Source organism: Lolium perenne, chromosome 2 (assembly GCF_019359855.2).
Source record: "Lolium perenne isolate Kyuss_39 chromosome 2, Kyuss_2.0, whole genome shotgun sequence".
NCBI classification, from domain to species: Eukaryota; Viridiplantae; Streptophyta; class Magnoliopsida; order Poales; family Poaceae; genus Lolium; species Lolium perenne.
Window position 1 is genome coordinate 233290895 of NC_067245.2, and position 72089 is coordinate 233362983.

General features: G+C 43.4%; 2 long non-coding RNA genes across 4 annotated transcripts; one reads left to right on the forward strand and one right to left on the reverse strand.

The window, feature by feature from the left end:
* Positions 1–29533: 29533 nt before the first annotated feature.
* On the forward strand, positions 29534–32931 carry LOC127335221 (uncharacterized). Of its 3 annotated transcripts, XR_011752457.1 has the most exons (4): positions 29534–29877; positions 29997–30131; positions 30725–30928; positions 31016–31260. It is a non-coding gene; the product is annotated as an uncharacterized lncRNA (long non-coding RNA). The 3 variants fall into 3 exon arrangements; XR_011752456.1 differs by lacking the exons at positions 30725–30928; positions 31016–31260 and adding an exon at positions 32414–32931; XR_007872670.2 differs by lacking the exons at positions 30725–30928; positions 31016–31260 and adding an exon at positions 30555–30691 and having other exon boundaries at positions 29708–29877.
* A 290-nt stretch (positions 32932–33221) lies between these two features.
* On the reverse strand, positions 33222–35198 carry LOC127335222 (uncharacterized). The gene is made up of 2 exons (XR_007872671.1): positions 34930–35198; positions 33222–33702 (listed from the first exon to the last, which is right to left on the reverse strand). It is a non-coding gene; the product is annotated as an uncharacterized lncRNA (long non-coding RNA).
* Between the last annotated feature and the right edge of the window lie 36891 nt (positions 35199–72089).

Genomic DNA, 72089 nt, shown 5'->3' on the forward strand with positions numbered 1-72089 from the left:
TGGCGCAACACCAGGGATTCCGGCGCCAACGTAGAACCTGCACAACACAATCAAAGTACTTTGCCCCAACGTAACAGTGAGGTTGTCAATCTCACTGGCTTGCTGTAAACAAAGGATTAATTGTATAGTGTGGAAGATGATGTTTGTTTGCGAAGAACAGTAAAGAACAATTGCAGTAGATTGTATTTCAGATGTAAAGAATGGACCGGGGTGCACAGTTCACTAGTGGTGTCTCTACCATAAGATAAATAGCATGTTGGGTGAACGAATTACAGTTGGGCAATTGACAAATAAAGAAGGCATAACAATGCACATACATATATCATGATGAGTACTATGAGATTTAATCAGGGCATTACGACAAAGTACATAGACCGCTATCCAGCATGCATCTATGCCTAAAAAGTCCACTTTCAGGTTATCATCCGAACCCCTTCCGGTATTAAGTTGCAAACAACAGACAATTGCATTAATTATGGTGCGTAATGTATTCAACACAAATATCCTTAGACAAAGCATTGATGTTTTATCCCTAGTGGCAACAGCACATCCACAACCTTAGAACTTTCTCTCACTGTCCCAGATTCAATGGAGGCACGAACCCACTATCGAGCATAAATACTCCCTCTTGGAGTTACAAGTATCAACTTGGCCAGAGCCTCTACTAGCAACGGAGAGCATGCAAGAACATAAACAACATATATGATAGATTGATAATCAACTTGACATAGTATTCAATATTCATCGGATCCCAACAAACACAACATGTAGCATTACAAATAGATGATCTTGATCATGATAGGCAGCTCACAAGATCTAACATGATAGCACAATGAGGAGAAGACAACCATCTTGCTACTGCTATGGACCCATAGTCCAGGGGTGAACTACTCACACATCGATCCGGAGGCGATCATGGAGATGAAGAGCCCTCCGGGAGATGATTCCCCTCTCCGGCAGGGTGCCGGAGGTGATCTCCTGAATCCCCCGAGATGGGATTGGCGGCGGCGTCTCTGGAAGGTTTTCCGTATCGTGACTCTCGGTACTGGGGGTTTCGTGACGAAGGCTTTAAGTAGGCGGAAGGGCGGAGTCGGAGGGCTGACAGGGGCCCCACAAGCTAGGGCGGCGCGGGCCCAGCCCTGGCCGCGCGGCCCTAGTTTGGCGGCGCCTCGTCGCCCCACTTCGTGATCCTTTCGGTCTTCTGGAAGCTTCGTGGAAAAATAAGACCCTGGGCGTTGATTTCGTCCAATTCCGAGAATATTTCCTTTGTAGGATTTCTGAAACCAAAAACAGCAGAAAACATCAACTGGATCTTCGGCATCTCGTCAATAGGTTAGTGCCGGAAAATGCATAATAATGACATATAATGTGTATAAAACATGTGAGTATCATCATAAAAGTAGCATGGAACATAAGAAATTATAGATACGTTTGAGACGTATCAAGGTCCGGCGGCAGGTACCGCCTCCTTCGCCGGATCTCCGCGCTCCGATCAGGCTCGCGCACAGGGACTGGAGGGATGGGCACCCGGCGGCAGCTGAGCCGCCAGCCGCCAGGCAGTTGCACGCCGGCCCAGGCATCGTCGCATGGCAACCATTTGCCGGGCATAAGCCTTGATACGTCTCAAACGTATCTATAATTTCTTATGTTCCATGCTAGTTCTATGACAATACTCACATGTTTTATATACACTTTACATCATTTATACGCATTTTCCGGCACTAACCTACTAACGAGATGCCGTAGCGCCAGTTCCTGTTTTGTGTTGTTTTTGGTTTCAGAAATCCTACACAGGAAATATTCTCGGAATTGGACGAAATTAACGCCCATGGTCTTATTTTTCCACGGAGTTTCCAGAAGACCGAAGGAGATACGGAGTGGGGCCACGAGGTGGCGACACCACAAGGCGGCGCGGCCAAGGAGGGGGCCGCGCCGCCCTATGGTGTGGGCCCCTCGAGCGCCCCCCGACTCTTCCCTTGCGCCTACTTAAACTCTCCGTCGCGAAAACCCTATTACCGAGAGCCACGATACGGAAAAAGTTCCAGAGCCGCCGCCGCCGCTGATACGTCCCAAACGTATCTATAATTTCTTTACATCTGAAATACAATCTACTGCAATTGTTCTTACTGTTCTTCGCAAACAATCATCATCATCCACACTACACATCTAATCCTTTGTTTACAGCAAGCCGGTGAGATTGACAACCTCACTGTTACGTTGGGGCAAAGTACTTTGATTGTGTTGTGCAGGTTCCACATTGGCGCCGGAATCCCTGGTGTTGCGCCGCACTACACTCCGCCGCCATCAACCTTCAACGTGCTTCTTGGCTCCTACTGGTTCGATAAACCTTGGTTTCTTTCTGAGGGAAAACTTGCTACTGTACGCATCACACCTTCCTCTTGGGGTTCCCAACGGACGTGTGTTAACTGCACGCATCAAGCATATTTTCTGGCGCCGTTGCCGGGGAGATCAAGACACGCTGCAAGGGGAGTCTCCCACTTCCAATCTCTTTAATTTGTTTTTGTCTTGCTTTATTTTATTTACTACTTTGTTTGCTGCACTAAAACAAAAACACAAAAAAAATTAGTTGCTAGCTTTACTTTATTTACTGTCTTGTTCTCCATATCAAAAAACACACAAAAAATTAGTTACTTGCATTTACTTTATTTAGTTTGCTTTATTTACTATTGCTAAAATGGGTACTGTTGAGAATACTAAGTTGTGTGATTTCACTAGCACAAATAATAATGATTTCTTATGCACACCTATTGCTCCACCTGCTACTACAGCAGAATTCTTTGAAATTAAACCTGCTTTACTGAATCTTGTTATGAGAGAGCAATTTTCTGGTGTTAGTTCTGATGATGCTGCTGCCCATCTTAATAATTTTGTTGAACTATGTGAAATGCAAAAGTATAAGGATGTAGATGGTGATATTATAAAATTGAAATTGTTTCCTCTCTCCTTAAGAGGAAGAGCTAAAGATTGGTTGCTATCTCTGCCTAGAAATAGTATTGATTCATGGACTAAATGTAAGGATGCTTTTATTGGTAGATATTATCCTCCCGCTAAAATTATATCTTTGAGAAGTAGCATAATGAATTTTAAACAATTGGATAATGAACATGTTGCTCAAGCATGGGAGAGAATGAAATCTTTGGTAAAGAATTGCCCAACCCATGGACTAACTACTTGGATGATCATCCAAACCTTTTATGCAGGACTGAATTTTTCTTCGCGGAACCTATTGGATTCAGCTGCTGGAGGTACCTTTATGTCCATCACTTTTGGGCCGGCAACAAAGCTTCTTGATGATATGATGATAAATTACTCTGAATGGCACACGGAAAGAGCTCCACAAGGTATGAAAGTAAATTCTGTTGAAGAAACCTCATCCTTGAGTGATAAGATTGATGTGATTATGTCTATGCTTGTGAATGGTAGATCTAATGCTGATCCTAATAATGTTCCTTTAGCTTCATTGGTTTCCCAAGAAGAACATGTTGATGTGAACTTCATTAAAAATAGTAATTTCAACAACAATGCTTATAGGAACAATTCTGGTAACAACTATAGGCCATATCCTTCTGCTAATGGTAATGGTTATGGTAATTCTTATGGGATTTCTTACAACAATAATAGGAGTGTACCCCCTGGTCTTGAAGCCATGCTTAAAGAATTTATTAGTACACAAACTGCTTTTAACAAATCTGTTGAAGAAAAGCTTGATAAAATTGATATTCTTGCTTCTAAGGTTGATAGACTTGCCTCTGATGTTGATCTTTTAAAATTGAAAGTTATGCCTAATAAGGATAATGAAAATAAGATTGTTACTACAGCAAATGCCATCCAAGTTAGAATTAATGAGAATATAAGATTGATGGCTGAATTGCATGCTAGGTGGGAAAGAGAAGAAAATGAAAAACTTGCTAAAGAGAATAATGTAGCTAAAGTTTTGACTATTACCACCACTAGTAATGATAATGCTTCATATGTTGCTACACCCTCTACTATCAATGGTAAAATAATTGGTGTTGGCAATGTATCTACTCCTAGTGCAAAGCATGCAAAACTGCCCGAAACTGCTGAAACTGCTTGTGATAAAACTGCTGAATTTTTTTCCAACATTGGGGACAATGAACCCATTGCTGTTGACGTGGGCATTACCCTTCGGGTAACCGATGTTGCCTTACCCTATGCGGTCCAGCTGGAGGCCCATGAAGGTACCCGATGGCAAGATGGGCCACTAGGGGCGGTGCGGCGAAAGCTTACTTGAAGTACAAGACACGGAAGAAGCCGAACAAGGAAAGTTTAGAGATAGATCTGCTGTAAACCTACTCGTACTCGATTAGACCTCTCGAGACCTGGCCACCTATATAAAGGCCAGGAGAGGGGTTGTCGAGGGACACAATCAATCTTAGCGATCTTAGCCAGCAGAAGCTTAGAGCTAGGTTACCCTAGCAATTAACCATCTCGACGAGATCTCAGCCGAACTATTCGGCACCCCATTGTAACCTGTTATCATCATAATCAAAAACAGACAGGCAGGACGTAAGGGCTTTACCTCATCGAGGGCCCCGAACCTGGGTAAATCGCTCTCCCCGCTTGTCTGTGTACCGATGTCTCGTGTCAGCTTGCAGGATTCCATCAACCCTAAGCCCCTATCGGAGGGCATTGCCGAGGAGCACCCTCAACAATTGGCGCTGTTTGTGGGAAGCCTATTGGCACAAGGCAGGGCATCGGCAGATCCAATCATGACACCGGTGGCTTCGCCGACAACTTCATCAGCAGCTTCGTCGACACCATCATCGCCGATCCAGGGAAGCCCGATTCGATTCGGCTCCTACGAGTTCACTCCGCACAGCGATTCCTCCCGTTCGAACTTTTCAGATCTACAAGGAAACATGGAGATGACCTTCGGTAGCGTCCACTACAACGTCAACGCAGAAGGAATCCTTCGATTGCTGGAATCGCCCACTTCCGGATCGACGGGTTCAAGCGCGTCATCGTCACTCGACCTATCGGCTGGTCTGATAGGATCGACGTGCTCACCCGTGCCCTCGACTCCCCGCTCGGTGTCCTCCATGTCGGTGGGATCTGACGATCCCACATCTTCGGAACTAACTTCATACTACTGCCTGAACTGTGACACTAGGCACAGGCTGGGATCGAGCGACACACCGTTCATCTGCAACGTCCAGTATTCATCAGGAGAGGACAGTATCGACAGCATCATCCAGGGAACCACTCGAAGAATGGCACACCATCAGGTTTATGTCGCCAAGAACACGGGAAACACAAGGCACAGAGGAGACGAGGATCATACTCCACGTTCCAATAGAAGGGCAAGTTTTGAAAACAGCGCCAGCAACCGTGATAGCGACTACACCATCGCGGATGAGGAGTGGGCAGCAGCCAGGGCAGCAGTACTCAACAACACACCGCTCCCCGCAGGAACTTCGGTTGGAACCCTCAATGCTTATCGCTCTATACTAGAGAAAAACCGGGAGCACCTGTCGAAAGAGCAAGCCACCCTCGAGAGACGCCTATCTGCGGCAGATCGATCTAGTGAACGGCGAAGGGGCTCGCAAGGGAGTGCCTCCCGAAACACTCAGGCAACAGGCAAGCACCGGTCGAGACTATCCAGGCTTTCGGAAGATGACGCCAGAGAAATAACGTCGAATCTGACTAAATCCTTTATGACTATGGATACCGCGGGTATGCCACGGCCGAAAACCGTTGCAGGAGCAACGGCCAACCTCGCCGCATACCTCATCAACCAGCGCCCCGAAGGATCCATGGCCCAAGCTCATCGAGGTGCCCTGGAGAGTCTCACGATATTGGGGAACAACCTAGTCCCGCAAAAGGAAAAGACCACGGTGCAAGGCAGTGGTTCGAAACATCATGCGAGAGATGCTCGGGACGAAATTACCCAGAGCAAGATCGACAAAGCAAGGCGACGACGCGCCGCTAGAAAGGACAACGATAGCGATTCTTCGGATGAAGATCAGGAGTACGACGGCGAGCTCAGGGGAGCCGACTGTCTAAGTTACAAAATCCGTGAAACGATGCCGCCCAAAAAGTTCAAGCCTACCCCTACCGACGCTGCCAAGTACGATGGGCAGCAAGAACCAAGATCCTGGATAGACGACTACCTGCAGACTGTGATCCTGCACAAAGGAAACCAGATAGCAGCAATGCAATGCTTACAACTCTACTTGAAGGATTCAGCGCGAGCCTGGCTAAGGGGGCTGCCGAAAGGTTCCATTAAATCATGGGACGACCTAGTAGATGCCTTCATTGCCAATTTCCAGGCAACATACAAGAGGCCCGTTGGGATCGAAGAGTTGCGGAATTGCCGACAGAAGCAGAAGGAGTCGATGCGTTCATACATCGGGAGATTCACAAAACTCCTGAACGCTGCCGAAGACGTATATGTCGACAGAGCAATCGACGCTTTCAGCGATGGCGTTCAGCGGGAGAGTTACATAGAAGAACTCGGGCGCAAAAAGCCAAAAACTATAACCAAGTTAATGGAAATCGCCAACAGTTGGGCTGATGGCGAGGACAATGTACGAAGGCCACGACAGCGCAGTGACGACGAAGACGATGACCAGCCGAAGCACGACTCGGGTGGCCGAAGGGATCGTCACAAAAGAAGGAAGAACCGCAACTATGATGATAACAATCTGGTAGCCGCAGGGTATTCCGATCGACAGGACGATCGGGACGATCGACACGACGGTAATCAGAACAACTCTGGGAACCGTGGCAACTATAAACCACGACAGCAGAGGACTCCTGAATTACCCTACGCTGAGCAGATCAACGCCCCCTGTTACCTACATTCGTATGTCGATTCCAAGGACGGCAAAACGAAGTCGAGTCACCTGCTCAGGGACTGTCGGCAATTCCTTGACATGCAGAAACTCATCCAGCAGTCAGGCCAGCAACAGCTACCACCGCCACCCCCACCTCCACCGCAGCATCAAGTCCAGCAGGCTCAACCTCATCAACCCAACGAGGCATTCCCACCACCACGTGGGCAGATGAGCATGATCCATCGGACAGGTGTTTCGAAAAGGGAGATGAAAAAGCTCACCCGAGAGATCAACTTGGCAGAAAGCATCATGGCAAACATCCCCGAGTATGTCGAGTGGTCTTCTCAGAACATTACGTTCAGTCGAGCAGATCACCCGATGACCATACCAAAACCAGGACACGCTGCCTTGGTAGTCGAAGCACAAATTGGGGGGTTCAAGATGAGTAAAGTTTTCATGGACGGTGGAAGCGGGCTAAATCTGATATTCATCGACACAATCAGAAGTATGGGGATCACCATGAGGATGCTGGAAGAAACAGACACCTGCTTCCATGGGATCCTTCCAACCGCACCGGGCTACTCTCTTGGCAAAGTCTACCTGAATGTTATCTTCGGCAGAGCCGACAATTTCAGGAAGGAAAAGATCGAGTTTGAAGTGGTGAACTGGGAGTCACAGTATCACACTATACTCGGGAGACCAGCGTATGCCAAGTTCATGGCTGTGCCGCATTATGCATACCTCAAGCTGAAAATGCCTGGGAACAATGGGACAAACATCACAGTCTATGGAAGTTTTTCACGCTCGGACAATTGTGATCGCGACTTTCAGAGGATTGCTGCAAAGTTCGGGTCACAGCAAGAAATCATCGACCCCTTACCCAAGCTGTCATTACATGAAATCAAGGAGGAAAAAGATGTCAGGGAAACCAAGAAGAAGCCAGCCGCTCTTGCCCTTAAAGCTTCGGCAGCGGAAGCTTCGGCAGCAGAAGCCTCGGCAGCAAAAGGTTCGGCAGTTGATGGCACAGAAGGCATAGGAGACAGCAAGACACTGACAACCACTGCCCAAACCCCTGATGAAACCAGCAACGCTGCAGCAACCACTAACGTGGTGAAGAAGCCAGAAGAAGAGAAGAACCCCTTCCTTGCTTAAGCAATTTATTAGCCTTTATTTTCCTTTATTTTAAACAGGGCCTTCCTCTTTTCGCCCTTTAGCCTCGTGCTTACCTTATTAATGAGAACTTAAGCTTCGATTCTTTGTTAAGCATTACAGTAACTACAAACTTCTAAGCCCCATCACTATGCAAACATAGTACGAGGCAGAAGATCGTGCTTCAAAAAGCCTCTACGAGTGCTAAAAGACGTTCACCTTTCCCTCTGCTACAGATGCCTCTACGAGTGCCGTAAATAGCAAGAGTTCGGAAATACATATAAACACAACCCACGTTCGATATTTTACTTATGGAAATATCAAGGAACAACGGGCTCATCGGCAGAACCACTACACCCGAAATATTCGGGAGTGCCTGTCGAAACATAAAACGGTTGAAAGCAAAGTTGCGCATACAACAGGTTTAGCAAAACCTGCAACACGAGCTGATCACTCAAAAGATTTGCTAACCAACCAATATACATACATTTAAACGAGCAACTCAGATTCGCTCAAGTCAAAACTTGCCAACGGCAATAACATGGTAAAAGTACATATGCATGTATCTACCGAATGAAAAGGCATCATTACATAATCCAAACACTTGGATGAAGTAGCCAAATTATCTATTTACAAAACAAACATTAAATCCCTGAAATCACCCTTGCGGAGTTCCTCTTTCTTCAGGTACCTTTGAGTCCTCCTCGAGTCTGTCGACAATTATGTTGATAGGCAACAATACCTTCAAATACAGTGCCTCCAAGTCTCCAGTTGCGTTGGCAATCGACAACAAACCCGCTGAGGGATAATGGGCGAGTACAAGAGCAAGTGTAAACCTGGCCCCTACAAAAACTTGCGCACGCACCAAGTCTCGGATCTTCTTGGCATTACCAAACTCAGACATCAATGCAAGGAGCGTGGGAGGAACTGCGTTCAAAGGGAACATCGTTTTCCAAACCACCCTCATAGCCTTGTAGCACTTGTCAAAAAAGTGGTGGACCTGCTGAACCCGATCCTGAAATTGCGCGACAGCCGAAGCCTTCGAGTGCTCCCGCCAGAAAATCTCTTCGGCTGAGGATAGCTGCGTTAATGCACGCACTCGCTCGTGAATCCGTTTGTTTTCTTCCGCACGGTTCAGAGCTATGTCTGGCAAAGAAATAAATAAAGGATCAGATAAGGCGTTGTCGACAAGAGGGCGCAGGGATCAAGAAACTCACAGTTCAAGCTCTCAGTAGCTTTATGCAGCTTAGTAAGGGCATATCGCTCCACGTCGGCTGCAATCTCGCTCTTCTTATTGACAATAGCAGCTAGGGCGTACGTGCTGCGTAGGTCCTTTTCCATCTGGGCTATCCGATCCTTCATCCACTGGATCCGATCACCTTCGGGAAGAACACCCGACGAGTCATCGACAAACGAGGGCACCGGGAAAACCTGCAGGAAGCAGCGTTAAAAAGGATAACAGATATGGTCAAATTGAGGATCCAACGTAACTCCCATCGGGAGAAGTACAAGTAATTCCTATCAGGAGAAGTACAAGTGAAGATATTATGACAAAGGTGTGCTGGCAACATCGCCAGCACAGTGTTCATTACAAACTTAAGTTTTTGCAACAGAATAATGTTTCACTCTAGCCTGAGGATAAAATTGATTACAACAATCAAGGAGCCTGGGTCTGAGTCGATAGGCTAGGGCCAGCCGATGCCTTTCCTGACGAAACTAGTTCGAGGAGCTGACGAGCACAAGTACGGGCAGACACTGTAAAGGCGCTTAAGTCAACAAATCGCCCATCTTTTTCTTTCGGCAGCTCCTTAGTCATTTCTTCGATGTCAGCCTTAAAGCCGTAACCCATCATAAGTTGGAAGGCAAGGAGGGCACCATAGGTACGCGAGGTACGCTTGAATACCTCAATAACTTCCTTGGTGTCAACCGCGAAGGCATCAATCAGCTGCCCCAAAGTCTTCTCCTGCTTGACCTTGGGGAAAATCATCGAATGCATCCGCGCCAGGGCACCCTTTCCCTTGTTAAGAAGCTCCCGGGTAAGCTGGTGGGAGGCGAGAGCCATCGACACACCATTTGCCGGAGAGTTATTCGGAACTTCGTCCAAAGCAGTAGCAGGGATACTGGCGGCTTCTGCAAGAAATCAAATTGGAGAAAATCGTTGATAAAGAAATGGATTCATAAGAGTAATAATCGACAGAGATGTGTGAAAGAGCTTACCAAGTAGAGCCAAAGCAGATTGTCGAAGGAGTTCATCCTTTTCAGCTGCCCGGGCTTCTTCCTGCTTCAGCCTCTCCGTCAGCTTGCTCAACTCCTCTTTTAGGGAGTCGACCTCCTGGCGAGCTATGGCAGCCTTTTTAATGGCGCCGTCCAACTTTGAAGAGGAAGACTTAACTTCCTCCTGCAGTCGAGCTTTGTCCGCCTCTAGAGAGGATATCACACCTCGCAGGTCCTTAAGAAACAATAAAATGTGTTTTACAAAGAATCATTAGGCAAGGCATACTCCAAAGGAATTTACATCATATTTGAAGAGGACTTACAGAAGGGGGAGCTGTGGTAGCGGCAGGAACATCTTTCCCCTTGGAAAGGGAGGAAGCAGTCGATGCTTGCGCCGCAGGAGCTGCTTTAGGAGCCGAAGCTTCGGAAGCCGCGGCGGCCGGTGAAACAGCATCAGATCTGACCCTCTTAGACGGAGGCTCAGCGAAAACTTCGTCACTACAAAAAGGACATGATCGATCAAAGTTATGAGAAGAATGCGAGAAACAAAGGGGCAAAGTATGGCGAAAAGGAGGAAGATACTTACATATCGAGGAGATCATCTTCGTCGGCAAAGCCGCCGATTGATCTCTTCATAGGCGGAGCCCTGGTCTCCTCCGCAGCTGCATTAACAAAGGCATCGTGATCAGCGTCATCATCACGCATTGATCCCTCTGTGTCACAAGTGTCATCGGCTGATGGAGGGAGATTGGTGTGAACGGTTTCGGAATCTATCGGATCATTGTGATCGTTTTTTGGGCTTGTATGCTCGACAGTGTGAAAATCAACAGGTTCTGAAGAGCCTCTTCCCTCAGAAATATTGTTTGGCAAGTTGTGCAAGTCTCCGGAGGCTACAAGGGTCTGTCGAAGAAAAGATATATGAGAACAGCAGCAATTATGTCGACTAAGTAAATAGCAGCATAATAAGAATTTGAGAAGGGAAGTTACCTCTGGTGGTGGATGATCGGCATCAAAAGGAGTATACGAAGATGTCAATGGGATCAAGTCTTCTTGGCTAAAGAAAGTGAGGCGACGGACTTCATCGAGCAGTTCCTTTTCCGACAATTCGGCAGCGTTAATTCTGGTCTCATCCTTCAGACCAGAATACAACCACATTGGGCGAACTCTGGCCATGACTGGTTGGACTCGACGTTTCAGGAACACCGCCGCCACCTCTGTGCCGACCATAGTTTGGCCGTCAGCTTCCTTGATCCGAAGAAATCTGGCGAATAATTCATCGGCTGCTACTTTTTCGTCGGGAGAGAGAATATTCTTCCAGGAATTCTTAGGCTTGGCTTCAAGGACATCGACAAAGCGAGGAAGCTGAGATTCGGGTGACAAGGAGTCCTTGGCGTAAAGCCACTTCAATCTCCACCCTTGCACGGACTCTCTCATTGGGAAATTGAAGTAGTTGACAGCCGAACGAGCTACAAATCCCACTCCTCCGGTGACAAAGGATCCGTTACTACTGCTGTATCTCTTCACATAGAAGATCTTTTTCCACAACCCAAAATGAGGCTCAATGCCCAGATACGCTTCGCAAAGGGTGATAAACACAGCAACGTGGAGGATTGAGTTGGGAGTGAGTTGCCATAGTTGGATTTCGTAAGTTCGCAAGAGATGGAGGAGGAATTCGTGAACGGGAAGCGAAAGACCCCGATATAAGAACGATAAAAACATCACGGTAAAGCCGGCAGGGGGATTAGGTCGAGAAATCGCACCTGGAAAGATCACATTCCCCTCATCGGAGGAGATCAATCCCAGGCTTCGGGATCTCTTCTCGTCACGCCTGGTGACGGTCGATGCTACCCAATCTCCGGGCCTGGCTACTGAGCCTGGTGGCGCCGGCGGTGCCGGAGCTGGGGGAGGAGCGTTTGGGACGCCCTCCTTCGGAAGAATCGAGGAAGATTTGGCGGCGGCGCCTCCGCTCGTGGAGCTGGCAGCGGCGCTAGGGTTCTTCTTCTTCACCATCGCGAGATCTGGGAAAAACCGGAAAGCAGTGGTGGCGGCGCAAGCAGTTGCAAAAGGGAGAAGAGGAAGAACAATGAAGGGATGTTGTGATGAATGAAGGAGAAGATTAGGGATTTCTATCCTTTGGAAGATTTAAGGAAGGCCTCGTACTGCTAGTGGACCTTTTCTTCAGTTAATGGTTGCAGAAATCGAGGAGGTGCCTCGCTAACCGTGTAAGAGGAGCAGGAATTGCTCGAAAAAAGGGCCGGCGGGTCATGTCTTATCAGTCAGAATTGAGGTGTCAGAAAAACGTCATCAATGACGTCATGCAAAATAATTGCATACGAAGGAATGAAAAGCTATCGGATGGTCAATTTGAGTCTATGCACAGATTGCAAAGCATCTGCACTTAGACTCGGGGGCTACTCCCATCGGGAGCGCTGAATGCGCACCCGACAGAACGAGGACTCGAAGGAAAAACTTGACTCGAGTCTGCACCCGGTCGCGAGCGCCCGTGCCCAGACTAGGGGGCACCTCCCATCGGGAGCGCTGGACGCGCACCCGACAGGACTTTTTTCGCACTCCAGGATCATGCCCGGGGACTTGATTCTATGTAGGGTAACGTTGTTTTGCCATCGGCAGTTAACCAACAAAAGTTGGGCACGTTATTCATTATTCCTTGCATAAAGAAAATATATCGGATGATTTACGAAGACTTGCAGGAAAAACTTCGGCAGAAGATGTTCGAGTGGTACAACTTGAGTCTATGCACGGATTCCAAGCATCCGTACCTAGACTCGGGGGCTACACCCATCGGGAGCGCTGACGCGCACCCGATAGAAGAGAGTAATATAGGCAGAAGAAAAGCAAGAATGATCAAAGAGAAGGACGTCGGAAGAAGACATGCTTCAGTCTCTACCCGAACAATGTTCGGCTAGACACTCGGGGGCTACTGACGTGGGCATTACCCTTCGGGTAACCGATGTTGCCTTACCCTATGCGGTCCAGCTGGAGGCCCATGAAGGTACCCGATGGCAAGATGGGCCACTAGGGCGGTGCGGCGAAAGCTTACTTGAAGTACAAGACACGGAAGAAGCCGAACAAGGAAAGTTTAGAGATAGATCTACTGTAAACCTACTCGTACTCGATTAGACCTCTCGAGACCTGGCCACCTATATAAAGGCCAGGAGAGGGGCTGTCGAGGGACACAATCAATCTTAGCGATCTTAGCCAGCAGAAGCTTAGAGCTAGGTTACCCTAGCAATTAACCATCTCGACGAGATCTCAGCCGAACTATTCGGCACCCCATTGTAACCTGTTATCATCATAATCAAGAACAGACAGGCAGGACGTAAGGGTTTTACCTCATCGAGGGCCCCGAACCTGGGTAAATCGCTCTCCCCGCTTGTCTGTGTACCGATGTCTCGTGTCAGCTTGCAGGATTCCATCAACCCTAAGCCCCTATCGGACGGCATTGCCGAGGAGCACCCTCGACAGCTGTAGATCATAATGATTTAGATTTTGATGATTGTCACATCTCTGAAGTTATAAAGTTCTTACAAAAACTTGCTAAAAGTCCCGATGCTAGTGCTATAAATTTGGCCTTTACAAAACATATTACAAATGCTCTCATAAAAGCTAGAGAAGATAAACTAAAACTTGAAACTTCTATTCCTAGGAAGTTAGAAGATGGTTGGGAGCCTATCATTAAGATGAGGGTCAATGATTTTGATTGTAATGCTTTATGTGATCTTGGTGCAAGTATTTCTGTTATGCCTAAGAAAATCTATGATATGCTTGACTTGCCACCATTGAAAAATTGTTATTTGGATGTTAATCTTGCTGATAATGCTATAAAGAAACCTTTGGGGAGGATTGACAATGTTCGTATTATGGTTAACAATAACCTTGTCCCCGTTGATTTTGTTGTCTTGGATATTGAATGCAATGCATCTTGTCCCATTATATTGGGAAGACCTTTTCTTCGAACTGTTGGTGCCACCATTGATATGAAGGAAGGTAATATTAAATAAAAATTTCCTCTCAAGAAAGGTATGGAACACTTCCCTAGAAAGAGAATGAAGTTACCTTATGATTCTATTGTTAGAACAAATTATGATGTTGATGCTTCATCTCTTGATAACACTTGATTCACACTTTCTGCGCCTAGCTGAAAGGCGTTAAGGAAAAGCGCTTATGGGAGACAACCCATTATTTTACTTCTGCACTTTGTTTTATATTTGAGTCTTGGAAGTTGTTATTACTGTATCAACCTCTCCTTATCTTTATTTTATTGCATTGTTGTGCCAAGTAAAGTCTTTGATAGTAAAGTCAATACTAGATTTGGATTACTGCGCAGAAACAGATTTCTTGCTGTCACGAATTTGGGAATGGTTCTCTGTAGGTAACTCAGAAAAATCTGCCAATTTACGTGCGTGATCCTCAGATATGTACGCAACTTTCATTCAATTTGGGCATTTTCATCTGAGCAAGTCTGGTGCCTCTAAAAAATTCATCTTTACGGACTGTTCTGTTTTGACAGATTCTGCCTTTTATTTCGCATTGCCTGTTTTGCTATGTTTGATGGATTTCTTTGTTCCATTAACTTTCAGTAGCTTTGTGCAATGTCCAGAAGTGTTAAGAATGATTATGTCACCTCTGAATATATGAATTATGCACTGACCCTCTAATGAGTTTGTTTTGAGTTTGGTGTGGAGGAAGTTTTCAAGGGTCAAGACAGGAGGATGATACAATATGATTAAGAAGAGTGAAAAGTCAAAGTTTGGGGATGCCCCCGTGGTTCATCCCTGCATATTTTAATAAGACTCAAGCGTCTAAGCTTGGGGATGCCCAAGGCATCCCTTCTTCATCGACAACTTATCAGGTCACCTCTAGTGAAACTATATTTTTATTCCGTCACATCTTATGCGCTTTACTTGGAGCGTCTGTTTATTTTTGTTTTTGTTTCGTTTGAATAAAATCGGATCCTAGCATTCTTTGTTTGGGAGAGAGACACGCTCCGCTATTTCGTTTGAACACATGTGTTCTTAGCTTTATCTTTAATGTTCATTGCGAAAGTTGGACTATTTCATTCATTGCTATATGGTTGGAAACGGAAAATGCCGCATGTGGTAAATGGTATAATGTCTTGAATAATGTGATACTTGGCAATTGTTGTGCTCATATATATCATGTTTAAGCTCTTGCATCATGTACCTTGTACCCATTAATGAAGAATTACATAGAGCTTGTTAAAATTTGGTTTGCATGATTGGTCTCTAGAGTCTAGATATTTTCTGGTTAAGGTGTTTAAACAACAAGGAGACAATGTAAAGTCTTATAATACCTACAATATGTTCATATGTGAGCTTTGCTGCACCTTTTATACTTGAGTTTGCTTCAAACAACCTTGCTAGCCTAGCCTTGTATTGAGAGGGATTTTTCTCGTGCATCCAAATCCTTGAGCCAAAAACTATGTCATTTGTGTCCACCATACCTACCTACCACATGGTATTTCTCTTCCATTCCAAAGTACATTACTTGAGTGCTACCTTTAAACTTCTATTCTTTGTCTTTACAATACATAGCTAATGGGAAAATAGCCTTAAAAACTATTGTGGTGAAGAATATATACTTATGTGTCTTATTTCTTAATAAGTTGCTTGTTGAGCGGTAACCATGTTTCTGGGGACGCCATCAACTTTTACCTATGTTGAATATCATGTGAGTTGCTATGCATGTTCGTCTTGTCTGAAGTAAGGGAGATTTTCATGATAAAATGGTTTGAGTATGCATATTGTTAGAGAAGAACATTGGGCCGCTAACTAAAGCCATGATTCATGGTGGAAGTTTCAGTTTGGACACAAATCCTCAATCTCTTATGAGAATATTAACTGTTGTTGAATGCTTATGCATTAAAGAGGAGTCCATTATCTGTTGTCTATGTTGTCCCGGTATGGATGTCTAAGTTGAGAATAATCAAAAGCGAGAAATCCAATGCGAACTTTCTCCATAGACCTTTGTACAAGCGGCATAGAGGTACCCCTTTGTGACACTTGGTTGAAACATATGTTATGCAATGATAATCCGTGTTAATCCAAGCTAATTAGGACAAGGTGCGAGCACTATTAGTATACTATGCATGAGGCTTGCAACTTATAAGATATCTTATACATAACACATATGCTTTATTACTACCGTTGACAAAATTGTTTCTTGTTTTCAAAATGAAAAGCTCTAGTACAAAAATAGTCATCCATGCTTCCCTCTGCGAAGGGCCATTCTTCTACTTTATTGTTGAGTCAGTTTACCTACTTCTTTCTATCTTAGAAGCAAACACTTGTGTAAACTGTGTGCATTGATTCTTACATGTTTACCTATTGCACTTGTTATATTACTTTGTGTTGACAATTATCCATGAGATATATATGTTGAAGTTGAAAGCAACCGCTGAAACTTATATCTTTCTTTGTGTTGCTTCAATGCCTTTACTTTGAATTTATTGCTTTATGAGTAACTCTTATGCAAGTCTTATTGATGCTTGTCTTGAAAGTATTATTCATGAAAAGTCTTTGCTATATGATTCATTTGTTTACTCATTATCTTCATCATTGCTTCGAATTGCTGCATTCATCTCATATGCTTTACAATAGTATGATCAAGATTATGATAGCATGTCACTTCAGAAATTATCCTTGTTATCGTTTACCTACTCGAGGGCGAGTAGGAACTAAGCTTGGGGATGCTTGATACGTCCCAAACGTATCTATAATTTCTTATGTTCCATGCTACTTTTATGATGATACTCACATGTTTTATACACATATTATGTCATTATTATGCATTTTCCGGCACTAACCTATTGACGAGATGCCGAAGAGCCAGTTGCTGTTTTCTGCTGTTTTTGGTTTCAGAAATCCTACAAAGGAAATATTCTCGGAATTGGACGAAATCAACGCCCAGGGGCTTATTTTTCCACGAAGCTTCCAGAAGACCGAGGGAGAAACGAAGTGGGGCCACGGGGCACCGCCACACTAGGGCGGCGCGGCCTAGAGGGGGCCCGCGCGGCCCTAGCGTGTGGGGCCCCCGTGACTCTTCCTGACCTGCCCTTCCGCCTACTTAAAGCCTTCGTCGCGAAACCCCCAGTATCGAGAGCCACGATACGGAAAACCTTCCAGAGACGCCGCCGCCGCCAATCCCATCTCGGGGGATTCAGGAGATCGCCTCCGGCACCCTGCCGGAGAGGGGAATCATCTCCCGGAGGGCTCTTCATCGCCATGATCGCCTCCGGATCGATGTGTGAGTAGTTCACCCCTGGACTATGGGTTCATAGCAGTAGCTAGATGGTTGTCTTCTCCTCATTGTGCTATCATGTTAGATCTTGTGAGCTGCCTATCATGATCAAGATCATCTATTTGTAATCCTTCATGTTGTGTTTGTTGGGATCCGATGAATATTGAATACTATGTCAAGTTGATTATCAATCTATCATATATGTTATTTATGTTCTTGCATGCTCTCCGTTGCTAGTAGAGGCTCTGGCCAAGTTGATACTTGTGACTCCAAGAGGGAGTATTTATGCTCGATAGTGGGTTCATGCCTCCATTAAATCTGGGACAGTGACAGAAAGTTCTAAGGTTGTGGATGTGATGTTTCCACTAGGGATAAAACATCGATGCTTTGTCTAAGGATATTTGTGTTGATTACATTACGCACCATACTTAATGCAATTGTCGGTTGCTTGCAACTTAATACCGGAAGGGGTTCGGATGATAACCTGAAAGTGGACTTTTTAGGCATAGATGCATCCTGGATAGCGGTCTATGTACTTTGTCGTAATGCCCTGATTAAATCTCATAGTACTCATCATGATATATGTATGTGCATTGTTATGCCTTCTTTATTTGTCAATTGCACAACTGTAATTTGTTCACCCAACATCTGTTTATCTTATGGGAGAGACACCACTAGTGAACTGTGGACCCCGGTCCTATTCTTTACATCTGAAATATAATCTACTGCAATTGTTCTTACTGTTCTTCGCAAACAATCATCATCATCCACACTATACATCTAATCCTTTGTTTACAGCAAGCCGGTGAGATTGACAACCTCACTGTTACGTTGGGGCAAAGTACTTTGATTGTGTTGTGCAGGTTCCACGTTGGCGCCGGAATCCCTGGTGTTGCGCCGCACTACACTCCGCCGCCATCAACCTTCAACGTGCTTCTCTGCTCCTACTGGTTCGATAAACCTTGGTTTCTTTCTGAGGGAAAACTTGCTACTGTACGCATCACACCTTCCTCTTGGGGTTCCCAACGGACGTGTGTTAACTGCACGCATCAGCCGCCAATCCCATCTCGGGGGATTCAGGAGATCACCTCCGGCACCCTGCCGGAGAGGGGAATCATCACCGGAGGGCTCTACATCATCATGCCCGCCTCCGGATTGATGCGTGAGTAGTTCATCCTTGGACTATGGGTCCATAGAAGTAGCTAGATGGTTGTCTTCTCCTCTTGTGCTATCATGTTTAGATCTTGTGAGCTGCCTATCATGATCAAGATCATCTATTTGTAATGCTACATGTTGTGTTTGTTGGGATCCAATGAATATTGAATACTATGTCAAGTTGATTATCAATCTATCATATATGTGTTGTTTATGTTCTTGCATGCTCTCCGTTGCTAGTAGAGGCTCTGGCCAAGTTGATACTTGTGACTCCAAGAGGGAGTATTTATGCTCGATAGTGGGTTCATGCCTCCATTGAATCTGGGACAGTGACAGAAAGTTCTAAGGTTGTGGATGTGCTGTTGCCACTAGGGATAAAACATCAATGCTTTGTCTAAGGATATGTGTGTTGATTACATTACGCACCATAGTTAATGCAATTGTCTGTTGTTTGCAACTTAATACTGGAAGGGGTGCGGATGCTAACCCGAAGGTGGACTTTTTAGGCATAGATGCATGCTGGATAGGGGTCTATGTACTTTGTCGTAATGCCCTGATTAAATCTCATAGTAGTCATCATGATATGTATGTGCATCTCTATTTGTCAATTGCCCAACTGTAATTTGTTCACCCAACATGCTATTTCTTATTGGAGAGACACCACTAGTGAACTGTGGACCCCGGTCCATTTTTTTACATCTGAAATACAATCAACTGCAATATCTGTTCTCTTTTGTTCTTCACAAGCAAACATCATTCTCCACACCATACGTTTAATCCTTTGTTTACATTAAGCCGGTGAGATTGACAACCTCACTGTTAAGTTGGGGCAAAGTATTGTGGTTGTGTTGTGCAGGTTCCACGTTGGCGCCGGAATCCCTGGTGTTGCGCCGCACTACACTCCTCCACCAACAACCTTCATGTGGTCTTCATCTCCTACTGGTTCGATAACCTTGGTTTCTTACTGAGGGAAAACTTGCTGCTGTACGCATCACACCTTCCTCTTGGGGTTCCCAACGGACGTGTGCTTCACGCGTTATCAAGCACTTTTTCTGGCGCCGTTGCCGGGGAGATCAAGACACGCTGCAAGGGGAGTCTCTCACATCCAATCTCTTTACTTTGTTATTGTCTTGCTTTACTTTATTTTATTTTCTACTTTGTTTGCTTTCTCTATATCAAAAATACAAAAAAAATTAGTTGCATTACTTTATTTACTGTCTTGTTTGCGTTCTTATATCAAAAACACAAAAAAAAATTAGTTACTTGTTTTACTTTACTTTATTTAGTTTGCTTTTATTACTGCTAAAATGGGTACTCCTGAGAATATTAAGTTGTGTGACTTCACTAGCACCAATAATAATGATTTCCTATGCACACCTATTGCTCCACCTGCTACTACAGCAGAATTCTATGAAATTAAACCTGCTTTACTAAATCTTGTTATGAGAGAGCAATTTTCTGGTTTTAGTTCTGATGATGCTGCTGCCCATCTTAATAATTTTGTTGAACTTTGTGAAATGCAAAAGTATAAGGATGTAGATGGAGACATTATAAAACTGAAATTGTTTCCTTTCTCCTTAAGAGGAAGAGCTAAAGATTGGTTGCTATCTTTGCCTAAGAATAGTATTGATTCATGGACTAAATGTAAAGATGCTTTCATTGGTAGATATTATCCTCCTGCTAAAATTATATCTTTGAGAAGTAGCATTATGAATTTTAAGAAATTGGATAATGAACATGTTTCCCAAGCATGGGAAAGAATGAAATCTTTGGTAAAGAATTGCCCTACCCATGGACTAACTACTTGGATGATCATCCAAACCTTTTATGCAGGACTAAATTTTTCTTCACGGAACCTATTGGATTCAGCTGCTGGAGGTACTTTTATGTCCATCACTTTGGGGGCGGCAACAAAGCTTCTTGATAATATGATGATCAATTACTCTGAATGGCACATGGAAAGGACTCCACAAGGTAAGAAGGTAAATCCTGTTGAAGAAACCTCCTCCTTGAGTGATAACATTGATGCTATTATGTCCATGCTTGTGAATGGTAGATCTAATGTTGATCCAAATAATGTTCCTTTAGCTTCATTGGTTGCCCAAGAAGAACATGTTGATGTGAACTTCATTAAAAGTAATAATTTCAACAACAATGCTTATAGGAATAATTCTGGTAACAACTATAGGCCATATCCTGCTAGTGGTAATCCTTATGGTAATTCTTATGGTAGATCTATTTTGCCTAATGAGGAAAAGATGCTAGAAATTGAAAGAGCTACTAAGAGCTTTATGCAATCACAATATGAGCAAAATCAATTGTTTACTAAAACTATGAATGAACAATCTGCCTTGTTGAAAAATATAGGGAATCAAATTGAAAATTTGAATATGGAGATTTCTGGTTTGCAAACTAAGCTTTCAAATGCTGAAAACCGAATCTCATACATGTCTGAGTCACAATCTTCCTTAATTAATAAAATGGCTGCTAAACCTGAGGATAATGATAACAAAATTGTTATTACAGCAAACGCCATACAAGTTCGAATTAATGAAAATATTAGATTGATGGCTGAATTGCATGCTAGGTGGGAAAGAGAAGAAAAATTTGCTAAAGAGAATAATGTATCTAAAGTTTGGACTATTACCACCACTAGTAATGTTGATGCTTCACATGTTGCTAAACCTCCTACTATCAATGGTAAAATAATTGGTGTTGGCAATGTTTCTACTCCTAATGCAAAGCGTGCGTAATCGCTCAAATCGCTAAAATCAACAACCGTTTGTGATAAAACTGCTGAAATTTTTCAAAATATTGGGGACAATGATCCCATTGCTGTAGATCATAATGGTTTAGATTTTGATGATTGTCATATCTCTGAAGTTATTAAGTTCTTACAAAAACTTGCTAGAAGTCCTAATGCTAGTACGTGCTATAAATTTGGCCTTTACAAAACATATTAGAAATGCTCTTATAAAAACTAGAGAAGAGAAATTAAAACTTGAAGCTTCTATTCCTAGGAAGTTGGAAGATGGTTGGGAGCCCATCATTAAGATGAAGGTCAATGATTTTTATTGTAATGCTTTATGTGATCTTGGTGCAAGTATTTCTGTTATGCCTAAGAAACTCTATAATATGCTTGACTTGCCACCATTGAAAAATTGTTATTTGGATGTTAATCTTGCGGATAGTTCTACAAAGAAACCTTTGGGGAGGATTGATAATGTTCGCATTACGGTTAAAAATAACCTTGTCCCCGTTGATTTTGTTGTCTTGGATATTGAATGCAATGCATCTTGTCCCATTATTTTGGGAAGACCTTTTCTTCGAACTGTTGGTGCTATTATTGATATGAAGGAAGTGAATATTAAGTATCAATTTCCTCTCAAGAAAGGTATGGAACACTTCCCTAGAAATAGAATGAAGTTACCTTTTGATTCTATTATTAGAACAAATTATGATGTTAATGCTTCATCTCTTGATAATACTTGATTCACACTTTCTGCGCCTAGCTGAAAGGCGTTAAAGAAAAGCACTTCTTGGGAGATAACCCATGTATGTTTTTATTACTGTTTTGTTGAGTCTTGGAAGTTGTTACTACTGTAGTAACCTCTCCTTATCTTTACTTTATTGCATTGTTGTGCCAAGTAAAGTCTTTGATAGTAAGGTTGATCCTAGATTTGGATTGCTGCGCAGAAACAGATTTCTTGCTGTCACGAATTTGAGTAGAACTCTCTGTAGGTAACTCAGAAAAATCTGCCAATGTACATGCGTGATCCTCAGATATGTACGCAACTTTCATTCAATTTGAGCTTTTTCATCTGAGCCTTTTAAGTGCCCCTGAAAAATTCGTCTTTACGGACTGTTCTGTTTTGACAGATTCTGCCTTTTATTTCGCATTGCCTCTTTTGCTATGTTGAATGGATTTCTTTGTTCCATTAACTTTCAGTAGCTTTGGGCAATGTCCAGAAGTGTTAAGAATGATTATGTCACCTCTGAATATGTGAATTTTTGATTATGGACTAACCCTCTAATGAGTTTGTTTTGAGTTTGGTGTGGAGGAAGTTTTCAAGGATCAAGAGAGGAGGATGATACAATATGATCAAGAAGAGTGAAAAGTCTAAGCTTGGGGATGCCCCCGTGGTTCATCCCTGCATATTTCAAGAAGACTCAAGCATCTAAGCTTGGGGATGCCCAAGGCATCCCCTTCTTCATCGACAACTTATCAGGTCACCTCTAGTGAAACTATATTTTTATTCCGTCACATCTTATGTGCTTTACTTGGTGCGTCTGTTTGCTTTTGTTTTTGTTTTTGTTTGAATAAACTCGGATCCTAGCATTCTTTGTGTGGGAGAGAGACACGCTCCGCTGTTTCATATGAACACTGGTGTTCTTAGCGTTACTTTTAATGTTCATGGCGAAGGTTGAAACTGCTTCGTTCATTGTTATTTGGTTGGAAACTGGAAATGCTTCATGTGGTAATTGGTATATGGTCTTGAATAATTTGATACTTGGCAATTGTTTTGCTCAATAGATCATGTTTAAGCTCTTGCATCATGTACTTTGCACCTATTAATGAAGAACTACCATAGAGTTTGTTGAAATTTGGTTTGCATGATTGGTCTCTCTAAAGTCTAGATATTTTCTGGTGAAGTGTTTGAACAACAAGGAAGACAGTGTAGAGTCTTATAATGCTTGTAATATGTTCTTATGTAAGTTTTGCTGTACCGGTTCATACTTGTGTTTGCTTCAAACAACCTTGCTATGTGGTATTTCTCTGCCATTCCAAAGTAAATTCTTCTCGTGCATCCAAATCCTTGAGCCAAAACCCATGCCATTTGTGTCCACCATACCTACCTACTATGTGGTATTTCTCTGCCATTCCAAAGTAAATTACTTGAGTGCTACCTTTAAAATTTCATTCCTTGTCTTTCAAATACATAGCTCATGGGAAAATAGCTTAAAAACTATTGTGGTATTGAATATGTTGCTATGTATCTTATTTCTTATAAGTTGCTTGTTGAGCGGTAACCATGTTTCTGGGGACGCCATCAACTTTTACACCTTTGTTGAATATCATGTGAGTTGCTATGCATGTTCGTCTTGTTTGAAGTAAGGGCGATTTATCATGATCAAATGGTTTGAGTATGCATATTGTTAGAGAAGAACATTGGGCCGCTAACTAAAGCCATGAATCATGGTGGAAGTTTCAGTTTGGACACTAGTCCTCAATCTCTTATGAGAATATTATCTGTTGTTGAATGCTTATGCATTAAAGAGGAGTCCATTATCTGTTTTCTATGTTGTCCCGGTATGGATGTCCTTAGTTGAGATCTATCAAAAATGAGAAATCAAATGCGATCTATCTCCTTGGACCTTTGTACAAAGTGCATAGAGGTACCCCTTTGTGACACTTGGTTGAAACATATGTTATGCAATGATAATCCATGTAAATCCAAGCTAATTAGGACAAGGTGCGAGCACTATTGGTATTCTATGCATGAGGCTTGCAACTTATAAGATGTCTTATGCATAACACATATGAATTATTACTACCGTTGACAAAATTGTTCCTATGTTTTCAAAATAAAAGCTCTACCACAAAAATAGTAATCCATGCTTCCCTCTGCGAAGGGCCATTCTTTTACTTTATGTTGAGTCAGTTTACCTACTTCTTTCTATCTTAGAAGCAAACACTTGTGTCAACTGTGTGCATTGATTCCTACATACTTGCTTATTTGCATTCATCATATTACTTTGTGTTGACAATTATCCATGATATATACATGTTGAAGTTGAAAGCAACAGCTGAAACTTATATCTTCCTTTGTGTTGCTTCAAAACTTTCTACTAAAAATTTATTGCTTTATGAGTTAACTCCTATGCAAGTCTTATTGATGCTTGTCTTGAAAGTACTATTCATGAAAAGTCTTTGCTATATGATCAGTTGTTTAGTCATTGTCTTTACCATTGCTTCGAATCACTTCATTCATTTCATATGCTTTACAATAGTATTGATCAAGATTATGATAGCAGCATGTCACTTCAGAAATTATCCTTGTTATCGTTTACCTACTCGAGGGCGAGTAGGAACTAAGCTTGGGGATGCTTGATACGTCTCAAACGTATCTATAATTTCTTATGTTCCATGCTAGTTTTATGACAATACTCACATGTTTTATATACATTTTACATCATTTATACGCATTTTCCGGCACTAACCTACTAACGAGATGCCGAAGCGCCAGTTCCTGTTTTGTGCTGTTTTTGGTTTCAGAAATCCTACACAGGAAATATTCTCGGAATTGGACGAAATTAACGCCCAGGGTCTTATTTTTCCACGGAGTTTCCAGAAGACCGAAGGAGATACGGAGTGGGACCACGAGGTGGCGACACCACAAGGCGGCGCGGCCAAGGAGGGGCTCGTGCCGCCCTATGGTGTGGGCCCCTCGAGCACCCCCCCCGACTCTGCCCTTCCGCCTACTTAAACTCTCCGTCGCGAAAACCCTATTACCGAGAGCCACGATACGGAAAAAGTTCCAGAGACGCCGCCGCCGCCAATCCCATCTCGGGGGATTCAGGAGATCGCCTCCGGCACCCTGCCGGAGAGGGGAATCATCACCGGAGGGCTCTACATCATCATGCCCGCCTCCGGATTGATGCGTGAGTAGTTCATCCTTGGATTATGGGTCCATAGCAGTAGCTAGATGGTTGTCTTCTCCTCTTTTGTAATCACGTTTAGATCTTGTGAGCTGCCTATCATGATCAAGATCATCTATTTGTAATGCTACATGTTGTGTTTGTTGGGATCCGATGAATATTGAATACTATGTCAAGTTGATTATCAATCTATCATATATGTGTTGTTTATGTTCTTGCATGCTCTCCGTTGCTAGTAGAGGCTCTGGCCAAGTTGATACTTGTGACTCCAAGAGGGGGTATTTATGCTCGATAGTGGGTTCATGCCTCCATTGAATCTGGGACAAGGATGAAAGTTCTAAGGTTGTGGATGTGCTGTTGCCACTAGGGATAAAACATCAATGCTTTGTCTAAGGATATTTGTGTTGATTACATTACGCACCATACTTAATGCAATTGTCTGTTGTTTGCAACTTAATATTGGAAGGGGTGCGGATGCTAACCCGAAGGTGGACTTTTTAGGCATAGATGCATGCTGGATAGGGGTCTATGTACTTTGTCGTAATGCCCTGATTAAATCTCATAGTAGTCATCATGATATGTATGTGCATTGTTATGCCATCTCTATTTGTCAATTGCCCAACTGTAATTTGTTCACCCAACATGCTATTTATCTTATGGGAGAGACACCACTAGTGAACTGTGGACCCTGGTCCATTCTTTTACATCTGAATACAATCTACTGCAATCACTGTTCTCTACTGTTCTTTGCAAACAAACATCATTCTCCACACCATACGTTTAATCCTTTGTTTACAGCAAGCCGGTGAGATTGACAACCTCACTGTTAAGTTGGGGCAAAGTATTTTGATTGTGTTGTGCAGGTTCCACGTTGGCGCCGGAATCCCTGGTGTTGCGCCGCACTACACTTCTCCGCCAACAACCTTCACGTGGCCTTCATCTCCTACTGGTTCGATAACCTTGGTTTCTTACTGAGGGAAAACTTGCTGCTGTACGCATCACACCTTCCTCTTGGGGTTCCCAACGGACGTGTGCTTCACGCGTTATCAGCGACCGTCGCGCAGGTATGTCCCCCTCGATTCACCTTCCCGCTGGCGGTCGCCTCCCCCCTCGATTCTCATCCGCTTTGCCGCCACGCAGATCCTCTGCCTCGAGCCCTCACCGCCACGCCCCCGTAGTACTCGCCGCGCCCGGAGCAGGAGCAGCACACCGCCACGCCCTCGACGCCACGCCGCGGAGAAGGATCACGAGGAGCACTCCGCCACGCCGCGGAGCGGGAGCAGGAGGAGCACGCTGCCACGCCCTCGACAGATGACGCCGCAGTAGAGGACCGACACCGCGCATCCTTCCAAGGTAGCCCGACTCCTCCCCCTCCTCAGTTGATTGCTGCTGCTGCTCAGTTTGTTGCTAGGGTTGCTTGCTGCTGCCATGTCAAAATGCCGATGATTAGAATGTTTGGTCACCTGTACACTCAGGGATGGCGCTAGTGAGCCTGGTGCGATGACGCAAATATCAATCTCTTGTGCATCCTACTTGGTCTCACTAACTCCGTCCCTGAATGTTAATATTTGTTCCGACCAACAATGTATGAGGCCCTTCTCATTCCATTTGCTTTGATATTTCAAATGCCGATGATTAGAATGTTCGGTCACTACACTCCGGGGAGGGGCAAGTGAACCTGGTGCGATGACACAAGTATCAATCTCTTGTGCATCCTACTTGGTTTCACTTACCCCTTCTCGGAATGTTAATATTTGTTCCGACCAACAATGTATGAGGCCCTTGTCATTCCATTTGCTTTTAGTTCATACTACTTGGATCGTTTTTGAGTTTGCTCTTATTCGTTGCAAACATCTATGAGTGTGCACTAATGTTTCTATGGCTTGTGCATATGTGCTGATATGACGTGGTATGTCGTGTACAAGGGCAAGGTTCCCGGAGTCTACAACGACTGGGATGAGTGTCGGAGACAAGTTCACCGTTTTAGTGGTAACAGCTACAAAGGGTACACCACTAGAGCGGATGCCGAAGACAGATACGCACGCTATCTGGCGGGAGAGAGGAGGGAGCGGAGGAGAAACCGGATGAAGACCACTTTCATCGGGATGGTGCTAGTAGTGACTCTAGCTCTCTTCTATGTGATGGTAGTTTAGATGATCGACCTTGTGTAACCAGTAGCTCATTTGAGACTTTGTAACCCCGTAACTTGTCTAATATTTGAAATCTTGTGAATCATGGAGGCTAATGTGAAGAACTATATATTGATATGCTGTGCTGTTGTTTATATGTGTTATATATCATGTATTGTCCTATTGTACTGTGCTATACAACTTGTATAAATACCTGCCAGAATACAAAAAAAAAATTCGAAATAGTAGTAGTGGCGCACCAGTGGTCCATCAGTGGCGCACGGCCACTAAATAGCAGTGGCGCACTGCTCTGGACCCAGTGGCGCACTGCCCTGTGATACCATCCGAATGTTGTAGTGGCGCAGCACACATATCAGCAATGGCGCACGTCCTGGAGACAGCAGTGGCGCACGTCGACACGCAGCAATGGCGCACCACCTCGCTGAAACAGTGGCGCACCCCAAATTGCAACAGTGGCGCACCATTCAGTGCGCCACTGTTATTCATGGGGTGCGCCACTACTAGGAGTTAGCAAGCTTTTTCCAGGTTTTTTACTCCCCACGCACGGTTCACCCCCCCCCCCCCCCCCCCCGTGGATCGCCTTTTTTTGCTTTGTAAAATACAAAAGAAAATGATAAAAAAAAATTTAAAAAAAAAATGTATACGACGTCGGAAAAAAACGTATAATATATCAAAATCATCGTGGGAAAAGTTACATCCGAATTCACCGGGGTTTACCCGGTTAGCCAAATTTTAGATTCTCAAAATTCTAAACGAAAATATGAAAGCAGGAAGATTTTAGTTTTTTGCTATAAATTACAGATTATATATATTTTTTTTAAAAAAATAAAATTAATAATTTCATCCTGCATAAAGATTACTATTACTTTTTCCCAATTTTTAGATTTTCAAATTTTTAGGTTTTAGGTTTAGCAAAAAAATATTTAAAAATTAAAAAAATTAAAAATAATACATATTAAAAAGTTAATGTTTATTTATTTATTCAAGATTATTATTACATCATTAATTTTGTTTATTAAAATAATTATTTAAAATTCAAACAATAAAGAAATGTGACATCGACCAACATGTTAATATGATTGATATGATAGTTGTATCACATACATGCGCGCGAAGCATTTGGATGCGGGACGGGATGAACTCGGAAGTTAAGCGTGCTAGTGCTAGAGTAGTGAAAGGATGGGTGACCGAGCGGGAAATTTGACCACGAGTAAGTAATTTGACTAGAGATAAATGTAGTTAGAGATAGAGACTAGACTATGCAAATAACTGAAATAATAGAAATTCTGAAAAAAAGAAAAAAATGGAGAGAAAAAAATAAAATTAGAAAAATTAACCTGGGGAGATATTTTCGCCTCGACGCACGGAACCCACGCGGATGGACCTTTAGTCCCAGTTTGTAAGCAACCGGGATTAAGGGAGGGTAGTCCCGGTTGCACAACCGAGACTAAAACCCGTTATAAACCGGGACTAAAGGCCATTTTTCTACTAGTAAGGGTTTCCGGCCATCAACGCATGTTTTCTTTGTCGCGCTCGAGCCAGTTTTTACCGTGCCTTTATTCTTTGCCGTGTGTTCTTTCCGGTGCGCACGATTTATTTGCCGTGCGGTGGCTCACGGTAAACATCATGTAGTGCGCCATTTTTTTGTGCGCTATTTTCATATAGTGCGGCTGTCTACATGGAGGATCGGGAGATTTGATCTCCGGGAAGCTCAGCACTCCCCTTTAATTTAGCTCTTCCCCGTTCTCGCCTAATCTAATTTCGTTGGCGTACGTGACAGCGGCACGGCCCATGAGCTCAATGGACTTGTTGGGCCTAGACCAGGATGTACGGGAGAGAGATAAGCTAGGTGGTGGTATTGGATTGGATTCAGGAATCGTACGAACTGGAGACGGACACGCCGGTCGATTCATCCACATATCCCAACAAACAGATAAATATAAATCAGTGCATGTAGCGATCGGCCAATTGAGGGGACGTGAAGCTAGCTATAGCTTGGTTGACGGACACGCGCGTATAAGATCGATGGCCAACAACGTCCAGCAGGCGGTGGTGGCGACGGCAGAGCCCCGAGAGTGCAGCAGGTGGGCGGTGATCTCAACGCGGTTTTTCTCGCGGCACCGTGGCCTACCGGTCACGTTGGGACCGTCCGCTTCTCTGTTCGCGATTCGCGCTGCTCAAGAGCTCAATTTGTTTTTTATTCGGTATATCTGCACTACCTGTATATGGTCCTGCGAATACGTATCGAGATACCTGTACCTGGCCGGCTCGAAATAAAGATACCTGTACCTGTCCCGCGCTTTGGTTGTTGGCCCGTTTTATTGCTCTAGATCTGATGGCCGGGAGCTTCACTTTCGCCCACTCCCCACAATGGCGTCGCTCTGCCACCGGTGACGGGCAGCCTTCTTCTCCAGCGCCGTCGAGTCCATTGGAATGCCTAATCCTAGGTATGATTTACTCAACTGTGCATATTTATCTGTAGATTAAATATCTAGCGGCGAACGGCATCCTTTCCTTTGATTCCTCTCCTGCTGATTGTTGGAAGCCACGGACCGCGGACGTGTAGGGGCAGTGGCGCCAGTGGGGATGAACTTGGGTGTTCATCCGTGATGTTGTTAGGAGATGAACAGTTCGAATCCAATGAGTTATCGTACATGGAGCTTTTGAGCAGAGTCGAGCTTCAACCAATTCCAGAACAAGAGTAAGCCATTTCTCTTGTTAGCACATAGCTGAAATTGTTAGGTGTAGTATGAATATAGCAATACAGCTGCAGTCACTTATAGAAATTTCTCGTTTCCGGTTGTAATCAGTATGATTAACATTTTTCTCCTAACATTACCTTGTAATGGTCTGCATATAATTATCAACCTGTCCAGATTGCTATGGTATAATTCTAGTAGTAAAACATGTTGTTCCATACAGAATGAAACTGCACACTGATATAGATATTTCTTGTTCTCATCTGTAGTGTTTTGTCTATGTACGCATGCTTGAACTCCTTAATTTTATCAAACCTCTTCAAGTACATAGAACTTGGAGTGTAGAAGTAAGATCTAACAAATGTATTTTTCCAAAACTGGAGCTTAGAGTATAAGCAACTAAATTTCTTAATTTTCACTTGCAGCCTTCATAACCTGGAGATATTCTTATTTGTACCTTTTCCTTCTCATATGTCGAAAGCCTATGTCTCGAGCCTTTACTGTTGATACACTTAGGGTAATATCACAGTGAAACATTTTTTGTTAATTAGAGGCCGATGTTTCCTTAACACTGAGTTTTTGTTATTTCCATTAGCGAGGTGGGTGAAATGGATTTTATTCCCCCAAACCAATTACCAGAAGAATCAATTGAAACAGATGCTTTCTACAATAGCTATTCAAATAAAAATGATGGTTGTTATTCTGAAGCTGGAAGTGCTTCAAACACGTCAAGGTGTTTTTCCTCTTTCAATCAATCTGATGCAGAATCAGTCCCTCAGGAGGTTTCCTCTGCAAAAAAGTATGTATTTCCATTGTAATTTAATTGTGTCGTATCAATTGCATATCCACAACTAGAGTAAAATTGGGTTTTGGGGAATATTTGTAGTGACAATCTATCAGAAACAATAGAAGTTTCCGTGAGGAAATACTGCGAAGACAAGTCCTATGACATGTTCAAACCAGAAGTCGGGATGAGATTTGATACTTGCGAGGATGCTTATAAGTTTTACAATATGTACTCCTGGGTTCTTGGATTCAGTATCCGCTGCGGTGATAACTACACAAACACAAAAAAAGTTCGTACCAATCAGGAATATAAATGCCAACGAGAGGTATTTTTTATCATATATCCGGTTATAACTAAATTAGTGTTGATCCACGGTTAACAAAGTACATCCTTGCGTGTTTTTGTATTGATTAATAGGGTAAAGAGAAAGTTGCTAAATTGTCCACAACTAGATGCGGCTGCAAAGCGATGATCCGACTTGCAATCTGCGATGACTCCACTTGGTATGTAAAAGTATTCGTTGGTGAACACAATCACCAGTTGGTACAAAGCTGTGGAGAAAAGAAACACCTATCATCTCACCGTCACATTGACAAGCATACAAAGGAATGGATACGTCACCTAAGGGAGAACAATGTCAGTCTAAGTAGGGTGAATTTGGTTTTGGGCAGTGTATTTGGGTCAATGGGAAATGTACCCTTCAGCAAGAAGACACTCAGGACTTTTTGCTCTTCTATTGCATCTGATGCCTTAAAGGACGATGTCAAGAAAACAATGGAGAGTTTCAGAGAAATGATATCAAGTGATCCGAGATTTGTCTTCTCTGTCCAGCTAGATGACAACGAAAATTTGAAATCTCTTATGTGGACAAGCGGCCGGAGCAGATCTTTATATCAGTATTTTGGAGATGCTGTTACATTTGACACCACATATGATACTAACATATACAAAATGCCATTTGGGATGTTTGTTGGCGTGAATAATCACTTTCAGAGTGTAATTTTTGCTGGAGTTTTGCTTACCAATGAGACAAATGCTGACTTCAAATGGGCTTTTGAAGAATTTATTGCAATGATGGGAGGCAAAGCCCCTTCAACAATTCTCACGGGTAACTGTAATTTAGAAATGGATGCTCAATGCATGTTTAGGATTTTTAATTTATCTATCCATAACAATTTATATTTTTCAGATCAGTGCTTAGCCATGACTATTGCTATCCGGGAAAACCTGAAGAAAACAACCCACAGGTGGTGCAAATGGCATGTTCTCCGTCGGGCTGGTGAAGCTCTCGGCCATGTGCATAAAGCTCATAAAACATTCGCAGGGGACTTCAACAAACTAGTCAACCACATGCTAACCGTTGAGGAGTTTGAAAATGGTTGGGAGCACATCATAAGTAAGTATGGCCTAGAGGACAACCCTTTCATGATAAGGGCTTATGAGGTTAGAGACAAATGGGCTAAACCATATTTCAAAGAAGTGCAACCTCAAATGTAGATGCTCCTGATATTTCCGAGAGTGCTGATTCCTGTGAATATTCATCCGAAGGATTACAAATCTATGACAGAGTGAGAAATATTGGGATAGATGTTGGATCAATCAAAGCTCCAGAAATAAAAAGGAAATCAGGACGACCGTCAAATCGAAGACTGTTTTCGCATTTTGACAGCAACGTCCGGCGAAAAGAGAAGCCATTAGAGGTGTCCCCTGTTGTGGATACACCAGGTGGGCGAGCTGGAGTACATCAAACAAGATTCTGCAGCGCCTGCAAGTCCCCGAACCATGATATTAGGACATGCCCGACAGTTGACAGACCGAAAGGAGATGGAACCAGCAAAAAAAGGAAGCATAAAGGAAAATAGTTCCAGCTTCATAATGTATTGATACTTAATTCCTATCTTTTAAAACAATTGTTATTTATCCATACTCTGTGATGTATGTATATGTGCCCAAACAAGTGCGGGTTTGATATCTGCTAGTATTTCATATTTATGATCATCTCTATTATTTCAGAACTATAATTTAAGTTGATGTATGAATTGGTTTGTAGGCAAGTCTCTTTTTCACTGATGTATTTTTGCTAGACATTTATTTCGGTTCCAGTGCTCTGTTTTCAAATGAAATGAGAGAAAAACTTGCAGTTAGTGCATATCTCCCACTGATTTGTCCCTCCAAGTTTACTTGCATGGTTTTTATACAAAGAACTGCACGTTCTTGATTATGAACAGGTGATTGCATGTCTGCTCATTGCATGGATAACAATGCAGTAGAAATACATTGCTAGAATAACAGAGCTTATGCATCATCAGTAGCCCAGAACGGCAACCATCACGGTGCATTTATAACTGATAACGTGATCACGACCTTAGGAACAAACTTGGACGAAGAGCTGATTTCTTGAGGTTTGCTCCCAAGGAGTTGCAGTTCTCAAATTACACAAACATCAGATATATTGAAGATCACGTAACTAAGTTATAATTAGGCTACTGGAGTACTTCCTCGTACAACATTCTGTAACTTCCTAACCAAACTGATATACAGTATTACATTTGAAAGTTTGACAAGGGTAATCTCATTCAGGGCCAGCTTTGCTGAATTCGTGGCACCGTTTACTCATATCAGCTGGATGTTACGAAGTTTGCTGCAGTTAAGCCTCAAACTTCTTCCAGGAATTGGATTAACCTGATATTCACTGCAACATATGCGGCAGCTTGCTCCAAGCAGATCTTGTCAGCTCTCGCAAAAAACCTTATCGAGCTGATAATAAAGCAATCTGTCGTTACACCCTTGACAAATATAGATTGGTTAGAAGCAACACGGTAATTCAACCAGCACATAGCTACCATGGAACAATAAATAGGGCAGCAGCCACTTGTGGCAAATAGTTAACAGAACAGTTCAATGTTAATCAGCTACATTGTCCATAAAAACTAATTCACACAATTTGTATTAAATAATGTAGAATATAAACTAGAAGCGCATGTGTTTAGTAAACAATAAAAGAAATTAGTTATGCTTGGTAAAGAAAAAACCACTGTTCATACAGCGACAATCCTTGCAGCTCAAAACCAAGGACTACCTATGCAAAAGAATGCAGTTTTAAATTAAGAAGATTAGAGTTCAAGGCAGTAAGACAGGAAACAGACAATATACATAAATCAAAATCAAAATCACTAAATATAACAAACAGGAACATTAACTTTACCATTTGGTAGCGATGATTTAAATGCAAGCAACCTGTGGTGCATGACAGATTAACACAGCACACGTTGGCAATCTTCAAAGAAGTAATAAATCCATCCTTAGTAGAGCAAAAAATGAACCACCTAAGAAATGGCCTACAGTAACGCCAACGATGAACGCTGACATTGGCTATCTGCAGAGGCATCCCATAATCTAGTAGCTTGGATAGCAAAGGAAAATAATAGTTTTCTGATCAGCTCAAGCCTCTAGCCCTGGGGCATTGTGAGAGAAGATTTTTTTCCGGCTAGGGTACTAATTTGTTCACTCCTGGAGACCTGGACTGGTATGTTAGGCATGGCCTAAGAGCAGAGGTGGAGCTAGAACATTTTTGATTGGGTTCATCGCTTTGTAATAGTAGGTTCAGAGTATGAATGAGTAGTAAATATGTAGTGATTATAAAGAGACTAATCAAATTTCATTGGGTTTATATGCTGGCTCCGCCACTGCCTAAGAGGGAGATTTGAACGCATGTACTTCCGTCAGTAGCATATAAGCTTAAGTTCTCAATTGTGTGTACGCAACTCTTTGTAAGTTGATCCTTAAATTTCCCGAGTCTCTATATGGAACAGAATACGGACACAAGTCTCTGAACATATTGCGCTCTGTTCGAGATGTGTTCATGTTCTTTGTCTAATGGGAACCTAACAATGGCAACCGGGACCATAAACAAACAGATTTCGCTAATACAAGAAAAAGTACTAACCAGAACAGAATAGATTTTGGCAATTTCCACTACGCCTGTTCAAACACTAAATAAGCAAGAAACTTACCAGACTGAAGCCCAGATCTAAATCGGAAACGATGACCTAGACGGCCTACCCAACGAAGCCATCAAGCTCCAGCATCCCGTCGTACCACTCGCCTCGCCAGACCACGCCGACGACTCCGTCACCACCGTGGAGCAAGCTATTGCACCTGTCGCCTTCGTCAAGCTCCCACTCACCTGAGCTCTCGAAGAAAGGGGGAGGAGACGAGGAAGGATGGCCGGTCGCTGGTTCGCCGCGGATTAAATTCGTTGCTGGGCCCGCATTGGACCCACTAGCAAATACCCCATCAATACTACTTTAGCTCGTACGAATACGGTGTCGGGCGTATCGGAAGAGCACCAATCGCGACGGTTTCGGATGGTCGATCCATGACCGGTAGGTCACGGTGCCGCTAGATTGGCATTTTCGCGGTGATCTTCCTTCTCGGCTCCGCGGGTGCCACGATCGTTTGCTTCACCCTCTGCCTGCTGGTGGGGCAGGTGGGCAGCTTGGATAGTTTGCCTCCTCTCCTCGGCCTCCTCGGCCTCCTCTTGGCGATGCTGCTTATCGTCGTGGGACTCTTAATCTTCGCTCTTGGCCTTATTCTTTTCGTTGAACAGTTTAGAGGCGGCAATCCGTATGGTGTAATGAACGTAGATAGGTTATTGTCGCTCTAGCAATATTGTTTTGTGATTAATTAAACGCTCGCACATGAATAATAGATGTGTCGATGTTCTTCTTAGTTTGGTTCAGGGCTTCAGGCGAGCAGTGAGAATCCCCGAAGGATCAATAAGTTCATCAACTGTTTGTAACTAAGTTGTTTCTCGGGAACGAAAAGGAGTGTCAGAGAGAGGCTTGTGAAAGACGAGGACGATACGCACTTTTAACATGCAGTTTCTAGTCTCTAGACATCATATTCTCTTTCACGCATACACGAACATGCAGTTTCTAGTCTCTAGACATCATATTCTCTTTCACGCATACACGATGTTCCGTACGACCTGGAACATTTGGACATTATTACAAGAGAACCTACTTAAGGTGCATCCTTGTCAGGGTTGCCGTGCTGTCAGCATATAGAAACACACAACACTTTCTGTAGATTTTTTTTTAAAAAAACAGTACGAACGCAGATATTCACATACACGCGCATATACTTACCTCTACGAACGTATACACATATCCTACTCCTATGATCACCTCCGGAAGACAGTGTTGAGCGGATCGGATCTTAAAATTGATGAAGTCACCACATACGCCTCGGTGTCGACGGAAACGCCGCCTCCCCACTGAAAAAATGTTCCGCCTTTATGACACGCACATATATTAAAACCTGATGTTTGAACTCTGGTGAACTGGGTACAACCACCCTTCTAACCACCCAATCTTAGGTTGGTTCTCTTTATATAGAAATTATTGATCCCTATATTTTTTGTTGTACGCTTTTGCTTCCGTACGCACCCTCTCCAAAGTCGCCAAGTCGTCAAAACACATGGACGGTCAGGATGCAGCGATACCGGTTCGGGACTGGGGGCAGGATCATCCTCCGAAAAACTACTGCGGGTTTGGGTTGGTTCGTACGGCCCACGTAGAATCCAGTATGACCCGCAACGCTGTGTATCGTACGTGTACACGCGGCCACGACCGAACCTCCGCTCGTATATATTACTTTTTCCCCTGTCATCTTCAGTCGAAACCACTTCCATCCAAATCAATCCCCAAATCGGGAAAAAACCCTAGCTAGGTCACGAACAGCAGAGCACTCTTTCGCTCTCGCTCTCGCTCGCGCTCGCGGTCGTCCATGGAGAAGGGGCATGTAGAGAAGGGGAAGGGGAAGGATGCGGCGTCTGAGGAGACCAAGTGGGCGGCACCATCGGCGGCCGGAGGTGCCGCAGATCTGAGCTCCTCTTGGGGCCCGTCGCGATTCGGCTCCGCGGTGGCTGCCCCGGCCAAGAACAAGCGTCGGTACGAGATGGAGGCGCAGATCCGGCGGTGCAAGAAGAAGAACATGAAGAACCGGGAGAGGCGGGAGAGGAAGGCGGCGGGGCTCAAGATCAACTGCCCGGACGACGTGCCGACGTTCGACGAATCAGACTCCGACGACAGGTCCGAGGTATATTTGTCAACCTCTCAACCAATTTTTTTTGCTTTAGATATCAACTGTCTTGTCATGGGGAGGGTTTTTTTAGATCCACATGGGTGCCCAAATACGGTTCCATTTCATTCTTGGTTGGTTCATCTTATGATTTTTTTGCTCTAGTACGTTTTAGTTTAGGGGACGACCACGGTGAGGTATGTGGAGGATTTATTTGGCTGCAGCTTGGATTGGTTTGTGCTGTTGCTAATGTAGCAATTAACTAGTTTGTGTTAAATGAAATTGGGGTGCATCCCTTATCATGAAATGTATCATCAGATGTTTTCTTCATGTATGCAAGGGGTTAGCACTAGGTAAAAAAATTATGTAGCCATGTATGCAATAGCAGCTAATTAACCCATGTATGCAATAGCAGCTAATTAACCCCTTGCATAAGGTTTACATTGCTATCCGTGAGCATGGATACTGAATTTGCTAGGTTTGATCAGAGAGAGTTGAGCAACAGGGTTGTCATAATAAGGCACTGCTCCATTGTTTAACAGTGTCTATGTATAAAAGAATCATGCTAATTTTGCTCACTTGAACTTTCTGTTTATGACATTCTTGATAGTTGTTTTAATTGTTCAACTGAATAACCTTGTTTACTGCGGCCATTAGTTGTAATATGATTTCCAAAAGGAATGTAACGAATTTATCATGTTTACTGTGGCCATTAGTTGGTATATGAATTACTATGATTACTGCGGCCATTGGCTCCTCCAGATACGCATATGCATCCACACGGGCGGGAGGGTGAGGAACAAAATCGACAAGACCAGTTTCGATCTGTTTACCTCCATCCATTGTGTTGCTTGCTATTGACGATGTTGCCAAAGATGTTGACGATGCCATCGAGATCAGATCCTTGTCGCCTCTAATTCCCACAAACGGCGCCAATTGACAGGTATTAACTTGTCAATGCCTACAAGTTGTAGACTTGGGTTTCGCGGAAGTAGAGGGCAAGTAGATCTCGAAGGTTTCAGCCGAAAAGGTGCTCGACTGATAAAAGTTAGGGTTGGATTGACAATAAGATTTATCCTATCTTTGTCCCTCGACTCCCCATTATATAAGAGGCGGAGCCGTGGGTTTCGTATTACACAAGTTACAATTGTCGGGAGACTCTTTGAATCCGTCCCGTAAAGTTACAAATCTCTATATTCTTAATCTATCTCTACTTGCCATAGTCGACGTCTTCATGGGCTTCCGGGCTTCATAAACTTCGGGTAATGGGCTTTCATTAAACCCCGGGTACTATCTTCGGCAGACCCATCAGGGATGCCTATGTCACTAACCATGTGATTAAGAGATTCTTGTCATATTAATTTAACACTTATTTCCATCAATTCGAACAAAAGTTGTTAACTGGTTAATTCACATTATTGCTATAATGTTTTATTTATACAATTTTTAAATTACAAATGCTATCTACAGTTAGTAACTAATGTGCATTATTGCTTTACTTACTTATTTATTCAAGCTTTAAATTAGATGTGCTATGTATAGTTAGTAACTAATGTGCATTTCTACAAATCATTATTTTGCTTTGTTCTCATTCCTTTTCTATTTAAAGTCATTACATTGTTTGTATGCAAATGCATCTAATTAACCTACTTTACTTCATTTAACAGGAGGATCCCTCGGGTGAAGTTTGTTCCGGCTAGGAGGATAGGGACAAGAGGAGCAGGCACGTTCTCCGCAAGCTTAGGGCTGGGGCCATTCCCTATCTTCTTGGTCCAGGGAGGTTCAAGTGCCCTTGGTGCAACCGCAAGGAACTGCCGTCGGACTTCCTCGGCATGTACCTGCATGCCACCTACACCGGTGTTGGCAGCGGCCAGACAGCCGCACACATCAGGACCAAGCATGTCGCCTACAGCCTATTCCTCAAGAAGTACACCTCCAGGCAGTAGGAACATGCGGAGGATGATGTCGTCTCTTAGGTGTTGATACCTACCTGCTACATGTTTATTATGTTGTGTGCGAACTATGTGTTAAACTCTGTCGTATCGTATCGTGTCGTGTTGAACTTGGGTTAATGTCGTGTTGAACTATGTTTCCAAGTATGCTTATGTGTTTAAGCATGTGTGTTTGATCCCCCTTGCTTATTGTTGTGTATGTTGTGCTTACTATATATGCTTGTGCTTAGTATATATGCTTGTGCTTCCTTTGGATACTTTTGATGATGAGGATGAGATTGTGTATCTTGTTCATCCATACTTATGAATTAATAAGTGCTTCTCGAACTTGGATGCACAGTAATAAGTGGGCACTTTGGACCATTGTTGTTTGGAATGACTGAATTTAGATGTTTCTGAGGCAAAAACACGCGAAGAGCGCAAGATGTTAGCATGATGTAGTGAGAAAGATTTTGCCTAAGTAAGTGTTTGCTTAAAGGAAATGTACTGTCAGTTTTGCTTCAGGGCAAGAAAAAGAGAAGAGAGGTTTTACTCTGCTGTGTTCCCTAGGTTTTGTAGCAAATTGTTATTGATTTTTTCAGTGCAAATGGGGGAAAACCCTGATAATCTAAAATAAAAACGGCGTGTTGGCAGTAGGCTGAAGTTGTTATCTTATGTGACACTCGCTTGACGCAACAAATCTCTCAGTTGACAGCAACAAATATCTCATTTCACAGCAACAACACTCGCAGCAAACAACCCAGTCTAGACTTGACTAATGGTCCATCTCCATCCAATTAGGCCCATTAGGCTAGTTCAGGTGGTACATATAAAATATCAACAAGTGAAGCAAAAAAGGGGTGTTGCTGCGACTCGAACCAAAGACCTCGTGGGAAGTCGTCGCAAAGGGGTACTCTGGTAACCGGTGGGACGGATAGAACAATATTGATACTGACAAGGAAGAAAGCTATCTATAATTAGTTTATCACTTTGGTAAGGTTATAAAACGTATGTTTGTACATTTTTCAACAAACATGAATGATATTTAGGCACGACCATTTTTCAACGCACGGATCTTTGTGCTCGTCTATTATATAAAATTCACTAATTCAATATGCAGCCTCCCTTCTATTTTTGGCTGTATGTATAGACAAAATTAGCGAGTCTTAACACTAAATTTGAAATAAATATGAATAAAAACTAAAAAATAAGGAAAGAGCTAAAAGTCTTGTCTTAGTGGATTAGATATTTTTTTCCTGGTTTATTATGCTTTTTATATATTTTTTCCTGGGTTTTCTAAACAATTTGGTACAAGACAGAGTAGTCATTTGGGGATGAACAGTTTTGAACACACATAAAGACTGACTTAGATTACATAAACAAGGATGCAAACAAGTACCACCGTCGGTACAACATATGAAAACACGGCATAGTAAATAAACACGATAAAACTAAAAAGTAAAGAAACATGCATGACAAGCTTCACGAAATTCTTCTTCAACTTTCTTCCACCTTGGTCGCGCTACTTCACCACCGTCTTCAACACTTCACCCCTCGTAGGGGAGGCAATGCATCTGGTTTTCGGTGGGGAAGATGCACTCGCAGTTGGTGAAGATGTTGTACGTCGTGAAGAAAATCGACTCGCAGCCGCACTAGAACACTTGGCCTAGGAGCTCGTACGCGTCCCACGGGTTGGTGAGGGTGACCGTGAGCAACTTGAGGCTGACGCCGTAACAAACCTCGTCGAGGTGGAACATCGGCGGCGAGCCCGGTGGGAGGTGGGCAAAGCCGGCGGTGAAGAATGCGTCGGCGAGCTCGACGGCCCCCCTCCACCTGGATTGCGCCCACACACGGAGCGTGCGCTCGACGAGGACGCCTGGCGGGTAGCGCAGCTCCTGCACGGTATATGGCCGAACGTAGGTCGGTCCGACGTATTGCATCTTCTGGTGGTGCTTTGGGGTTCTTGGAAAGGATGGAGGGCTCGCTTTGGGTGCGTCGTGTCTGGAGTGGAGTTGGGTGGTGTGTGGGAGAGGAATGTAGACGTATAAATAGGCTAGAAAAATATCGTGTGGGAGACAAAGATGGTTGTTTGGCAATGAAACGACGCGAGTGGCGCGTGCATGTAGCCGTTGCCGTTTCGCACATGAAACGAGGGGGTGTCGCGTGTCGTTGTCATTTCACACTGAAAAGAGGGGCGCGTCTGCTATCAGCTGAATCAACCGCACTGAAACGGGGCTTTGTGGCTCATTCATGGCGACGTCGTGGCGACGCGTGCGTAATGACTCATGCATGTATAGCTGAGTCACTGCTGCCGGGCGCATGCATGCCGTCGTCGTTGCTTCCCGCGCTTGCAGGCTTAGGCAGGCGCATTGCACATTGGACACAAGGCAAGACCGCAACACGGCCCAACGGTCCACCTAGCGTTCCCGCTCGGAACCCCCACCCGTGTTGAGAAAAAAAAGAGTCCAGCCAATCAGATTGGTGTATATTCAAATATTTCTAACAAATTCTGAGAAAATCTAAAAAAATTAAAATCTTCGAAAATAGTTTATATATATAAAGTAGATGTGTATGAAATTTATTTGGGTCATTTAAACAAGGTTGAAAAAAAACTTGCTTACAAATGAGGCCGTTTACCCTACCTTTAGAGCCTCTTTCTAGCACTTTTTTGACCAACCCAGGGATGACCCCATGTTGTGGGCATTGGTGCACCATGTCATTCCACCCACTTCAAGCCATGGGTTTTGCATGTTGCATGCCTGAATGCCCGTGTTCATGTGGTGTAGACCCCCTAAATATAGGTTCTCGCCAGAAAAAGGTGTCAAAACAATGGATAGTCTGACGGTGTGTGTGCATAGTGATCCCATCTTTTGGGAATTGCTCCACCATGCCATGCAACCACCACTTACATCACCATCCACACTAGAATGCATGTGCTCCTTGCCTAGCTACCTCACGGAAGCCTGCACACGTTGTTTCTGGGCACAACGGCTATACCCAGGCCACCAAGTTGGATGTCAACCCTGGGATGACCCCATGTTGTGGGCATTAGTGCACCATGTCATTCCACCCACTTCAAGCCATGGGTTTTGCATGTTGCATGCCTGAATGCCCATGTTCATGTGGTGTAGACCCCTCAAATATAGGTTCTCGCCAGAAAAAAGGTGTCGAAACAATGGATCGTCTGACAGTGTGTGTGCCTAGTGATCCCATTTTTTGGGAATTGCTCCACCATGGCATGCAAACACCACTTACATCACCATCCATGGACGAAATCATGTGCTCCTTGCCTAGCTACCGCACGGAAGCCCATACACATGGTTTGTGGCCACAATGGCTCTACCCAGGCCACAAAGCGGGCTACCAACCCTGGGATTACCCCATCTTGTGGGCATTGGTGCACCATGTCATTCCACCCACTTCAAGCCATGGGTTTTGCATGTTGCATGCCTGAATGCCCATGTTCAGGTTGTGTAGACCCCTCAAATATAGGTTCTCGCCAGAAAAAAGGTGTCGAAACAATGGATCGTCTGACGGTGTGTGTGCCTAGTGATCCCATTTTTTTGGGAATTGCTCCACCATGGCATGCAAACACCACTTACATCACCATTCATTGACGAAATCATGTGCTCCTTGCCTAGCTACTGCACGGAAGCCCACACACATGGTTTGTGGCCACAATGGCTCTACCCAGGCCACAAAGCGGGCTACCAACCCTGGGATGACCCCATGTTGTGGGCATTGGTGCACCATGTCATCCCACCCACTCCAAGCCATGGGTTTTGTATGTTGCATGTGTGAATGCCCATGTTCATGTGGTTTAGACCTCTCAAATATAGGGTTCTCGTCACAAAAAGGTGTCGAAACAGTGGATCGTCTAACGGTGTGTGTGCATAGTGATCCCATCTTTTGGGAATTGCTCCACCATGGCATGCAAACACTACTTACATCACCATCCATGGACGATGCTCCTTGCCTAGCTACCGCACGGAAGCCCGCACACATGGTTTCTGGGCACAACAGCTCTACTGTAACATCCTAAAAATTCAATAAAGGAATGAAGAGAGAGTTTCCAAAATACCAAAATTTAGAACCAACAAAAACTTTTTATCTCCATATAGGGCTATGCATATAACTCACCTTTTATATTTGTATTAGTGTGCATTTGCCATGATGATTGCTTGTGTGTTTGCAAGTGTGCTAAAACCCTAATCCATGATCACTTGATCAACCAAACACAAGGAAAAATGAAAGAAGAAAAAAATAAGAAAATCCAACACACACTCACATATGGTTTAGGCCATTTTTACAAATCCTTAACCTAGACCAATTTGGCTTGCACCATTTGTTGTAAATGGTTACTACACACTTATTAACACTTTTGGAATCAAAGAAAATCAAATCAAATCAAATTTGAATGAAATATAAGCTCACATGCACTAATGGTCACTTGTGACAATTATAGCCTGATGCCTACTTTGAGCCTCTGTCTTGGAAGATTTCTAAACTAAACTTTGCCAATTATTTGCACCTCATCCAAGACAACATCAAGATGAACAACTTTGCCCAAAACAACCCCTGCCAATTCTTTCTCAAAATTAAATGGTGATCAAGCAAAGTAGAGACATTGAAACAAATTTAAGATCATATGCAATTTGTGATTTTGCAAACCACTTCCAAATTGACCACCACCACCACCACCATTCTACTGCAAATAATATATGATTCAAACCCACCAAAATTCATCCAAAAATTCCAAAGTGGAGTTCTTGCGGCCATTTCCTCAAACACCTTGTGAGCAACAATCTGCCAACCTCATACATTGCATAAACCAATGGATCATAGCCTCCCTCTTCAGCCCTAGGTCATCACTGGTACCTCTCTGACCCCTCTGAGTTTTGCCAAACGCAATAGAAAAGGTTTGGTACCCAGGGACGTCACCATTTTGACCAGGACATGCCATGCCGTGGCATGGCATGGACATGCACTTGCCCTCTCTCACGCTGGACCCTGCCACCATGCACCACCTTGCCACCTCGCTTCCTCACACTCTCCTGATCATCCTGGACACGCTGCTCGATCGGTTTGTGCACCAGACGCGCCAGACCAGACGTGCCCAGACACGCCCAGACGTGCACGCGCACACCAGAGCGCGCCCGGCAAGCATCGCAGACGCGCCTGGCCACGTCGTCGCCAGAACGGCTCCGTTGACCTCAGCCCCTTCTCTCTGCACCACCTGCTTCACGACGTCACCGGCCACCGCCCAGACACGGCCATTGGCCCGCGGGAACGCTGTAGACGACGCCCGCTTCGCCGACGTCCGCCGCGATACTGGCAGCTCCCGTCACGCGCACGAGCTCGTCCTTCCCTCGTTTTCACCACAATCACGCCTGGCGTGACCACCATGACATCGCCAACACGCGCGCGTCATCGCCAGTGCCCAAGCGCCCCTGTAGACGCGTCGTCGCCGATGACCTCATCCCCGCGCCACGGCCACCTCCAGCTGCTATAAAGGGAGGCCTCCTCGCGCTCAACTCTTCACACCATCGCCTTCCCCTCTCCTCTCTGCCTTAGATGGTTTGTAGAATTAAAGTGACAAAAATAAAAAGGCAGGGACATTTGTAACTTTAACCAATTATTAAAAATCAACAAAAAATGCTTTTGAGTTGATTCCAACTCTCATAAATCACATTTCACATACTCTACATGTTTATGTAAAAACATCACATAGTTGTTTGTATGATCATGGACTAGAACAAAATAATGGCCATGTGGCTATTTCTAGTTCATTTAAATCATTGAAAATTATTTTCCAAATAGTATGAGAGGTTCTCTCTCACTTAAATCATGGTCCTAAGCAATTCAAAGTGGTGTTGACTTAGTTTATATCAGCTCATCTTGAATTACTTAGAGACCTTAAATTGTTGTTAAAGTAAGGGGTAAATGGTATGAGGATAGTACCTCATTTAAATCATTCTCCTCAAATGATAGATATGAATTGTTGAACTTGATCAACATGAATTCATACCTTATTATTATTTGAGCGAATTAAATCTTAACAAGATTCAATGAGAGGAAATGATTTCCTCAAAGAATTAAATAGCAACACTAATTAATATGTATAATGAGAGGAAATTATTTTTCTTAAGAATACAACAAAGTTAACCCACCTAATAACCATGTTGGGATGCTAGCCTAGCTTGTGTGACTCTTGTGTGTACTTAGTCTAGTGTTTAAGTTTTGGTTTGGTGATTGTATGTATCGTATTCGTTTTTAGACGCTAGTAACGAGGAGTATCAAGAGGAGGAGGAGGTCTACTTCCAAGGAGAGGAAGACCACTTTGACCAATACGCCAACCAAGCCAAGCTAATATTCTTGCTAAGTGCAAGGCTCTACAAGAGCAAGGCACCACCACATCTTACCTTATGCTTAATGATTCCATCCCAAGTTTTACTTTACAAGCTTTACTGATTTTGGTTTATCAAGTTTAATTTTTGGTTCATGATTCACTTGGTCTAGAATAGAAAGAGATCATCAAAGTTAGCCTATGGAAATCAAAGCTGGCTAGCACCCTCATGACTAGATGCTAGTGCTAACAAATAAAATTGACTACTCTAGATGGGAACATTGTGAAATGAAATGACACTGAATGATTTTGAAGGTGAATATGACATGAATGACTTGATGAACTTGATAAAAACTGATGGTTGGGTTCGGATGTGATACCTTTCCAATTTACAAGTACCCCCACAATACTTGATTATGGGTAGAGCTTAACTAGAAGTTTATGTGTCTTAGTATGGGTTCCCTCTAAACAAGCGTCATAGGGGTTATGCCGAGGCTGCCTCCGTGGAATGTGAAATGATGTGAAATGACATGAATATGAGGTGAATGTCCGGCCCAAGCCTTGTGCAGTTCCCAGGCTGACGGTTTGTCTTCACTGGGAGGCCAAGCTCATGGGGAGAGGTGCCTATACTAGGATATGTAAGTGAAAGGTTATGGTTGATGATCCGCGTACTGAGTTACGATTATTCAGGGTTATCCGTGACGGATGTAATCAAATGTTGTGGCACAAGTCTGCAACCTCTGCAGAGTGTAAAACTATTCGAATAGCCGTGTCCACGGTTATGGACGATTGGAAAGGCCATACTGTTCCGTTGTCAGATGTTTTCTGAACTGAATGGTGAAATGAATGGTGACCTGAATGGTGAACTTGAATTGAATCACAGCTGAGTTGTGGGAATGACACTAATGTTCCCACTTGAGTTAGTTAGCAAATGAGGAGTCTTTTACTAAATGTTTATGAACTAAAATTGTCTTTATGCAAATAAACCTAGAGCTTAGTATCCAAGTAATAAAATTGATAGTAATTACAATAGTATTAGTTTGCGAGTACTTTAAAAGTACTCACGGCTGTGTCCCGGCTATTCAAATGGCCAGACTATGAAGAGGAGCAGCAGTACGAAGATGACGGTCAGCAGGACGTCTACAGCAACTAGGAGTTCTTCTAACGTCAAGCGTTGGCCTGTGGAATTAGATAGTCCACTACTACTACGCTTCCGCTTTGTAACATTTGTGATGTTCGTTGATCAATAGATCAACTATGGTTATAATATTGGATCATGTGATCTACTTTTGTAAGACGATTACGGTTTGTAATGAATGATGACTTATGATATCAACAGTTATGTCTCGCAACAACAATATTCCTGGGATTGCGATGAATGACATAATAGGCATCCGGACTTAAAAATCCGGGTGTTGACAAGTTGGTATCAGAGCCATTGTTTGACCTTAGGAGACCCTAGTTAGAATGGACGTTCTGAAAAACTTAAGTTCAAAAACAAATGAAGTAAATATTTCTGAAAAACTTAGCCACTTTTCTTCTCTTTGAGATCTTGTTGAAATAACAAGCCATGCTCTTCCTTATGAATCTACATAAAATTTTGCCACACTTGTTCACCTCTCTAACTTACTCATCCAATTCACTTTCAGATGGAGCCAGCCAACACCAAGTTTTACCAGCTGGGGAATGGTGGGAGTCTAATTTTTGAGAGGGACCTGGATACCCTGTCGGACTTTCTTGGACGCCCGCACCCAGAGTTCCACGGAGTCGAGGTCAACGACCAGCCCGGAGGGGAGCTTCAGTGGGATATCACCGCTGATCTGAGGGGCAAGATGGAGCCTCCTGCCTGTGAGAGGATCCTCTTCTCTTTCAGGGAAAGCAACTGGCTGGACGGACTCGCTCGTGCTCTTCAGGAAGCACTTGCCCGTCTGTGCGGACAGAATGTGGAAGCCATCCAAGGGGAGCGCTTTGCACATCTCGCAAGGCGTAACTCCGCTGGAGAACCCATGGACCTGCAGTTCCACCCCCAGATGAGGCACCACGTGGAGCATCTGGACTTTATGATGTACGAGACCCAGAAGGAGCTGGACAACTCACGTGGCTACGCCAACCAGACCCACCTTGCACAGGCTCAGCACGCCGATGCTATCAAGATGCTTGCGAAGGACCGCAAGACACTCCGCCAGCAGCGTGCCAAGAAGGACGCTACCATTGTGCGCCTCCGCGCAAAGATAGCATCCTTGGAGGCCACTGTCAAGGCCCAAGAGGACCAGCTGAATGAGATGGAAGAAGACGGTGAAGACATTCAGGAAGGAGAAGCCTTCCTGAGTGATGACGATGACTTCAAGGAGGATGAGTACACTGATGTTGAGGACTACGAGTTCCTGGAGGCCGGAGAAGATGACTTCATCCCGATCGATGTGGATGATGAGTAGTTGCACTTGATCACTTATGTAGGTGTGAGTTGTATCCCGTCCCTTGTATCGTAGCGCGAGTAAAATGGTTCTTAAAACCATTTGTGTGTTAGTTTGTAATATATGATGAATGAATGAATGAATGTGTGTTTATGTTAACATCAAAAGAATTCAAGTTTTAAATTTTTAAACTTACCCAAAATAAGCCATAGAGATTTCCCTCTCATCTCATGATCTATCTCCATGTCAGATGGCCCCTCCAACTCGCAGCGCAAGTCAAGATGCTATGATGCAACTGCTGCAGACTTTGATGGCTGATAGAGAGGATGAAAGAGCTGAACGCCAAGCCAACATCGGAGCACTGCAACAGATAGCCAACAACAACCAGGGTCACGGGAACCATGATCACCCAGGATCAAAGCTCAAGAACTTCCAAAACACCAACCCACCTGTTTTCAGCAAGACTGATTAGCCCCTTGATGCAGATGATTGGCTCCAAACCATGGAGAACAATCTAGAGGTAGCTGGAGTTGATGCCAACGAGAAGGTCCTATTCGCCACTCATTATCTAGCAGGACCTGCAAGAGCCTGGTGGATCAGCACTCGTGCTATGAACGCCGGACATATCATGACTTGGGCTGATTTCAAGCTCAAGTTCAGCAAGTATCATGTGCCCCCGGGTCCTATCAAGAAGATGAGGGATGAGTTCAGGGAACTCAAGCAGGGCAGAATGTCCGTGGTGTAATACCGCGACAGGTTTCTCACCTTGTCAAGGTACGCCCCGAACGAGACCGACACAAATGAGAAGAGGAAGGAGAGACTCCTGAACGGACTGCATGATGAAATGCAGACTGTGCTAATCAACATCCCCTTTGCCGACCTTGAAGCCTTGGTGGACTCCGCCATCCAGATGGAGGGAAAAATCCACCAAGCAAATGAGAACCGCAAACGCCGCATGATGCACCAAAGTGGGCCCAGCAATACCCCAAGGTATCGCCCCAGCTCAAGCGGAGGTTTTGCCCCAAGAAACAACAAGCCCCAGATGCAAACTTCACGTCCGGGTTTTCAGAACCGGAGTGGAGGAAACCCCAGGCCAGGAGGCCACAACAACAACAACCACAACTACCAGAACAACGCCAACAACTTCAACCGTGCCCCGACAAGAGCCCCCGGCAACAACAACCCCAATAACACCAACACCGCTCCGAGGACTAGGAGCAACGCTATTCCCGTCGCCACCAAGGACAAGGCCACAATCACCTTCTATGAATGTGGAGTTGTGGGACACTACTCAAATGAGTGCCCCAAAAGGCTAGCCAAGATTGCCGCCAACACCGCTGCACTTGCTCAGCAGCAACGCCGTGTCTCCACCGGCAAGAAGTTCGCCCCCAACAACCCCAACAACCGCAACGGCCGCCTCTTTCACATGAACGCCGAAGAAGCTCAGGAAGCACCAGATGTTGTGCTGGGTGATGTCTACGCACGCTTCTATTCCTGTAGACAGTGTTGGGCCTCCAAGAGCAGAGGTTTGTAGAACAGTAGCAAGTTTCCCTTAAGTGAATCACCCAAGGTTTATCGAACTCAGGGAGGAATAGGTCAAAGATATCCCTCTCAAGCAACCCTGCAATCACGATACAAGAAGTCTCTTGTGTCCCCAACACACCTAATACACTTGTCAGATGTATAGGTGCACTAGTTCGGCGAAGAGATAGTGAAATACAAGTAATATGGATGAATATGAGTGGTAATAGCAATCTGAAATAAAGATGGCAGCGAGTAAACATGCAACAGAACAGTAAATAAATGGAGTTTCAGTGCTTGGAAACAAGGCCTAGGGATCATACTTTCACTAGTGGACACTCTCAACATTGATCACATAATAAATAACTTCTCCTCACTTGTGCTACATATACTCTTGTTTGATAACAAACACCATTCATTGTGTAGCGCTACAAGAGCTCCCTCAAGCCGGAGTTAACAAGCTCCACAACATTCGGTGTTCATATTTAAGTAACCTTTAGAGCATAATAGATCATTGCAATTTAGACCGAGTACTAACATAGCATACACACCGTCACCAATAAGCTATGAAAGGGGGAATAGATCACATCAATACTATCATAGTAATAGTTAACTCCATAATCTACAAGAGATTACAATCATAACCTACGCCAAGAACTACATGATGCACACACCGTCACCTTTACATCATGAAGGAGGAATAGACTACTTTAATAACATCACTAGAGTAGCACAGAGATTAATAGTGATACAAAGCTCATCATATGGATCTCAATCGTGCAAGGCAGTTCATGAGATCATTGTATTGAGGTACATGAGAGAGAGAGAGATTAACCACATAGCTACCGGTACAGCCCTTAGCCTCGAGGGAGAACTACTCCCTCCTCATCATAGGAGACAGCGATGGCGATGAAGATGGCGGTGGTGTCGATGGAGATGACTCCGGGGGCAATTCCCCATCCCGGCGGCGTGCCGGAACAGAGACTTCTGTCCCCCAAAACGGTGTTTCGCGATGGCGGGGGCGTCCCTGGAGTCTTTCTGGAGTTTCGTCAATCGGTGTTGAAGATTTAGGTCAGGACGGCTTAAATAGGCGAAGAGGTGGAGTCGGAGGGGCCACGGGGATCCCACACACTAGGGGGGCGCGCCCCCCTGGGCCGCGCCGCCACCATGTGTGGGGCCCCCAGGGCTCCCCTCTGGTCCCTCTCTGGCTCTCTGGAAGCTTCCGGGAAAAATAAGGTTCTGGGCGTTGATTTCGTCCGATTCCAAGAATATTTCCTGTGTAGGATTTCTAAAACCAAAAACAGCAGAAAACAGCAACTGGCCCTTCGGCATCTCGTTAATAGGTTAGTTCCGGAAAATGCATCAAAACGATATAAAGTGTGAACAAAACATGTAGGTAATGTCATAAAACTACCATGGAACATAAGAAATTGTAGATACGTTGGAGACGTATCAAGCATCCCCAAGCTTAGTTCCTACTCGCCCTCGAGTAGGTAAACGATAACAATGATAATTTATGAAGTGACATGCTATCATAATCTTGATCAATACTATTGTAAAGCATATGAGATGAATGCAGCGATTCGAAGCAATGGTAAAGACAATGAATAAACAACAGAATCATATAGCAAAGACTTTTCATAAATAGTACTTAGTACTTTCAAGACAAGCATCAATAAGACTTGCATAAGAGTTAACTCATAAAGCAATAAATTCTTAGTAGAAAGCTTTGAAGCAACAAAAAGGAAGATATAAGTTTCAGCAATTGCTTTCAACTTCAACATGTATATCTCATGGATGATTGTCAACATAAAGCAATATATCAAGTGCAATAAGTAAACATGTAAGAATCAATGCACACAGTTGACACAAGTGTTTGCTTCTAAGATAGAAAGAAGTAGGTAAACTGACTCAACATAAAGTAAAAGAATGGCCCTTCGCAGAGGGAAGCATGGATTACTATTTTTGTGCTAGAGCTTTTCATTTTGAAAACATAGAAACAATTTTGTCAACGGTAGTAATAATTCATATGTGTTATGTATAAGACATCCTATAAGTTGCAAGCCTCATGCATAGAATACCAATAGTGCTCGCACCTTGTCCTAATTAGCTTGGATTAACATGGATTATCATTGCATAACATATGTTTCAACCAAGTGTCACAAAGGGGTACCTCTATGCCGCCTGTACAGAGGTCTAAGGAGAAAGTTCGCATTGGATTTCTCGCTTTTGATTATTCTCAACTTAGACATCCATACCGGGACAACATAGACAACAGATAATGGAATCCTCTTTTAATGCTTAAGCATTCAACAACGGATAATATTCTCATAAGAGATTGAGGATTTGTGTCCAAACTGAAACTTCCACCATGATTCATGGCTTTAGATAGCGGCCCAATGTTATTCTCTAACAATATGCATACTCAAACCATTTGATCATGAAAATCACCCTTACTTCAGACAAGACGAACATGCATAGCAACTCACATGATATTCAACAAAGGTGTAAAAAGTTGATGGCGTCCCTAGAAACATGGTTACCGCTCAACAAGCAACTTATAAGAAATAAGATACATAAGCGACATATTCAATACCACAATAGTTTTTAAGCTATTTTCCCATGAGCTATGTATTGCAAAGACAAAGAATAGAATTTTAAAGGTAGCACTCAAGTAATGTACTTTGGAATGGCAGAGAAATACCATGTAGTAGGTAAGTATGGTGGACACAAATGGCATAGTTTTTGGCTCAAGGTTTTGGATGCACGAGAAGAATTCCCTCTCAATACAAGGCTTAGGCTAGCAAGGTTGTTTGAAGCAAACTCAAGTATAATCCCGTACAGCAAAACTCACATAAGAACATATTGCAAGCATTATAAGACTCTACACTATCTTCCTTGTTGTTTAAACACCTTAACCAGAAAATATCTAGACTCAGAGCGACCAATCATGCAAACCAAATTTTAACAAGCTCTATGTAGTTCTTCATTAATAGGTGCAAAGTACATGATGCAAGAGCTTAAACATGATCTATATGAGCACAACAATTGCCAAGTATCAAATTATTCAAGACATTATACCAATTACCACATGAAGCATTTCCTGTGTCCAACCAAATAGCAATTAACGAAGCAGTTTCAACTCCGCCATGATCATTAAAGATAGAACTAAGAACACCAGTGTTCATATGAAAAAGCGGAGCGTGTCTCTCTCCCACACAAGCATGAATTTATTCAGAGAATGAAAATAACAAAACGAAAATAAAAGCACACAGACGCTCCAAGTAAAGCACATAAGATGTGACTGAATAAAAATATAGTTTCACTAGTGGTGACCTGATAAGTTGTCGATGAAGAAGGGGATTCCTTGGGCATCCCCAAGCTTAGATGCTTGAGTCTTCTTGAAATATGCAGGGATGAACCACGGGGGCATCCCCAAGCTTAGACTTTTCACTCTTCTTGATCATAGTATATCATCCTCCTCTCTTGACCCTTGAAAACTTCCTCCACACCAAACTCAAAACAAACTCATTAGAGGGTTAGTGCATAACTGAAAATTCATATATTCAGTGGTGACATCATTCTTAACACTTCTGGACATTGCACAAAGCTACTGAAAGTTAATGGAACAAATAAATCCATCAAACATAGCAAAACAGGCAATGCGAAATAAAAGGCAGAATCTGTCAAAACAGAATAGTCCGTAAAGACGAATTTTTCTGGGGCACTTAACTTGCTCAGATGAAAATGCTCAAATGGAATGAAAGTTGCGTACATATCTGAGGATTACGCACGTAAATTGGCAGATTTTTATAAATTTTCTACAGCAGGGGCGGCTCAATTTCGTGACAGCAAGAAATCTGTTCCTGCGCAGTAATCCAAATCTAGTATTGACTTTACTATCAAAGACTTTACTTGGCACAACAATGCAATAAAATAAAGATAAGGAGAGGTTGCTACAGTAGTAAAAACTTCCAAAACACAACAAAATAGTAGCAAAATAAAGACATGGGTTATCTCCCAAGAAGTGCTTTCTTTATAGCCATTAAGATGGGCTCAGCAATTTTAATGATGCTCGCGCAAGAAATAAGAGTTGAAGCAAAAGAGAGCATCAAGAAGCAAATTCAAAACACATTTAAGCCTAACCCACTTCCTATGAAAAGGAATCTTGTACACAAATGAATTCATGAAGAACAAAGTGACAAGCATAGGAAGATAAAACACGAGTAACTTCAAGATTCTCAACATAGAGAGGGGAAACTTAACATTATTAAGATGCATATTCCCATGTTTCCCTCTCTCATAATAACTTTCAGTAGCATCATTGATGAAATCCACAATATATCCATCACTTAAAACATTCTTATCAAGGTTCATGTGCATAAAAGTATCATTATTTTTGGCATAAGAAAAACTCTTCTCATTAATAGTAATTGGAGCAGGATCATTATCAAGAATTTGAACATGGTAAACAAGTTGCATACTAAGGGAATTGTTTTTGGCAATCCAATCATAACTATGACAAGTTTCATAAGGATAGTTATAACCTATATCATAGCATTCTTTATAATAATCATCAAATATTGGAGGCACAGTGTCATCATAAGAAATAGAATAGTTATCTTTCACAGTATGTTCATCTGTGACCATACCATCATTATTACTAGAAGGAGATGTATCAAACATATAATGATCAGTAGCAAAAGGATTTTCAAACACCTCATCCCCAAGCTTAGAGCTTTCTATATCATTATGGGAGGAAGCATGGATAGTACTGATACTATGGCAATTATTAACATTATCATTTTCAGAATTAGTTTCCCAGAGATTTGCAATATCAAAAGTAGTGTGCTCTTTCAAATCATGATCACTAATGTAGGTAAAGGGCATAGGAAGATCATTGTACTCAGATTCATTATCATAATAATCATCAGGAGCAACATACTTACGGTTACCTATCGTTATCTCATACACGCGGGGATATGCCGTTACCTCTTTCTTTTTATTCCTCCTCTTCTTCTTCTTCTTCTTCTTCTTCGTTCCCTTCTTCTTCTTCTTCTTCTTCTTCTTCTTCTCCTTCTCCTCGTTCCCTTCTTCAGGAGGGAGAGGCTTGAAGGGAGGCTTCTCCACATAACCTGATTTATTTCCAGAAACAATAGAAGAAACTTGGGAGGATTCCTCCTTTTCATTAATAAGTTCAAAACACACAGCGGTCCTATCATATTTTGGCAAGGTGTCATCTTCTAAGATATTCCATATGTAAGTATTCGTATGGCAATTATTAATGCAATAAGAAAGACACCCATGCAGGACATCATCAATATCAAGATCGTTAATATCTAACAAAGAAATTTTTCTTGATAACTCTTCACACTTCAAAAATAAAGTAAGTTCATCATGCTGATTAGGAGTAATTTCATCATCACAATACAAATTTGCAGCACTCATGGGGTTCGAATTATCATTGGAGGAGCATTGAAAATCAAAATGACCCACTTTATGGCAAAGTTCACAAATAAAAGGATAGAGGGCACAAACTTTTTCACCCAGATCATCTAGAGCCCTAGACCACTTTCTAGTTTTTTCATTCCTATGATGGATACAATATTCATCTTCAATTTGATTAACTCCACAAGGTCTATGCATTCCACAAAAATTAACATGCTTATAGGAAATAGCATTTTTAGAAGTTTGAACGTGTTCATTGCAATCATTAATAACAGTTTCATCCTTCATGCAAGCATCTTTAAAAGGTTCATGATACTTATCAAAATTCTTCCTAGGCAATTCAAAATGAGAGGCAAAAGCTTTATAAAGATTTGCAACAACTTGAGAGTCAAGACCATAAGTAGCACTCATATTTCAAATTTTATCAGTATCCATAAAAGTTTCAATGCATTCATAATCATAATTTATACCTGACTCTCTACCTTTGTCGTTCTCCCAATCTTCAGCGTTCTCCTGAATCCGATTAAGAAGGTCCCATTTAAACTCTTCTTTATTGTGCGTGAATGATCCAGAACAAGCAGTATCCAGCAAGGTTTTATCTTGAAAAGAAAGTCTTGCATAGAAATTATCAATGATGATATTACCAGGAATCTCATGAATGAGGCATTTGAGCATTAAAGACTTCAATCTCTCCCATGCTTGGGCAATACTCTCTCCATCATGAGGCCAGAAATTATATATGCGGTTTCGGTCTTTGTGAATTTCACTTGGAGGATAGAATTTAGAATAAAATAGAGGCACAATATCCTTCCAATCAAGAGAATGCCCATCCTTCAGCAGTTTATACCAATGCGCCGCTTTACCAGACAATGACATAGAGAATAATTTCTTCTTCACTTCATCCATAGAGATACCTGCACACTTGAATAACCCGCATAATTCATGTAGAAACAGTAAATGATCTCCAGGATGAACAGTTCCATCCCCTTCATAGCGGTTATCCTTAACACGTTCAATAATTTTCATGGGTATCTTGAAAGGAACACTTTCAGTGGGTGGATTTAAAATATCACAAGCATTATTAGAGTTATCGCATATGGGAGATAAAGCATTATCAGAGCAAATTTTCTCCCCTAAAGATGGGAAGCTAAAAAGATCATGAAAACTAGCTTCCCCAAGCTTAGACTTCTCCATAGCATTAGCAGTTATTGCGTTCATACTAATAACATTGCTACTAGCATGCAAATAAGGTTCCATAGGTTTTTAAATTTTCGCATCAAACAATTCTAACTCAGGAAAAAGATTAAAAAGCTCACCAAATTTTTTGTTGTTTTCCATTATGCCTAACTAGTGAAAATAAAAACAAGAGACAAAAAGATATAATTGCAGAATCTAAAGGAGATAGCTTCGAGCACTCACACACCAGCAACAGTGCTAGGAAATAGCTTAGTAGTCGGAGGATGTGAATACCTTTTACCTTACCTCCCCGGCAACGGCGCCAGAAAATAGCTTGATGTCTACGCACGCTTATATTCCTGTAGACAGTGTTGGGCCTCCAAGAGCAGAGGTTTGTAGAACAGTAGCAAGTTTCCCTTAAGTGAATCACCCAAGGTTTATCGAACTCAGGGAGGAAGAGGTCAAAGATATCCCTCTCAAGCAACCCTGCAATCATGATACAAGAAGTCTCTTGTGTCCCCAACACACCTAATACAATTGTTAGATGTATAGGTGCACTAGTTCGGCGAAGAGATAGTGAAATACAAGTAATATGGATGAATATGAGTGGTAATAGCAATCTGAAATAAAGATGGCAGCGAGTAAACATGCAACAGAACAGTAAATAAACGGAGTTTCAGTGCTTGGAAACAAGGCCTAGGGATCATACTTTCACTAGTGGACACTCTCAACATTGATCACATAATAAATAACTTCTCCTCACTTGTGCTACATATACTCTTGTTTGATAACAAACACCATTCATTGTGTAGCGCTACAAGAGCTCCCTCAAGCCGGAGTTAACAAGCTCCACAACATTCGGTGTTCATATTTAAGTAACCTTTAGAGCATAATAGATCATTGCAATTTAGACCGAGTACTAACATAGCATACACACCGTCACCAATAAGCTATGAAAGGGGGAATAGATCACATCAATACTATCATAGTAATAGTTAACTCCATAATCTACAAGAGATTACAATCATAACCTACGCCAAGAACTACATGATGCACACACCGTCACCTTTACATCATGAAGGAGGAATAGACTACTTTAATAACATCACTAGAGTAGCACATAGATTAATAGTGATACAAAGCTCATCATATGGATCTCAATCGTGCAAGGCAGTTCATGAGATCATTGTATTGAGGTACATGAGAGAGAGATTAACCACATAGCTACCGATACAGCCCTTAGCCTCGAGGGAGAACTACTCCCTCCTCATCATAGGAGACAGCGATGGCGATGAAGATGGCGGTGGTGTCGATGGAGATGACTCCGGGGGCAATTCCCCGTCCCGGCGGCGTGCCGGAACAGAGACTTCTGTCCCCCGAAACGGAGTTTCGCGATGGCGGCGGCGTCCCTGGAGTCTTTCTGGAGTTTCGTCAATCAGTGTCGAAGATTTAGGTCAGGACGGCTTAAATAGGCGAAGAGGCGGAGTCGGAGGGGCCACGGGGGTCCCACACACTAGGGGGGCGCCCCCCTGGGCCGCACCGCCACCACGTGTGGGGCCCCCAGGGCTCCCCTCTGGTCCCTCTCTGGCTCTCTGGAAGCTTCCGGGAAAAATAAGGTTCTGGGCGTTGATTTCATCCGATTCCGAGAATATTTCCTTTGTAGGATTTCTAAAACCAAAAACAGCAGAAAACAGCAACTGGCCCTTCGGCATCTCGTTAATAGGTTAGTTCCGAAAAATGCATCAAAACGATATAAAGTGTGAACAAAACATGTAGGTAATGTCATAAAACTAGCATGGAACATAAGAAATTATAGATACGTTGGAGACATATCACTGGGTATGTTTTCTGTTAACTCAGTACCTGCAGGAGTGTTGTTTGATTTTGGAGCATCACATTCGTTTGTTACTGAAGATTTTGCATGCACTAGTAAAATTCAACCAATCAGTCTGAAGCATGTCATGATAGTTCAAATACCTGGATCAACAACCAAAGCTAGAAAATTTTGCAAAGATGTACCCATCAGAATTCATGAAATAGATTTTTATGCAAACTTGATTATACTGGGAGCAAAAGGTTTGGAAGTAGTACTGGGTATGGACTGGATGTCGAAACATCATGGATTGATTGATTGTGCCAAGAAGGCCATCACCATGACTAGTAGCACCGGAGTGGTAGTAGAACATGTGTCTGAAAGACTGCCCAGAAAGTTCACCTGCAACCAAAGTGTATCCAAGCCAACTTTGGATCAGATCAGGGTCGTCTGTCGATACCCTGATGTGTTTCCGGACGATCTACCCGGTATGCCCCCAGATCGGGATATCAAGTTTATCATCGAGTTAATTCCTGGAACATGACCTATAGCCCAGAGAGCCTATAGCATGAACCCGGCAGAATTAGTGGAGCTGAAGAAGCAACTGGATGATATGTTGCACAAAGGTCTGATTCGACCAAGTGCGTCGCCTTGGAGATCACCAGTTTTATTTGTGGATAAGAAGGATGGTGCCAATCGGTTATGTACGGATTATCGTAAACTTAACGATATCACCATCAAAAACAAATACCCCTTGCCAAAGATAGAAGACCTGTTTGATCAGCTGACCGGTGCCACCATATTCTCTAAGATTGATCTTAGGACTGGTTACCATCAACTCAAGATTCGTGCAACGGATATTCCCAAAACTGCTTTCACCACCCGATATGGATTGTATGAGTACAATGTCATGTCATTTGGATTAACCAACGCCCCCGCTTATTTCATGAACCTCATGAATAAGATCTTCATGAACTTTTTGGATAAGTTTGTCATTGTTTTCATCGACGACATCCTTATCTACTCCAAATCCGAAGAGGAACATGAGCAACACCTGGAAGTTATCCTAGAAACCCTTAGACAGCACAAGTTGTATGCCAAGTTCAGCAAGTGCGAGTTTTGGTTGAAGGAAGTGGGATTCCTGGGACATATCATGTCTGCAGGAGGAATTGCCGTAGATCCCGCCAAGGTCAAGACCGTTGCAGAATGGAAAGCCCCAACCACTCAGACCGAGGTCCGCGCATTTCTTGGATTAGCAGGATATTACCGCAGATTTGTTGAAGGATTTTCAAGCATAGCCCGACCCATGACCCAATTGTTGAAGAAGGATAAGAAGTTTGAATGGACTGATAAATGTGAAGAGAGTTTTCAGCAGCTCAAGCGCAGATTGACCTCAGCCCCAATTTTGATCATGTCGAACATCACCAAGCCATTTGACGTCTATTGTGATGCATCCAAGATTGGTCTCGGATGTGTGTTGATGCAAGAAGGCAAGGTGATATCATATCTGTCAAGACAACTGAAGCAACATGAGCAGAACTATCCAACCCATGACTTAGAGCTAGCAGCAGTAGTCTTAGCCCTGAAAGTATGGTGTCATTACCTCATGGGTAATCAATGCGAGATCTACTCAGATCACAAGAGCCTGAAGTACATTTTCACACAGAAGGAGCTGAATATGAGACAGAGAAGATGGTTAGAGTTAATCAAGGATTACGATATGGAAATCCACTATCACCCCGGCAAGGCCAATGTGGTAGCGGATGCCCTGAGTAGACTGCCGTGTCAGTTGAACTCCATGATAGCAGAAGAACAACCTAGCCTATACCAGGAGTTTGAGCAGTTTAGAATGGAGCTAGTTAGTGAAGGATTCCTAGCCATCATAGAGCTACAGCCCACCTTAATTGGTCAGATCAAAGAAGCACAGAAAGGAAATGCCAGCATTGACGGAATCAAGAGCCAAATAGCTGCAGGAAAGGCACCAGGATTCACCGAAGATGAAGAAGGAGTGCTTTGGTACAACGGACGCTTGTGTGTGCCATCAGATTCAGAGTTGAAGCAAGTCATTCTGAAGGAAGCTCAGGATACACTATATTCCATCCACCCCGGAGGTACCAAGATGTACCAAGATTTGAAGGAACAATTTTGGTGGTATGGAATGAAGCGAGAGATCGGAAGCTACATCGCCAAGTGTGATATCTGTCAGAGAGTCAAGGCAGAACATCAGTGACCTGCAGGATTGCTACAGCCATTACAGATTCCCGAATGGAAGTGGGATTCTGTAGGAATGGACTTTATCACTGGACTGCCCAAATCAAGCAAAGGAAATGATTCTATCTGGGTAGTGGTCGATAGATTGACCAAGGTAGCCCATTTTATCACTGTCAAGACCACATATCAAGGCCCCAAGTTAGCTGAGTTATATATCTCCAGAATAGTCGCCCTGCACGGAACCCCGAAGTCAATTGTGTCAGATAGAGGATCCCAATTCACTTCAAGATTCTGGCAGAAAATACATGAAGGACTTGGAACCCGGCTGAATTTCATCACCGCCTATCACCCGCAGACTGATGGACAGACTGAAAGGGTCAACCAGATACTCGAAGACATGTTGAGAGCTTGTGTACTGGAATATGGATCCAAGTGGGAAGACTGCCTGCCTTACGCAGAATTCTCGTACAACAACAGTTATCAAGCCAGCTTACAGATGGCCCTCTTTGAAGCCTTGTACGGAAGGAAGTGCCGTACCCCTTTGAATTGGTCGGAAGTCGGAGAAAGCCAAGTCTTTGGACCAGATGTTCTCCGAGAAGCTGAAGAAAAGGTGCACAAGATCCGCGAGTACCTCAAGAATGCTCAGTCAAGACAGAAGAGTTATGCCGACAAGAGACGCCGAGAGATGACCTTCGAGATCGGAGATTTTGTCTATCTTAAAGTATCCCCCCTCAAAGGAATGCAGAGATTTCAGCTGAAAGGAAAGCTTGCACCCCGATATGTCGGACTCTTCAAAGTTCTGAGTCGCCGAGGAGAAGTATCTTATCAACTGGAACTGCCGGAAGAAATGTCAGCTGTGCACGACGTGTTTCACATCTCACTACTCTGGAAGTGCTTGGAAGTGCCGGAGAAGACCGAAGTGTTCAAGAACATCGATCACCGCTCGGTGGATATCAACCAGGACTTGACATACCGCGAAGTACCTATCCGCATCCTGGAAGAAGCTTTCAGAACCACCCGCACTAGGAGTATCAAGTTCCTGAAAATTCAATGGAGCAACCACACCGAAGAAGAAGCCACCTGGGAGCGAGAAGAAGATATGAAGACGGAATATCCAAATCTCTTTAGTACCTAGTGTTCTCTAAGATCTCGGGACGAGATCTTTTGTAACAGGTAAGGGTTTGTAACATCCCAAAAATTCAATAAAGGAATGAAGAGAGAGTTTCCAAAATACCAAAATTTAGAACCAACAAAAACTTTTTATCTCCATATAGGGCTATGCATATAACTCACCTTTTATATTTGTATTAGTGTGCATTTGCCATGATGATTGCTTGTGTGTTTGCAAGTGTGCTAAAACCCTAATCCATGATCACTTGATCAACCAAACACAAGGAAAAATGAAAGAAGAAAAGAAATGAGAAAATCCAACACACACTCACATATGGTTTAGGCCATTTTTACAAATCCTTAACCTAGACCAATTTGGCTTGCACCATTTGTTGTAAATGGTTACTACACACTTATTAACACTTTTGGAATCAAAGAAAATCAAATCAAATCAAATTTGAATGAAATATGAGCTCACATGCACTAATGGTCACTTGTGACAATTATAGCCTGATACCTACTTTGAGCCTCTGTCTTGGAAGATTTCTAAACTAAACTTTGCCAATTCTTTGCACCTCATCCAAGACAAAATCAAGATGAACAACTTTGCCCAAAACAACCCCTGCCAATTCTTTCTCAAAATTAAATGGTGATCAAGCAAAGTAGAGACATTGAAACAAATTTAAGATCATATGCAATTTGTGATTTTGCAAACCACTTCCAAATTGACCACCACCACCACCATTCTACTGCAAATAATATATGATTCAAACCCACCAAAATTCATCCAAAAATTCCAAAGTGGAGTTCTTGCGGCCATTTCCTCAAACACCTTGTGAGCAACAATCTGCCAACCTCATACATTGCATAAACCAATGGATCATAGCCTCCCTCTTCAGCCCTAGGTCATCATTGGTACCTCTCTGATCCCTCTGAGTTTTGCCAAACGCAATAGACAAGGTTTGGTACCCAGGGACGTCACCATTTTGACCAGGACATGCCATGTTATGGCATGGCATGGACATGCACTTGCCCTCTCTCACGCTGGACCCTGCCACCGTGCACCACCTTGCCACCTCGCTTCCTCACACTCTCCTGGTCATCCTGGACACGCTGCTCGATCGGTTTGTGCACCAGACGCGCCAGACCAGACGTGCCCAGACACGCCCAGATGTGCACGCGCACGCCAGAGCGCGCCCGGCAAGCGTCGCAGACGCGCCTGGCCACGTCGTCGCCAGGATGGCTCCGTTGACCTCAGCCCCTTCTCTCTGCACCACCTGCTTCACGACGTCACCGGCCACCGCCCAGACACGGCCATTGGCCCGCGGGAACGCTGTAGACGACGCCCGCTTCGCCGACGTCCGCCGCGGTACTGGCAGCTCCCGTCACGCGCACGAACTCGTCCTTCCCTCGTTTTCACCACAATCACGCCTGGCGTGACCACCATGACATCGCCAACACGCGCGCGTCATCGCCAGTGCCCAAGCACCCCTGTAGACGCGTCATCGCCGATGACCTCATCCCCGCGCCACGGCCACCTCCAGCTGCTATAAAAGGAGGCCTCCTCGCGCTCAAATCTTCACACCATCGCCTTCCCCTCTCCTCCCTGCCTCCCCTAGCCACTTCGCCGTCGTCGACAACCTCCCCGCGCATACTGCCAACCCTAGCTGGAGCCTCAGTGAGCACGTCGACCCCCTACCTGCGTCGCCAGCAGCCTCGCCGCTCGCCGGAGATGACGACAGCCGTGCGCCGTCCGATCCGTTTCTAATCCTACAGCGCGGATACGTCCATACCGCTTCGATGTTAAAGAGGCACTGACGGGTGGCTCACACCCTGTCAGGTGGCCCGCTCACGCGAGATGTGCAGCTGGGCCGGCCTGTTTCATTTTTCCTCTGTGCAGCCCGTTTCGTTTCCCACCAGCCCATTTAATTCAAAAATGAATTATTCGAATTTTCCAAATTACTCACAGATGCTGTTTTCAAAATTGAATAGAATAAAATCCACCAAACCAAATTTGACAAATTTTATATATTTGGAAAGCTTGTCAAATTATCTACACAATCCCACTGGTCTCACCCTTAGATAGTCTGAAGAATTAAAGTGACAAAAATAACAAGGAAGGGACATTTGTAACTTTAAACAATTATTAAAAATCAACCAAAAATGCTTTTGAGTTGATTCCAACTCTCATAAATCACATTTCACATACTCTACATGTTTATGTAAAAACATCACATAGTTGTTTGTATGATCATGGACTAGAACAAAATAATGGCTATGTGGTTATTTCTAGTTCATTTAAATCATTGAAAATTATTTTCCAAATAGTATGAGAGGTTCTCTCTCACTTAAATCATGGTCCTAAGCAATTCAAAGTGGTGTTGACTTAGTTTATATCAGCTCATCTTGAATTACTTAGATACCTTAAATTGTTGTTAAAGTAAGGGGTAAATGGTATGAGGATAGTACCTCATTTAAATCATTCTCCTCAAATAATAGATATGAATTGTTGAACTTGATGAAAATGAATTCATACCTTATTATTATTTGAGGGAATTAAATCTTAACAAGATTCAATGAGAGGAAATTATTTCCTCAAAGAATTAAATAGCAACACTAATTAATATGTATACTGAGAGGAAATTATTTTTCTTAAGAATACAACAAAGTTAACCCACCTAATAACCATGTTGGGATGCTAGCCTAGCTTGTGTGACTCTTGTGTGTACTTAGTCTAGTGTTTAAGTTTTGGTTTGGTGATTGTATGTATCGTATTCGTTTTTAGACGCTAGTAACGAGGAGTATCAAGAGGAGGAGGAGGTCTACTTCCAAGGAGAGGAAGACCACTTTGACCAATACGCCAACCAAGGCAAGCTAATATTCTTGCTAAGTGCAAGGCTCTACAAGAGCAAGGCACCACCACATCTTACCTTATGCTTAATGATTCCATCCCAATTTTTACTTTACAAGCTTTACTGATTTTGGTTTATCAAGTTTAATTTTTGGTTCATGATTCACTTGGTCTAGAATAGAAAGAGATCATCAAAGTTAGCCTATGGAAATCAAAGCTGCTTAGCACCCCTCATGACTAGATGCTAGTGCTAACAAATAAAATTGACTACTCTAGATGGGAACATTGTGAAATGAAATGACACTGAATGATTTTGAAGGTGAATATGACATGAATGACTTGATAAACTTGATAAAAACTGATGGTTGGGTTCGGATGCGATACCTTTCCAATTTACAAGTACCCCCACAATACCTGATTATGGGTAGGGCTTAACTGGAAGTTTATGTGTCTTAGTATGGGTTCCCTCTAAACAAGCGTCATAGGGGTTATGCCGAGGCTGCCTCCGTGGAATGTGAAATGATGTGAAATGACGTGAATATGAGGTGAATGTCCGGCCCAAGCCCTGTGCAGTTCCCAGGCTGACGGTTTGTCTTCACTGGGAGGCCAAGCTCATGGGGAGAGGTGCCTATACTAGGATATGTAAGTGAAAGGTTATGGTTGATGATCCGCGTACTGAGTTACGATTATTCAGGGTTATCCGTGACGGATGTAATCAAATGTTGTGGTACAAGTGTGCAACCTCTGCAGAGTGTAAAACTATTCGAATAGCCGTGTCCACGGTTATGGACGATTGGAAAGGCCATACTGTTCCGTTGTCAGATGTTTTCTGAACTGAATGGTGAAATGAATGGTGACCTGAATGGTGAACTTGAATTGAATCACAACTGAGATGTGGGAATGACACTAATGTTCCCACTTGAGTTAGTTAGCAAATGTGGAGTCTTTTACTAAATGTTTATGAACTAAAATTGTCTTTATGCAAATAAACCTAGAGCTTAGTATCCAAGTAATAAAATTGATAGTAATTACAATAGTATTAGTTTGCGAGTACTTTAAAAGTACTCACGGCTGTGTCCCTGGCTATTCAAATGGCCGGACTATGAAGAGGAGCAGCAGTACGAAGATGACGGTCAGCAGGACGTCTACAACAACTAGGAGTTCTTCTAACGTCAAGCGTTGGCCTGTGGAATTAGATAGTCCACTACTACTACTACACTTCCGCTTTGTAACATTTGTGATGTTCGTTGATCAATAGATCAACTATGGTTGTAATATTGGATCATGTGATCTACTTTTGTAAGACGATTACGGTTTGTAATGAATGATGACTTATGATATCAACTGTTATGTCTCGCAACAACAATATTCCTGGGATTGCGATGAATGACATAATAGGCATCCGGACTTAAAAATCCGGGTGTTGACATCTACCCAGGCCACAAAGCGGGCTGCCAACCCTGGGATGACCCCATTTTGTGGGCACTGGTGCACCATGTCCTCCCACCCACTCCAAGCCATGGGTTTTGGCTATTGCATGTGTGAATGCCCATGTTCATGTGGTGTAGACCCCTCTAATATAGGGTTCTCGTCAGAAAAAGGTGTCGAAACAGTGGATCGTCTGACGGTGTGTATGCCTAGTTATCCCATATTTTGGGAATGGCTCCACCATGGCATGCAAACACCACTTACATCACCATACATGGACGAATGCATGTGCTCCTTGCCTAGCTACCGCACGGAAGCCCGCACACATGGTTTATGGGCACAACGGCTCTACCCAGGCCACAAAGCGGGCTGCCAACCCTGGGATGACCCCATGTTGTGGGCACTGGTGCACCATGTCATCCCACCCACTCCAAGCCATGGGTTTTGGATGTTGCATGTGTGAATGCCCATGTTCATTGGTGTAGACCCCTCAACTATAGGGTTCTCGTCAGAAAAAGGTGTCGAAACAGTAAATCGTCTAACGGTGTGTGTGCATAGTGATCCCATCTTTTGGGAATTTGCTTCACCATGCCATGCAAACACCACTTACATCACCATGCATGGTCGAAAGCATGTGCTCCTTGCATGTCTACCGCACGTACGGAAGCCCGCACACATGGTTTCTAGGCACGACGGCTCTACCCAGGCCATCAAGTGGGCTGCCAACCCTGGGATGACCCCATGTTGTGGGAACTGGTGCACCATGTCATCCCACCCACTTCAAGCCATGGGTTTTGGATGTTGCATGTGTGAATGTCCATCTTCATGTGGTGTAGATCCCTCAAATATAGGGTTCTCGCCAGAAAAAGGTGTCGAAACAATGGACCATCTGACGGTGTGTGTGCATAGTGATCCCATCTTTCTTTTGTCGACTTGTGATTATTTTGACGTTGCCTAATGAGATCTATTTTTTCGTAGGTTTCTCAAATGAAATAACCATGCAGTCAGTTGGAACTAGTCACATGTTGGGCCTTTTGTTTCATTTGTTCCCGGTTTTTGTTGGCCCAGTTTTATAGCCTGAGGCTTTTGTGCGGAGATCGTCTGCGGTTATTGTTGAAGCGGGGACACCGAGCGGCCAGAAGCGACGGCAAATGGCGACGGCGAGCGGAGGCGCTTCTTCTTTTTGTCCTAGCCCCGGTGGTACTTCTCTGAGCCCCTCCTCCTTCGCGCGCCCCTGCACGACCTCCTGCCCGCCCTGCTCCACGACTTGCTATCGCGCGCCGCCGCTGTTCTAGGGTTAGCTATCTATTAGGGTTAGTACCCTGAAATCTAGGGATTTTAGCACGAGTATGTGGTTCATTGTGAACATTGATTTAATTTTTTGGCATTTCTATTTTTGGAATGTTTCGAATATTTTTGATATGTTATATTTTTTGTTGTCAGAGATGGATCAAGAAGGATGTCTTATTTGTGGCCAGCCAGATACTAATTCTGGTCCAAGCGTCGTGCATTTTCATTTGATGTAATGATGGTGCATTTGTTTGAAGAACTAACTGTATGTATGTTTTGCATAGTACAAGCTAGATATACATTTTCCACACCGTTAGTACTACTTGCATTTGTTTGTTGGATCTTTTCTTAATAAATTGTTTTTTTTGTTTTCAACTCTTCAGGTTGTGCCTTGCCATGGTAGGTAGATGCTACATAGTTTAGTAGATAAGTGGGTTGTTGCTGAATGCAATCATGGTTATGTTTACCATTTCCATGTGGAGAAGACTGAAGCAAGAACATACCTTTGTGGACCATTCTGGAGATCTTTTGTAGACGCTTATGTTATGGATGAACATGACATTGTGGAGTTTACATATGATGAAAGTACTTTCAAGTTTGAAGTTGTATTCAATGCTGACCGTGACGAAAAACCATGGGTTCAGTTACCAGGCATGTTTGTTTGTTTCTTAATTATTATTGTGATATTGTTTTCACATAGTTCTCATTTGTTCATGCTATTTTTTTGAACTTATATTTAAGTTTTATTTTTTTGTTTGTTCAGATTGTTGGGAGGTTTTTGGAGTGCTGCAGAGTTACTTTTGAGAAAACTATTTTCTCAGATTTCCTAGATATTAACTCCGCAAAGATGAATGCAGTTACATTTGCTATATTCAAAGAGCTAAATAAAGTTGAGGAAAACGAATTCATCGATTTCTTTGAAGTACCTCAGTACTTTGTGACGAGGTTGAATGAATATTATCTTACTCATTTGGTTAGTAATTTTTTCACTTGTTTTTATTATTGGATCACTGTTTTTAAGTTTCATTCATAACATACTAATAATTCTAACGTTTTGTTTGTTTATATTTTACTTTTTTGTAGCTCATTCTATTTGATGTTGCTCGTGGATACTATAGGCCGCGAGAAGGTGCTGCTATTTTTTTATAGCAGATCTATTAATGGACAAATGGTTGGAGCTTATACATTCTACAAGGGGTAGCATATTGAGTTTGTAGATGGATGTAATGCGCTCTGTGTAGCAACTCATCTTGTGATAGGTTCATTAGTATGTTTGAAGATTGAGTTCAGCGATTTGTGCATCAGGTTTGAGATTGAAGATATCACGTTATAAAATATTCATATGAATGAATCATCATAGAATGAATGGAGAAATAGTTAGAGTTTTTTGTAATTCATCTTTGCATTGGGGTTGTACTATTTTTTATGTCAGCAAAAACTTTCGTGCGTTTTGTAGTCAAGATTATTGTTTGTAATTCAGACTATTTTTAATGTCACACGTTTTTTAGGGTGTAATACGGTGTTTAATTTTAGAGAGGCGCTGGGCCTAATTAGAAATAGGCGGAGACAGAGATATAACCGTTGGGCCGCTCGCGCGTCAAAGCTAGGCCTACTAGCCCGTCTAGGCCTGTCTTCGCCTGCTGCAGCCCTCGTATTCTTCATATGCCATCGGAGAAAGGTACCAGAGCTACCTAACAACAAGTTTCGAGACTTCTACTCACTTGCGAAGATCTAGACACAAGAGAAAAGAAAGGAAAATAGGGTAAATAAATCTACCGCACCTATGTTGAACACGAAGAACACAGAGGAAGAGAAAGGAAGTGGATCGAGGTGCACTGACCTTAAACGGGCGGAGGATGTTCCCTACGGCAGCGTGGCAGAGGTTCGCCAAAGGAGATAGCTTCAGCGGCGAGCGGCGGCGCGGGAGCTCGAGGGGCAGTGCTCGTCAGAAGGGAGGATGGCGAAAGTGAGAGATGGCGAAAGTGTGGGATGGGCAGCGCAGTGCGGTAGAAGTTCGCCGGAGGAAACGGCTTCGGCGGCGAGTGGCAGTGCGGAAGTTCTAGAGGTAGAGCGCTAGGAGGCTGGAAATGGCGAGAATGAGCGTGGGGAAGACGATGTCGAACCGTCGCCCCTATATAAGCGAGGGGGTTAGTGGGCCGGAAACCGCTCGGCCCACATCCCTTCGACGAATGGGCCGCCACGTGGCGTCGCGATACACGCAGGTTCGCCAGTGGCCACACCGCAGGCCGCACGGATCGGTTGCGGCGTCATAAATGCGTGCGCGAGACGAGGGATTTGACCCCCCTGACACTGCGGCGTCAGTTTCACTGTGCATTTCACTGACAGGCACAGTTATCGAGATATTCTCGACTTTGTCGAGGAGAACTTAATGACGAAGAAACCGTCGGAAAGAAGCTGGAAGGGTTTTTTGAGGAATTTGGTTTATCGATATGAATCTGATATGACACCGGTTAATTATAAATGGAAATCGGAATAATTAATCTGGTACGTTCAGAATAGGAACCTGGCATGGTCCATTGGATGAATCAGCCGGACCATACCAGCTTCGGGGACTAATGTCGGGGGGATGGCCCCCGGTAGGCCCAGACTATGGCAAATATGCCATAACATATCATTCTTATACCGGATTAAAGATTAATCCGGATCCTGAGTGTTAAAGCTTAACAGAGCTAAGTAGGTACAATCCAGTATACCAGGAGAGGTATGCTGGAGTACGGGAAACAGAAGAGATTGAGGTACAAAGGCAAAGAAGTCGGAGCTCATAGGTAAAGATACCTGAGATCCGACATAGGCTCAACTGTAGCATGTCGGCACCCCGGTCAGAGATTCCCTCAAGGACTAAAGGACAAGATGAGTGAAGCACTTCAGATTTAATCGAAGTCCTGACGCCAAAGGAGAGGATGACGTAAAAGAGGTCAGACGAGGTCATCTGCCCTCTGATTAAAGACAGAAGCATCATCCCTGGAGCCAAAGAAGCTTTATAAAGTAGCTTAGGTCATCAAAAATGCCTCTAGGGTTTCTTCCCTTGTAAGCCTCCTCTCCCCTATATAAGGAGAGGAGGGGCACCCCTGCGCGGGGCATGTGACAATAGACTAAGCGTTCAGTAGAGGTTCTCACCTTGTAGTCCGTACGTCTTCAACCTCTGGCCCTTAGCCAAGTTCTTGGGAATCAATACAATCTTGAGTTCAATCTCTCTTTTCCTCTTAACCCTCCCCTCACCCGGATCCTCAAGCATACATCTGGCCCCAAACTTAAGCGTACCCATGGCATATGTTGTTCCACCACGATGACAGTGTTGATCCGTGTTGCCGATGGCGTGACCTGATGCGACGCAGGGGAGACAACTTGGGACGGGTGCTCTAACGCAGCACAACCTATGTGGTCTGCAACACTATCAAGAGCCCCCCCCCCCCCCGCCGTCATGCTCCTATGCCGATACCCAGCACGAATCGGCTGTTCGAACCACCACCTCTGATATCCCAAGATAAAATCGGTACATCACCGGAGCATCGACGAGCTGATCTTGCATCAGCCGCTTGCCAAGCTTAGCACGCCGCCACTTACACCGCGGATGGAGCAGTAGACTACTGTGGCTATTGCGGTTGTTGAGGGAAATGAGAGATTTAGGTGGGGAGAGGACGAGGTTCATAGGAGAATTTATGTTGTGCGGGGACCAGTATGGTTGTTGCCATTTTTTACTCTCTCTCTCTCTCCCACAGAACAGGGTCCACATCCATGTATTCATCTCTCATTACTTTCATCATATAGAGAAAACCCACCTCAAGTTGTGGGCCCCGCACATGTTACTGAAGCAATCACATAACGACTTGACGCAGGTTCATATGTCGCCGGGTTCCATTCATCCACTCCCATTCCTGCCACTTATTCTTAGTGAGTTAGTGTACTTGTTGTTTCATTAGTTCATCCATCAGTTCATCCCTTTTTCTTTTGTTGATTTTGTCCAACTAAGTTGTTGCAGCGTGGATGCTACAAACTCATGTTCTAGTAGTTCATATATATTTCTCTTGGTGCAGCTGCCACTCATTCTTCTTAATTGCAAATTAGTCATGCCAGTTTTATTTGTCTTGTGCATCCGGTGACCATCCATGATAGAATGTGGTATGCTTTCATCATGTTGATTTGGCGATCACTTAGGAAAGAAACGATTACTCCACTGCTTCATCAAGTATAACTTCAATTATTTTTTGGAAACTTAAAGATATATTCATTTCAAATCATTTACAAGTTACAGACAATAATGTGCAGGAGTGCACATTTGGGTTGCTGATTACAGCAATTACAGGGCATTGATGTGAAGGATGTTTAGAACAGTTGTAGAGACAAACTCCTAAACTACGAATTCTGATAGACTCTTGTGAAAGATTGTGAGCATCCTTGTTGTTCTCTCTCCTTATTTTGATGATTCTGGCTTTCAGTCCCTGAGAGTGTTTGAAAAACTGATTAAGATTTGGTCTTATGCTCCAATGCCCAGGATGATTAGCTGGATCCCCTCTCTGAATTGCTTGTGCTAGAATTAAGCTGTCAATTAGGAATCTTGGGTTTTGGACTTGTAAAGCTTTTCCGATTAACGTTGTTGTTTCCATCGCTTGAGCCTCTGCTTGCAATGCTGAGTTGGCATTTGATGTCGCCTGAATGTAAATAGCTTGATGATCTTCTCTGTTCCATTCGAAGTAGATTCCGATTCCATTCTTTTCCTTTTGGTTTGAGCCTGCAGTTATTGGTATTACATTGCATTTCCAGGCTGCATCAGTGAAAATGTTGGGACCTCCTACTGTTGTTTTCCAATCAGGTTGTGGTTGATTGTAGCTTGTTTTAATTTCCTCCTTTGTTGTTTTCGTTTGCATCTTTGTTATGATGAAATTTCTTTTTCTGCCTGGAGTGCTTTGGCTTTGTACAGGACTTGCATTGGACTGCACTTAATTTTGTTGAATAAGAGATCATTTCTTGCTTTCCAGATGCTACAAAAGGATACTTAGGATTGTTGGAATTGACTCCTTGTTATTGTAGGACGTGAGAATGTAGCCAATGATTTCCTGAATATGAGTATTTTCTAGACGTTGCAGTCCTTCAACTCTAAGACCAATTTGAGAAGCAAACCAAACAACTTGAGAAAAATTGCAATCAAAGAAAAGATGGGAATCATCTTCATTGTTTCCACATCTAATGCATCTTTGATCAATATGTTTGGATCTCGCTCCAGCTCTCAAACCAGTGGCTATTGCTCCTCTCATAAGCCTCCAACCAAAAACTTGAACTCTTGGTGGGATGTTACCACATTTCCATATTTCCTGGAGAATCTTTCTTGATTGAGGAGAGATAATTTGATGTGGTCCCGCATTATGCCCATAGAAGGATGGGTCAAAAATTTGATAAGCACTTTTAGATGAGCAAATACCCGAAGGGGTATATTTCCAGATCAAGACATCTTCTCCACCATCGTTGCAAACAGGAATGTTTGCCATTTCATTAGCTATATGGCTAGCAAACAGAGAAGTGAGTAGAGATAGG